Source organism: Jaculus jaculus, chromosome 6 (assembly GCF_020740685.1).
Source record: "Jaculus jaculus isolate mJacJac1 chromosome 6, mJacJac1.mat.Y.cur, whole genome shotgun sequence".
Taxonomy (NCBI): Eukaryota; Metazoa; Chordata; class Mammalia; order Rodentia; family Dipodidae; genus Jaculus; species Jaculus jaculus.
The window spans coordinates 74214282-74286370 of NC_059107.1; positions in this window are offsets into that span (position 1 = coordinate 74214282).

The window sequence follows — 72089 nt, forward strand, 5'->3', positions numbered from 1 at the left end:
ACTGTAATCTTTTTCTATTCCTAATATATAAACTAAGTCTTATTCTATGTCATATGCAAAGAAAAATCTGTGTAGACATTTGATACTACTTATGGTTTCAGACATACTGGAGTTATTGGAAAATACTCCTTGTAGTTAAGGAAGGACTTCTATATTTAACCAAATTTGAAGTCAAGAACCTTAAAATAAGGGTTTATTAAAGGATAAATCTAATATGTGATTTGATGTGATGAGGTGAGCAGTTCCTAATATAATTTTATTGAATATATATGGGGACTGGGTAAATGGGTCAGTGGTAAATGGCACTTGCTTACAAAGCCTAAGCTGAGGTTTGATTCCTCAGTGGCCCCATGTAAATCCAGATGTACAAAATGATGCAAGTATCTGCAGTTCCTTTCAGCAGTAAGAGGCCTTTACATAACTGTTCCCCCTCTCCATTTCTTACTCAAATAAATAAAATAAAAATATTTTTAAAAATAAAAATTAAAAGAAAAAAGAAATACAGATGGGGAAAACTTGGACTTTCTTTCATTCTCCCAGGCATACAAGGAATATCCCACAATATCTAGTTTATAATTTCTATCATATTTTTGTAAATTACCCATTTTTGTACCACACATGCATGGATAATATATGAAGAAGAAATAAGTTGAATGAATTCAATAAGTCAGCAGGTTTCTAGAAAGAGAAATTGCTAATTAGAAGAAATATGAGGAAGAAAAAATTCTTTTGGTGAATTTCAAGTAGTTTTCTTCTCCAACCCTTGGAGAATACTGCTGCATCTTTTTCTCCAGATCTACTGAGGTTCATGCTGTCCTCTTCTCTGGCTGGGCAGCAGAAAGAGGTGATGGTGTGGCATGTCAGCAATGAAGGCAGGTAGGATGACAAGGGAGGAGACAATGGGAGAAACTGAGAAATGGAGCAGCTGCTGGAGAAAAAAAGAAGCACAAGTGGTTTTGGTGACAGGTAACTCCAAGCTTAGAAGCAATTTGCAGCCCACCCTTCTTCATCTTTTAAAATCCTGTAGATTTTATTGACAGTAAATAAAGGTTTTCACTGACAGTGATCAATATATCCTGGACCAACTATCCAGCTCAATCTTTCATCTTCTTTATCTATTTAAATCATCTCTAAATCATGTATTCTAAATACGTATTTTAGTAAATATTTTTGTTTATTTATTGGAGAGAGAGAGAGAAAGGCAGATAGACAGTCAGAGTATGGGTGTGACAGGGTCTCCAGCCACTAAATGGGGTCTAGGGAATTGAACTATCAGGCTTTTCAAGCAAGTTCCTTTAACCCCGAGCTATTTCTTCAAGCCTCAAAAGCTTATTTTGATGTTAGTCACTGAATATAAGAGTAGACAGTTGTGGGAAATGAAATGCAGGTGGCTGGAAGGGAATTATTCAGGGCAGATGCTAATTAATGCCACTTTACTGAATCCATGATATACTCTATTTGACATAGGAGACAATCCTTCTTCAATATTTTCAATCCTATTCAAACACTCCAAGTGTATTTTTTATGATGCACATAATCCCAGAGGTAGGATGATTACTATGAGTTTGACTCCATCCTGAGACTATATAGTTAATTCCAGGTCAGCCAGGACCAGAGTGGGACCCTACCTTGAAAAACCAAAAAAAAAAAAAAAAAAAAAAAAACAGTTGGTTTCAGTAACTGTCTTATGAAAGCATAGGCTCTAAAAAGTCATTGAGTGGGACTTCCAGCCACGATGGCGACTGCCTAGCTGCACTCCAGATACCAGGGGGAAAAAAAAAGGAAAGTATTCAAGGGCAATTAGGATCTTTTTAGAAGAGGGAGGGCACAGATTGGGGGAAAACAGGGAAGCACACACCCCCCACGCCCTGCGACCACTGCGCCCCGCCCCGACCCGCCGCATCCCAGCTGCCCTGTGTGCCACATGCCCCCCCAACCCCGCACAACCCCCCCCCCCGGCATGCACCGCATGCCCTGTGTGCCCCGGGCTGCCCTGCGCCCCAGGAACCCCACACGCCACACTCACCCCACGCACCCCGGCTTGCCCCGTGCCCCCCGAGTGCCACACACACCCCTGGGCACCCTGATCCCACCCCCACGCCCTCCCCACGAGCCACGAGCCATCCTGTGGGCCCTGCGGCACCCCACAAGCCCCGCGGCTCCCCTCGCCCCCCGCGCAAACCATGCACCCCGCGCCCCCCTGCCCAGACCACGCCCCCCATGCACCCAATGCCCCCCACACACCCCATGCCCCATATTTCCCCACCGCACGCCACACCGTGCCCCCTGTGCCCTGCCGCACCCCACATGCCCCGCCCTGTGGACCCTGTGCCCTGGCATGACCTACGCCCCCTGCATGCCCCGCGCCACTCCGCACACCCCATCGCGCGCCCCACGCCTCCCATGAGCCCCCCCGCATGCCCTGCGCCACATGAGGCTGTGCTCTGATCGGGCACCCACCAGCCATGCCTGCCAGCCTGCTGCAGTAAAACTGCGACCTCCTACCTCCGCCCTTGTTCACTGATCCTGCGAGTTAACCAGCCACTTGGTGCTTGGTTAGCAGGGCCGAGGGGGCCACCTCTGCCATGAGTAGGTGGCTGCCAGATACCCTGCTGCTGTACTCACATCACTTGCCTCAGGCCAGCCTCTGCTGTGTCCTGATCCCGTACCCGCATCAGCTGCCTCTACACTACAATTGCACGTGCAGCGGGCCCAGTCCTACAGCAAGGGCCACACAAGTCCACACTGAGTCACTAGCGCCAGCCCAGGTGCCATCCCCTACCTGTACATTGCCACCCATCCCCCACTCCCCTGTGGTGGGAGAGCGCAGACTGTTTGCAGGTCCCAGTGTTCCCAGCCAGAGTTTGGGCAGCTTCAGGGCTTGCTACCTCAGTCCTCTTTCAAGGTTGAAGGCAGGCAGTTTAGGTGTATTACTGGGTGAGAATTCAGGCAACTTTGGCACCCCTGTCAGGCTATAGATAGATGGATTTGGCAAGAGAGAGCAAAAACCCAAGCTACTTGCAACTGCCCTAGGTTGCCTTGGATTCTCATTAAGCTAGATCCCAGGCTGCTCCACCCACCTACCTGCCCATACACTGACATGGGTAGACCACAGCACAAAAGAAATAACGTGAAAAATAAAATGCAAAAAAATCCAGAGAGATCACCCAGTCCAACAAGGATTACATCTAACCAAAACATAGAAGAGAGTTTAGGATAAGAACATCAAGTGGAAGCAATGAACAATGCAATCCTGACCAACCTACTGCTAGAACTGGCAGGAAAGCTACAAAGGACAGATAATCGTGTGGATGCTACCATCACTAAGCTAGAGCAATATGATAAGACACTGGAAGGAATTCAAAGAGAGCTAAGAGAGTTGAGGGAGAGTGAAAAAAAAAAAGAGGACCTTAAAAATCAGCTGGCCACACTAAATGAAAACATAAAGAAATGCAAGGAGGATTTCCAGGAATCATCAAGAAAATCGGAAAATGAGACAAAAAGGGAGCTGGACAAAGTGATGGAAGTGATACATAGGAAAGTAGTAGAAAATGCAAACTTAATTGAACAAGTCTAAAACTCGCTAGAGGTTCTCAAAAATAGAGTCACTGAAGTGGAAGATAGAAATTCTGATTTGGAAGACAGGATGGAAAAAACAGTTTGAGTGTCCAAAAATTGCATTAAGTTCAAAAGTTCCTGTGAACAGAACATGAGAGAATTGTGGGATACACTTAAACGTCCTAATATCAGAATCATTGCAATACCAGAAGGAGAAGAATTTCAGTCCAAAGGCATTGAGAATTTATTTAACACAATAATTGAAGAAAACATCCCCCGTCTCTTAAAAGAAAGGCCCATCAAAATACAAGAAGCAAACAGAACTCCTAACCGACTAGACCAAAGGAGAAATTCATCAAGACATATTAGCACTAAGGCTCTAAACATTAACACCAAAGAAAAAATCCTAAAAGCAGCTAGGAAAAAACAGCACACCACTTTCAAAGGAAACCCCATCAGAACTACTTCAGACTTCTCAATGGAAACCCTGAAAGCTAGAAGGGCCTGGAATGAAACTCTCCAAACTCTAAGAAACTATGGCTACCAATCCAAACTACTCTACCCAGCAAAAGTCTCCCTTATATTAGATGGTGAAAGGAAAAACTTTCCATGGTAAAACTCAGCTTTACAATTATATGAACACAAAACCAAACCTACAGAAAGTATCCCAGGAAATTCTCCATAGAGAAGAAACAAATAACCAAACACAAATGCCTACAAGAAGCAGATCACAGCAACCAAACCCAGAGAAGACAGAAAAAAATTTCAAATTCCATGGAAATGCCAACACACCTCTACCACCACAACATGGCAGGGATCAAATCAAATCTCACAGTCATCACCCTAAATATTAATGGCCTTAATTCACCCATCAAGAGACACAAATTAACAGGGTGGATCAAAAAATTAGACCCCTCAATCTGCTGCCTTCAAGAAACCCACCTTACCACAAAAGACAGAAACCTCCTCAGGGTGAAAGGGTGGAAAACAACATTCCAAGAAAATGGGAATAAGAAACAGGCAGGTGTAGCTATATTAATATCAGATAAAGTTGACTTCAAACCAAAAACAATCAAAAAAGACAAAGAAGGCTACTCCCTACTTATAAAGGGAAGAATCCATCAAGAGGATATTACAATCATAAATCTGTATGCACCTAACACAGGGGCACCACAGTTCATAAAACAAAACCTACTTGACAATAAAACAGAAATAACCACCAACACCATCATAGCTGGGGACTTTAACACACCACTATCAGTAATAGACAGATCATCCAAACAGAAGTTCAACAGGGAAGTAAGAGAGCTCAACAAAACCATAGAGCACTTAGACCTAACAGACATCAACAGAACATTCCATCCCAAATCCACAGATTACACATTCTTCTCAGCAGCCCATGGAATGTTCTCTAAAATAGACCATATACTGGGTCACAAAGATAGCCTCCACATATTTAGGAAAATTGTCATAATTCCCTGCATGATATCAGATCATAATGCTATTTTCTTAGAAATCAACAACAACAAAAAAAACCCCAAGAACCCCAATGGCAACTGGAAACTGAATGGCGCACTCTTAAACAATAAATGGATAGTGGACGAAATAAAAAATAAAATTGCAAAATTCCTGCAATTGAATGACAATGAGAATACATCATATCAAAACTTATGGGACACAATGAAGGCAGTCCTCAGGGGAAAATGCATAGCACTCAATGACTTCATCAAAAAGACACAAAGATCCCAAATCAATAGCACAACCATGTACCTAAAGGCATTGGAAAAACAAGAAAAATCCAACACAAAGAACTCCAGAAGGAAAGAAATAATTAAAATCAGAGCAGAAATTAATGAATTGGAAACCAAGGAAACAATTAAGGCAATTGACAAAACAAAGAGCTGGTTCTTTGAAAAAATAAACAAGATTGACAAACCTCTGGCCAATTTGATCAAGCAAAAAAAGGAGAGATTCCAAATTAACAAAATTCAAAATGAAAAAGGAGAGATCACCACAGACATGAATGAAATAGGCAGAATCATCAGGACTTATTTCAAAAACCTCTACTCCACAAAACTGGAAAATGTGGAGGAGAAGGATAAATTCCTGGATGCATATCATCTACCAAAGCTAAACTCAGAGCAGATTAATTACCTCAATGAACCCATCACACTTACGGAGATTGAAAAAGTAATAAGAAACCTCCCAAAAAAGAAGAGTCCAGGACGAGATGGATTCCCAGACGAATTTTTATCAAACCTTCATGGAGGAACTCAAACCAATCTTTCTAAAACTGTGCCACACAATTGAAGAACAGGGAAAGCTACCCAACTCCTTCTATGAAGCTAGTATCACCCTAAACCCAAACCTGCCGGGGTCCAGCCCTGGCTTGAAGGAGGCTCCCCGAAGAGAGGTGTGAAAGGGAGCGGCGAAATAACGACTCGAAGTCAAGTTCTGGTGCAAGCTGACAGGCTAATGCTGAAGGCAGCTGAGTTTTTCTATCTTTTTCTTTCTCTCTTTTTCTCTTCCTGCCACAGCTCTTAGCCTCAGTCTTTTATTTTCTGATCACGTCATGCAAGAACAAACTTCAAGAAAGGTACAATTTCACAGAATTCATAGAAACTTTTTGTTATTCCTTATCATCAAACAATCCCATAATTATTTACCTCAAGTAAAGTCGTCAGGCCCCTGTAATGATTAACTGTTTTTACATTTTCCCCATGTATGTGCGGTCAAGCACTTGTGATTTCCTGGACTTCTACTTTCAATTACTTTATTAAAGGTGAGAGGCAAAACAACCACAAATGGGGCTTCCCATCATTAATCACTGATCCAGCAGATCCATTTATCCTTTAATTATTTATTTTGAAGTTTCCTTTTTACGTCCCTCCAATACTTAGACTTTGGTCCCCCCTTGAACTATTTCTGACTTCGGTTGTTTTTCTGTAAGGATTTCTGGTAAAGAGTCAATTGCAATTGCCACCATTTAGAAAAATTAGTCATATAACAATGTTTACGTTGTTCCAGGAGGTTCATTGTTTCCTCCTAAGTTTACTGTACTCCATGCCTGACTTTCTTTAAGGCCTTTAAAGAAAACAATTATCTTTGACCCATTTTCTTGTTTTTCCAATTCTATGCCAGAGCCTCTTTCAGGTACATTGACCAACACTTTACCGACAACAATTTTTACTGGAAAAGTAAACTTAGAGATTGGGACACCAAGTGAAAGACAAAGAAAGACAAACATTATACAGAAAACCACATATTGCTGTGGCGTAGAGAGCCAAAGATTTTTCTATAGAGGGGCCACATCGGACTTCAAGGAAGAGACAGCTGGGCTGGAACTGTGTCAAGCAGCTCTTCAGCGCTCGATTCCTCATGATCCTGAAATGGCATGCTTGCCGTCTCCGGCACAAACCCAGGCAGTGATGCCAGAAGAAAAGAAAACTACCAGCCTATTTCTCTAATGAACATAGAGGCAAAGATCCTCAACACAATCCTCGCAAACCAAATCCAACAACACATCAAAAGCGTTATCCACCTTGACCAAGTCGGATTTATCCCAGGAACACAAGGGTGGTTCAACATATGAAAATCTTTCAATGTAATACACCACATAAACAAGCTTAAACATAAAAACCACATGATCATTTGACAGATGCAGAAAAGGCCTTTGAGAAGATACAACATCACTTCATGACCAAAACATTGGAGAGAATCAGCATGGCCAGTTCACATCTTAACATAATAAGGCAATATAAAATGCTCCAAAGGCCCAAATAATACTTAATGGAGAGAGACTGGAGGAATTCCCATTGAGATCAGGAACAAGACAGGGATGACCTCTCTCACCTCTGCTTTTCAATATCATTCTGGAAGTCCTAGCCCAAGCAATAAGGCAGGAGAAGGAAAAAAAAAGGGATACAATTTGGAAAGGAAGAAGTTAAGTTACCTGTATTCACTGATGACATGATTGTATATGTAAGAGACCCGAGAGACTCCATCCCAAAACTCCTGAAGGTGATTAACTCCTATAGCAAAGTAGCAAGATACAAAATCAATACACAAAAATTGGTAGCATTTCTTTATGCAAATGACAAAGACACAGAAAAAGAAATAAAGGACATAGTCCCATTTCCAATAGCAACAACAACAACAAAAAATACCTTGGAATAACGTTAACCAAGGAAGTAAAAGATCTATACAACGAAAATATAAAAACTCTCAAAAAAGAAATTGAGGAGGACTTGAAACGATGGAAAGACCTCCCATGCTCCTGGATAGGCAGAATTAACATTGTGAAGATGACAATCCTACCAAAGGCAATATATAGATTTAACGCAATTCCAATTAAAATCCCTACAATGTTCATCACAGACATAGAAAAAATGATCTCAAATTTCATATGGAAAGGCAGAAGGCCTCGCATATCCAAACATATCCTCAGCAAAAGAAATACCTCTGGTGGCATCACCATACCCGATATAAAGTTATACTACAAAGCCATAGTAATAAAAACAGCATGGTACTGGCATAAAAACAGGAGTATAGACCAATGGAATAGACTTGAGGACCCGGATTTTGGGCCAAGCAACTATAGCTACTTGATATTCGACAAAGGCCCAAACAATATAGACTGGAAAAAAGATAGCATCTTCAACAAATGGTGCTGGACAAACTGGATAACCACATGCAGGAAACTAAAACTTGATCCACACATTTCACCATGCACAACACTCAAATCCAAATGGATCAAAGACCTCAACATAAGACCAGAAACTCGAAAACTACTGGAAGAAAATTTAGGAAGTACTTTCCATGATATAGGAATGGAAAAAGACTTCCTGAATAAAACCCCAGTGGCTCAAGTTCTTAAACAGTCACTCAACCATTGGGATCATATGAAGCTGAAGAGTTTCTTTACAGACAAGTACATAATAAGCAAAGCAAATAGAATACCCACATAATGGGAGAAAATATTTGCAGGTTATCCAACTGATACAGGCCTTATCTCTAGAATTTACAAAGAACTCAAAAGTCAAAACAATAAGAAGACAAATATCCCACTCACAAAATGGGGCACAGAGTTGAACAGGCAATTCACAGAGGAAGATATACAAATGGCAAACACACACCTAAGAAAATGTTCATCATCCCTAATCATCAGAGAAATGCAAATTCAAACAACTATGTGATTCCACCTTACCCCAATAAGGATAGCCAACATCAAAAAGTCAAATAAAAATAAATGCTGGCGAGGATGTGGAGAAGCAGGGACACTCATTCACTGTTGGTGGGAATGCAAAATGGTACAACCACTTTGGAAAGCAATATGGAGACTCCTGAAAAATCTGACTATAGAAATACCAACAGACCCAGTTATACCCTTACTGGTCATCTACCCTAAAACTTTCAAACCAAAGGCCAGAGAGAATTTCTCAACCATGTTTGTAGTGGCTCAATTCGTAATAGCTGAAAGCTGGAATCATCCCAGATGTCCATCATTAGAAGAATGGATAACAAAGGTGTATATCTACACAATGGAATTTTATACAGCAGTAAGAATAAACGACATAAAGAAATTTGAGGAAAATTGGTTGAACCTGGAACAGATCATTCTCAGCAAACTTACCCAATCACAGAAAAAAAATTGCCAGATAGTCTCACTCATCTACAACACCTAACCGAATCTACCCAACATACCTTACATACCCAGCAACACCTCATGGACTAGACAATAGGATGGATGGGAGGGCGGGAGGGTATCAAAGGGTGAAAAAGAGTAATCTGGACCCAAACGGCAATGGTACCATAAAATTCTACTTCCTAAAAGACAGACCAAATGGCTGAACCTTCACTAGACCCTTACAGGAAACACCTGAGCCACAAGACACTGGAGCGGATAGGATCAAGACTAACCTAAATCTCCTATATCTTCCTTCCCTCCCTCTCCCCCTCTCCCCTCTATCTCTCTCCTCTCTAACTCTTGTATATTAGTTATGTTCTTCCTCAATTTCTTAGTGGACACTGACCTGTAACCCCCACTTCCAGCTTGGGTCTACCATCTACAATGAGCTTTTGATCAGAGAAACCTACAAAGTTTCCCATAACAATGACAGACTTCTGTCAGAGTACTTCATGGCCCACCAAAGGCCAGTGGTAACACCCTATTGCTGAAGACTCCATACGAGCTGTCACATAAAATGGAATGACATGGCTGGACGCCAGGAGAGAGTCAGTCCTCAGACAGTCAGCGTGTCTAGTGCCAGAAGGTGCTACATACGCGACTGGGGGAAATAACCAAGATCTGTCCAAGGAACTCATTGTTTAACCTAATGTGCAACAAATAACCTGAGATGATGCCCACACAAGTACAATAGTGGTACACAGCCATGGTGAGGAACCAATTGCTCTTGATTTGGCTAACTGATCCACTCAGTGGTATTAGACCCATAGCTGGAGCTGGGAAACAAGTCAGAACCATACCCAAACACAAGCCCACTCTACAATAGCAAGCTACCATCAATCACGGGGTATAAGAGGGCCTACACCTATCAAACTGTCTATCAAAAAAGTGTTATCTCAATTTTTCAGGTGCTAACTTTTTCTCTGTTGGAGAGTCTGCTTCTCTTTTTCAGATAGATGCAGATCCTAAGGAGAGAGCTGCTCCAACATACCTCAAAAGGGGCCCAACTGAAACTAAGGACAATTGCCGAAACAAGCATGGGTGATGTTTTCCTCTGAACCAGATACCAGCACAAAGGGGAAGGAGACCAATGCAGAGAAAAATCAACTCCTACCAAATCAGAGAGCCAGAGCCTCAGAGGCTCCCAACACCTCAGCACTGAAGCAGACTAAAAATGAACCCAACATGGCTCAGGGAAATTTTGCGGAAGAGGGGGCGGAAAGAATGTCAGAGTCACTTGTTGGGTCATGATTTGCAGAGACATTTAGCATACCAATAACAGTGGGCTAACTCCACAATGCACGACCCATTTACATCAACAAGGAGGGTCTAATGGGAGGGGGTAGATCACAGATGAGCCTAAACAATGGTACCAAACTGCCTGTATTTACTGAAAAGAAAACTAATAAATTAAATTTAAAAAATCATAAAAAAATAAAAATAAATAAATAAATAAATAAAAATAAAATAAAGTCATTGTGATCAGGGGAATTCAAATTGACACAGAACCATATGCTTGATTAGAATGACTTTTTAGAATCTTCTAGTGATGTTAAACGTGATAAAGGTATGACTAGTTACACAGTCAATATTTAAAAGGCATTTCAGAAACACTCCTTCTGAACTATTTTCACTTATTCTTCAAGACCACTATTTAGCACAATAAGTATGTTTTCTCAAAATACAGGGGATATGAGTTAAGAAAAACTGTACCCTATGGTCTTGTTATAACTTACTTCACACCAACTGAAGCAGGATAGGAGAAAGCTCGCTGTTTTAAGTCAGTTTCAGTAAGGGATTGAAGCTCAAAGCAACCATGAGATATCACCTCATATTCCACTACAAAAATTGATTGCCAGAAGGTGCTACATGAACAACTGGGGGGAAATTACCAACATATGTTCCAACAACACATGGTCTAAGCTACTTAGCAGCAAACAACTTGACGTGCTGCTCACCCAAAGGTAATAATGGCACACAGCCATGGTGGGTAACTAACTGCTCTTGATTTGGCTAATGGATCTACTCAGTGGGAAAGAATCCATAGCTAGATCTAAGAAACAAGTCAGAACCAAACCCCCCAAAAATGAGCCCACTCTCCATTATTAAGCTCCCACCTATCATGGGCTACAAGAGGGCCTATCCCTATTAAATTCTCTCTAAAATAATAATGGTTATCCCATTTATATGGTGCTCACTTCACTCTACATTGGAGAATTTGCTTCTCTTTTTCAGATGGTTGCAGAACCTGGGGAAAGAATCAGCCCATCACACCTCACCGGGGCCCCAGCTGAAACCATAGAATAATTAGGGAAATGAGCAAAAGTGCTGCTTTCTTGGTGAGCCTGGTACCAGCACAAGGGTGAAGGAGATACACAGGAGATAGACGTAGAGAACACTCAACGCCTACCAATCCAGATATTCAGAGACACAGAGGCTCCCAAGCCCTCATTTCTAAAGTAGACCTAAAATGAGCCCAGCATGTCTCAGGGAAAGAAGAGGGGGCAGAAAGATTGTTAGAGCCACATGTAAGGACATTATACACACAGATATTGCCTCCTCTCCATAACTAATGACTAACCCCAAAATTCATGACCCAATTTCCCAATGAGGAGAGTCCCTTCAGAAGGGGAAAGACAGGGAGGAGGCTAATGATGGTACCAATATGGCTGTATACCCACTGTGTACGTAACTAATTAATAGCATTATTAAACTTTGATTGAGGCTATCTACAGTGTCCCCTGCAGCCTAGCAAGCCATCTATACAGACAGCCCTGGATGGACTGGCCCAGGGATTAGTCCTTAATATACTAATGGGGTCTTCCTCTTGCCTATAAAAGCTGCTGTTATCTTCCTGTCTTGAACTCTGCCATGTCTTGCTTTTCAGTTCAGCTCTGTTTCTCCCCTTAGCCTGCCTACCTATTTTTGCTGGGGCCACAAGGATACACATGAGTCCAGCTTGCTACTCATGCAGCCAGAATGAATGGGAAAGAAGAGGATAAAACTGTTTCTTGGTTTGGGTGGCTTTTCTGCTTTTCTCTGCTTTATATTTTGGAGCAACTTCTTTCTTTGATTACATGCAAGATTTTCCTGTTTTTTTGATTGTACAGTGTGGGGGTTCTGGCCAAGTTTCCCCACACAAGCTCCTAGACAGGAGCCAGCAGCTTTATTCTAATCTCTCTTTAAAATACTCAGTCTTAGCCAGGCGTGGTGGTGCATGCCTTTAGTCCCAGCACTTGGGAGGCAAAGGTGGGAGGATTGCTGTGAGTTCGAGGCCACTCTGAGACTTCATAATGAATTGCAGGTCAGCCCCTGGGCTAGACTGAGACCCTACCTCGAAAAAAAAAAATCTTAGTCTTTCTCAAGCCTACATGTTTGTAGCTTTATCCTAATTTCTCTTTAAAGGCTTCAGTTTCTCTTAAGTCCATATGCTTGTGGCTCTACTCCATTTCCCCCCAAAACTTCAATTTCTGTTAAATGATCCTTATAAATTATGCAGTCTTTCTATATGAGCATTTCATAAACCCCACAATTTGTGATTTTTGCCTCAATAAGCTTAATAATTCATAATTTATCCTTCTTGAGCCATCTTTATTAATTCTTTATTAAAAGTAGGACCGAATGTAAAACTTGGGGTTCGCATATTGTACAGGACCCCTCCGAACCCCAAAATCCCACATCACAACTTTCTCCAAAAATTAGTGACTTGAAGCAAAGCTAAGAATGATTATGGCTAATTTCTTTTCTAAATGTGATGGCTAATACTGTCAACTTGACATATTCTAGAATCACCTAGAAGACTAATCCCTGGCATGTCTGTACAGAAGTTTCCATATTAGGTTAATTGAGGTAGTAAGCCCCCCACCCCAATGGTAGGTGGCATCATTCTAGGTGCTAGAGTCCTGGACTGAATAAGAAGAGAGTTAACCAAACTACAGCTCTAATGGATCTCAGCTTTCTGATTCTGACACATTGTGAACAGCAGCTTCATGTTCCTGCCACCTAGCCAACTCTGCTATGATGGACTGTACCCCTTTGAACTGAAAGCTAACATTCCTTCTTTATGTTGCTTCCTATCAAGCATTTTATCCCAGCCACAAGGAAAATAAGGATTACACTACTGAAGCAGAAATTGCAGAATAGTAAACCTGACAGCTGGGGGATGACATACCATTTCATTTTTAATTTATTAGTTTTCTTTTCAGCAAATACAGGCAGATTGGTACCTTTCTTATCTTAGTGGTAATGGTTGGCTTTCATCTGAGAACTCTCTGATGTCGCCTCCCCACACACCTCTAGCATACCACTCCATATGGCTCTTCCTGTTTCTTACAGCATGTTTTCTAGGATCCAAGAATAAAGAGGACACAACATATTGCTTTCTTTCAGTCTGGGTTCAGGTCACAGAGTGATACCTCACCATTTTGGACTCTCCATGTCAGTTATTAACCTGTTATCAACATTTACAGATCAGTAATTTACTGTTTCATTGCAGTGTCCCAAATCATTTTAAGAAATAATTTCCAGAAAGCATTTTCAGCTGTTAGGCTAATTTTGTAATTATTAATATATCAAAATATCTTTTCTCCAGTTATAATATTTCTAAACATTTAAAAACACAGTGTAGTTTTACAACAAATTATATTCCCCCATCATCTCTGGTAATGTCTTTTGTACAAAAAGGTAGAATATAGAATAAGGCTAGAAAGGATCTAGAGAATCCACGTGGCTCGTGCCTGTAATCCCAGCACTTGGGAGGCAGAAGAATTATCCTAAGTCTGCTGCCAGCCTGGACACTATAGTTATACCCTGTCTCAAAAACCCAATAATATATATAATAAAATAAAATATGATATTAAAAACTATTTTACAAAACTGATATTTGTAAAGAGGCCAGAGTAATAAATTATAAATATACTGGTACATGTGAATGCAAATCTACATTTACCCATCTTGCACAAATAGGAAATTTAAATATGTTTGACCTCTCCATCTGTATTGCTTCTTTGTTGCATTTTAAAAATTGAATTGAAATTACAGCTTATTTTAAATCTCTTCCTTCAGTTTATTAGTTATAGCTAACTTTTGCAAGTGTGTCTGTATAGAACATATGTGAATATTATATGTGTCAATATGCATGTGAAAATATGTGTGTGCAAGTACGTCTTCATGTCAGTATAAATGCACAGAGGGCATAGGTCAATGTCAGATGTCTCAATAATTTTCCATGTTTTATTTATTTTGCTTTATTTTTTGACATTTTCATCACTTTATTTTTTATTTTGATTAATTATGTACTTAGTTTTGAATAGCACTTTCCCTCATCCTCCTCTTCGCCTGCTTTCTCTCTCAGCCCTTATACCTCCCCTCTTGACCTTCATATCACTTAATATTTCTACATGTATTTAAGCTATTTTTTCCATTTCTGTAAAAATGGGGTTAGGATGTTGATATAGATTGCATTGAATCTTTAAATTGCTTTCCAAAGGATAGCCATTTTCACAATATTGATTCTTCTAATCCACGAGCATGGGAACTCTTTGCATATCCTGGTGTCTTTAATATCTCCCTTGAGTTTTCTAAATCTGTCATTAGAGTGGTCTGCTTTTGTTATACAGTTCTCTGAGAAAGCAACTATTAGCACCATTGTGAGAAATAGATGGGACTGCATATGAGATCTCATTTCTCCCTGTGCAAGGGGTATACAGTGGGGCACAGTCTGGCGTCTTCAGGGGAGGATAGAGTATACACAGGGTTGAGGATCCAGGGAGGGGAGCTCCACCCATCCAGCCATGGGGAGATTGTTATCCATGTCTGGATGAGGCCTTTGATTGCAGCTGCTTTGTGTTCTAATGTTCCTTTAAGAGAGCTTTTTCCCATGCTCTATGTTAATCTTTCCAATGAAATCAGCGATTTGCCAAGGTGAACTTTGGCTGAATCAACCTTTAGTTTGTTGGGGATGTTTTTCCTAGGGGAGCAAAGTATTGACACACATCAAGGTTATTCACTTCCTAGTTAGGTTTATTCCTAGGTATTTTTCTTTATGAGTCAATTCCTTATTTTTTTTCCTCGGCTTTTTGGCTTGTTCTTGGTGTATAGGAAGGTTATAGATTTCTGTATGCTGGTTTTGTAAGCTGCCTATGTGTATGCTTGTCAGGGAATAATTGTGCATGTGCACTTGTGGTGACCAGTTCTATGTAGGATGTCTACATGTATCACTCTCCAGCTGTTTAGGTATAATGCTGAGCCTGGAGGTTGCTGATTTGACAGGACAAGTGAGACAGCAAGCCCTAGGGACGACCTGTCTCTGTTTCCTTAGCTCTGTGATTACAGGTGCACACTATCACACCCTGCTGTTATGTGAGTACAGGGAATCCAAACTCATATACTCATGCTCGTGCAACAGGCACTGAACCATTTCACCAACACCTTAGTTGGAAGGGGTTTTTGTAACTTTAGTCTGATTCATTCCATTGTGCAATAGCAAAATACTCTGTCTGGATCCATCCTCCCATATTTTTATCTAGAATGTAATTCTAGAAAAGTAGAGTTTACTATTACCCATATATTTAATTGTATTTTAGAATTATAGGCCTGTTCTGAATGTGGCCTCAATGTCTGTCAATTTCTTTCTTAGCAGTAACATGACCATAACAGAAATAATAATTCACTTATTTCTATTCATATCTTAATGGTAATGGTTGTCTACTATTTGGTTCTCCACAATCATTAAAACTTGCAATTATTTTTGTAACTCAAGTGAAAACTAGGTTGACGTTAAACTTTTCCAGTTTTGTAATATGCATACTTATAAGTATAAATTTCTACTCATGGCCTAATCTTGGACTATATTTCATTATATGAAATGAAAAAATTTTCCAACAACTCCCTAACTTTTATTCATACAATTTAATATTGTTGTATAATTTCTATGTATTTGGAGATGCCTTACTTAACTTTTAATGAACAATTTCTACTTTCATTGAAATGAAGTCAGAAGAAACACACGAATGATTTCAAGCTTTTACAATTGCAGAATTTGCTTTGGAAGCAAGAATATGATCTATTTTTAATGACCCACATGCACTTGAAAAGGATATATTTTCTGCAGTTATTGGGTATGCATTCTAAAATATTAGTTATGTCAAATACATTAACCAAAACTTCCCACATTCACTATGCTTTCACAATTTTGCTATCTTAGTAAGTAAAACAGGTATTTTTAAAGCTTCAAAAATAATTGCAGGTTTTCTTATATGTCATTTCATGTTCACTGATTGTTTTGAGGATTTAATGGTATATTATTGAATATATACAGTTTAGAATTCCTGTTTTATTCTTTGAAATAAACTGAGCCTCTTTGTCTCTAGATATTATACTGGGTGGGTTAAACCACAGCAAACTGTTATATATTAAAAAGACAGATTAGTGACAGGCACAAAATGGGTGAGGAGGGGTGAAGTGTTTTGTGACTATAAAAGTACAATGTCAAGGACCTGGATGTGTTATTTGTATTATGGTCTTGCAAAACATTAATATTAGAAGAACTTGATAAGTGATGTTTGAAATCTTTCTAAATTATTTCTTAAAGCTGCACCTGGCCTTACCATTATATTGACAAGAAATTTTTAATATTTTTAAAGTATATTTTTATTTATTGAGTAGATACAGAGAGTGGGAGGGAGGGAGAGAATGGGCACGCCAGGGCGTCTAGCCACTGCAAAGGAACTCCAGATGCATGCACTCCCATGTGCATCTTTCTTACGTGGGACCTGGAGAATCAAACATGTACTCTTAAGCTTTGCAGGCATGCACCTTAACTGCTAAGCCATCTCTCCAGCCTGAAAACTTTAATTAAACATGCCTCCTATGCATTTGGAAGGCAGAAGTAGAGGGTTGAAGAGTATATGGCCATGCGCTGCATCATAGTGAATTTAAGGGAAGCTTGAATTACATCATGTAGAGCAAAAAATTCCTACTATAATGATAAATTAGTAATCATTTTCAAGAAATTCTATGCAAACATAATTTATAACTAAATGTTTTGAAAGAAATATGAAACTTAATGTTTATATTAATTTTGAGATTTTCTGTCATACACTCCTTTCTGTGACTATTTTAGGTTTAAGAATATGAGTTGTTTCTTGAAAATGGAGTCATGCGTTTTCTCTTTTAATAACTGCCCTTTAACTCTATTGATGTCTTAGAATTTATCCTACTGCAGCTTGATGCAATACATTTGAATACTAGGGAATGATGGGTTTTCAGAGGGGGCACAGTGTTTTATTTATGTTTAACTACAAGTTGCATAGCTAATTATTTAATATCCAAAGATGAAAATAAGCCTGTGACATATAAAATTTTTCTTTTTCATTTATTTTCTATAATCTCTATAATAAAACATATTAACTATTAACTATTAGAAACAAAATTCAGTTTTCATGTCAAGTAGGTATATCATCTTGTTTCCTTACAAAAATTTATAGTTTCCATACCCTTGTCAGCACTTATAAATAGCAGCCTTTTCCAATTTAATCAATTATAATTGTTGTATAGTAATTTCTATGTATTCAAACTTCTCTGAATTGAAACATTCTCTTTTGCAGGAAGTTCAGGAGACTCAGAAGGTACACAATTCTGAGAAAACTGGAACCTAAAAGACTGCAGGGCCCCTCCTCAAGGTTTTTAGAAACCGGGAACTGCTAGGAGAGACTTTCTGATCAGTAGAGCTGCCTGTAGATTGTGTATTGAGTTCCAGAGAGCAGCTTCCATGGGTCTTCACCTATGCTGGATGGGATTTGTGTGATGCAGCTGCCTTTGTAACCCGATACTCCTGTGTGTAACCTCTCACCCAACTCTGTAAGTAACCCCAACAAACCATTGGTTCACCCAAATTGGAATTTTGTGCAATAATGTTTTAGTCTGTTGTTTGTGTCCTATCTGGGGTGAATAGATGTGTGCTTTTCATGTACTTCTAGCTATCTATATGCCTTCTTTTTTGAAGCATCTGTTCAGACTTATTTTTTCCTATTTGTTTTAATTACCATTAAGCTGCAGCAACTCTTTTAATATGTTTTTATCCAATTTAATTCGTGAATATGCATTTTGGAAGTATTTAAAGTCTGGTTGTGACCTAATTTTTTAGTATTTTATTACTATTATATATGGGCATATTTTGTATGTAAATATTACATGTTGGTACCATCCTTTTCCTCCTTCCTGCAGCTTTTTTTGAAGAGGGCTTCCTTGTTGAGGATGCAGGTCAACCCCATGGGGAATGTGAGTCGTGTGTTAAGGGTGATGTAGTCAGTGATAGGGAAGAAGCAATGTCTTTGTGCAAAATGTCCCAACTTGCCTCTAACAATCTTTCTGCCCCTGCTTCTGCAAAATTCACTGAGCCATGCTGGGAGATTTTTAAGTCTACTTCATAATGAGCACTTAGGAGCACCTGGATCTCTGGTTTGGTAGGTGTTGAGTGACTTCAGTATTATTCTCCATCACACTTGTGCTGATATCAGCTTCACTAAAAGAGCAGCATTCTTGCTCATTTCCCAGTTTCTCTGTGGTTTCAGCTGGGGCCAAGGTGGAGTGTGCTGGGTCATTTATCTCCTCAGATCCAGTTCCCATCTGAAACAGTGAAGCAGATTCTCCAGTGAAGAGTGAAGTCAGTTCCAGTTAAATGGAATAAGCTTTATTAATTTATGTAGAATTAAAAGGGTATAGACCCTCCTGTAGTCTAAGATTAGTGGGAGCTTGACCATGAAAAGCTGAATCATTATCTGGATATGATTCTGACTTATTTCCCAGTTCCAGAAAGGGTTTACTTTCCACTGATCAAATCTGTTAGCCAATCCAAGAGCAGTTGGTTAGCCACTATGGCTGTGTGCCACTATTGCACTTGTGTGAGCATCACAACAAGTTGTTTGCTTCTGAGTCACATAAGAGTTTGAGTTGCTTGGACAGATGTTGGCCACTTTCTTCTGTAGCCTGGAGTAAATGGGCTAATTATCTGGAGACTAGCTTTCCTCCAGATTCCAACCAAGGCTCTCCATGATGCATGCCAATAGTAGGGTCTTACCATTAACCTCTGCTGGGTAATCAAGTGCTCTGACAGAAATCTGTCTTGTTTGTTTTGGGGGAGCTAGTAGGTCTTTTTGATCTTATTTCAGGATATAGAATTCTATGGTACCAGTTCAATTTGTGTTCAGATTTTGTGCCCCCCCCACCACCTTTCCCCTTTCCCAAGACCTACCCTCCCTATTGCCCAAGCATCAAGATGCTATTCATTTATGTCAGTGACTTGGTATGATCCAGGTTAGGAACTGCAGATGAGCGAGATCATGTGATGGTTGTCTTTTTGTGTGAGTTCACTTAGAATGATCTATTCCAAGTTCAACCATTTTTCTACAAATTTTAATGTGCCAGTTTTTCTTACTGCTGAGTAGAATTCCATTGTGTAGATATACCACATCTTGGTTATCCATTCATCTAATGATGACACGTGGGTTTATTCCAATTTTTAGCTTTTATGAATTGAGCAGCTATAAACATAGTTTAGCAAATATTTCTAAACTGAAATGTGGATATTTTATGGTAAATGCCCAGTAAGGGAATAACAGGGTGTGCTGGTAACTCTATATTCATCCTTTTCAGGAGTCACCAAATTATTTCCACAGTGGTCATACCAGCTTTCAGTCCTACCAATAGTGAATGTATTTTTATTAGAGAAAAATGTTCTAATTGTTAAGAAGTTCTCATTAAAATAATTATTATTATTTCAGTGAGCATACCCTAGCAAAAGATGATGTAATTAACCTAAATTCATTGCTTTCCCATATTATATTTATGGTTTGTATTCAGGTACATATCCTATTCACAGAGATGATAATTCATTCTGCACATAAATGTAGTTTTGTTATCTTACTGTGTGTTTTTTAAAATTTATTTTTCTGTCTTATATATATAGTATTTGTGACTGGATATATCCTAGATTTTCTCAGTATAAAAAACTGTATTTTATTCCAGTTTCCAATTTAGACTGTTAAGAAGTAAACTTTATATAATTCTCTTTGAAAATTTGATGATATCACTTTTTAATTTTTGCTCTCTTAAGAGGATTTTATAACAATACTTTTGGATTTCATGTGCCTATTTTTTTTTCTATGTGTTAATATGTTGAGTAGTGTTAACTACTTCTTTGGGTGGAGTACACACTTAGTCATGATGTATTTATCCGTTTACATAATTGGACTGTCTGATTTTATTTCACTTAATTTCCTTTTACTATACATGTTTAAACATTCTAAATTTTTGTGTTTATTTTTATTTATTTATTTGACAGTGACAGACAGACAGAGAGAGAAAGAGACAGACACTGAATGGGCATGCCAGGGCTTCCAGCCACTGCAAACAAATTCCAGACATGTGCACCCCCTTGTGCATCTGGCTTATGTGGGTCCTGGAGAATCGAGCCTCTAACCAGGGTCCTTAGGCTTCACAGGCAAATGTTTAACCACTAAGCCATCTCTCCAGCCCATGTTTAAACATTTTAAAAAGCCTAGTTATTATAACTTAAGCATGCCTAAGATACTTCAGTCACATGCAGGATATGCAAATTGAGCAAATATGGCCCAATAAAGAACAGACTAAAAATACAGAAATTGATTCTGTATGTAAATTAGGATTCAAATGCTCACATTTAACAACAGTAATTATGTTTCACCACAGCACTGAGTTCTCCCTGTAAAGGATACCACACAAATGAGATGTACTTCTACATCCTCTGTTATAAGAACTTTTATTATTGCATTGTTAATTAGTTGAAAAATAATTGCAAAAATATTGCAGTGTCAAGCTTAACAGTTTAATCATCAGACCAATGTGAGCAAAAATATCCTGTCCATGTAAGTTCAGAATATGACTGAATTATCTGTATAACCTAAATACATGGAGGTTTTGATAGTTTTCATTGTCAACTTTATTGGATATAGAAACATTTCTGGAATTGTTGAAGCAGCATACACCCAGGTGTGTTTCTCAGAGTATTTCCTAAAGGAATTCACTAAGGGCAAATGTCTGGGGACCCATATGAAATAAAAGTGGGGGCAAGAGAAAGCTAGCTAGCATAGACATTCATTTTCTGCTTCCTGGCAACATGTTCTAAGATGCTTTGCTTCACCATTTCCTCCTTTACTTCCATGGTAGATTGAAGCATTTCAAACTCTGACCTAAAACAAATCTTTTCTCCCTTAGGTTGTTTTCATCATTCATTTTGTCAAAGTAATAAATTAAAAGAGAAATAAATAGCATCTTTTGTGTCCCTCAAAAACGTTTTTCCACATGTAATATCCAATATTAGCTTTTATATTTTTTAACTACAATTAAACATATTTGTCTTATTTTCACATATAGAAATGTAATCATGTAATTTCATAATATAAAACAGGGTCTTCTGATGTATCCTGGTGATTACATTCAACGCATTTTCTCTGGTTATCAAAATTTGTGTACTATCTTGAAGCAATTGAACACTTTCTGAGAACAAGGAGCAAGTGCCATTTACCTTTATATTTATAACACCTACCACAGGTAGCTGATGATGTGTAATGGTTAGCTGCTAAACTTAGGGTGAACTCTAGAGAAATGAACTATACTGTTCAAACTGGCTTGGTAAAACCAAGAATTTTAGTTGGACAAGATTATTTCTAATTATTTTAGGTTTATGCTCAATAAAAATATGTTTAAATGGAAAAGTAATACTTTTGTTACATTCTGCAGATCTATTATGCATGTGCCTATGTTTTAACATTACTTAGTAATTGAAGCTTTATTTAATTACATGATTTGGATAATTTAATTGAAGCTTTTTGCTTAAATATGCTGTAATCTACTGATATTAATTAAAAAAATATTTGTGTTAAAGTAAAACCACAACTATATATAAATCAGAATTTTGAAGCTGTCTGGTTAAAACTTTAGGTATTTAGTAAGTAGTAAGCTACAAACAAATAGTATCTAGAATTATCTGTATATGATCAGTGTTTCTAATTATTTTTGTGCTGTTGAAGTACAATGCTTAAGCCAGTTTTCCTTACCAAGTTTTCATAGGTAAAGACTTTTTGCTACTCAAATATATATCATTTGGGGAGTAGAAAGTAAATATTAATAAACTTTCATCTCAAGTCTTTCATTTTTCTCTTTGATCTTAGAGATAATGGAAATATTTCAGAATATTTTAGAGTGTAGGGATTTTTACCAAAAAAGTTCTATCATGTGGAAAAATGGAAATTTGCTTTAACAAAAGGCATACAGAGATATAAGTCCTTCAGGGTGAATATTTTCACTTTTGGAATTAAAACTTTCCTAATTTAGAAGACCACAACTAGAGGTGGAATAAATTAAGAGGTTAAAGACATATGGCTTCAATCATTCAATAGCTATCTGCATCCTAGAGGGAGGGAAATGGAAATTTCCTGATACCAGTTTGTGGCTATCGTGAATTTCCCTGCTGAATGGCTATGAAATGGGACAGGAGAGATGACCAGCAACCTATATATGAGAAAGGGTGTTAGGAAGATGGACACTGAGAACCCATAGGGACACAAGTTGAGTTCTAGGTAATTGTGATAATTATCCAAATGTTTTCAAATGACATTGCTTCAAATTGAAATACTAAACCTCCCCAATGGCATTAGTAAATGAATTAGAGTTGAATATAGAGAAGTTAACACAAAACTCAGGCTAGCTTTGAGAATGCTATAGGCTGTATTCTATAGTGGACTTAATGTACAATGTCTCCTATTGACTCGAGTGTTTGTGATTGAGCTTCCTATTTAGTTCCCAGGTAATGGAACCTTCACTTGGTGGTACAATTCTGGAGGAGGCGAGTATCTTGGGGTAAGCTAAGCCCATGACATTTTCAGAGGCAGCTCACTCTCGATGCATTTTTCCTGCTGTATATGTGTGATTTTGTGAATCATATGCCATTCTTATCCCCACCATAATGAAAGTTACATTCAAAACGCTATGCTAAAATAAATCTTTTCCTCTGATAGACTTTGCATCAAGTGTTTAGTCCAAGCAATGTAAAAGTAACTGCTACAGAAAACTAACTCAGAGAATTGGGCCTTTTGCTGAAAAAAAAAAAAAAAAAAAAAAAGCAACAAAAAAAACTGTCCATGTTGGTTTTGATCTTTTGGAACTGGTTTGCAAGAGAAAGATGGCTTGGCATAGAGAAGCCTTGTAGTTCTGGAAGCAGAGTTTGATGGGCCTTTCTGGTTAGAATTTGAAAGACTGAAATTCAGAGAAAATTATGAACTGTAAAGACACGGCTTATGAAATTTGTTAAAATAAAGGTCTTGTTGGGACTAGACTAGAGCTTGGTCATGCTCTTACTGTTTTTTAATAATTTTTTTTTTTTTAGTTTTTAGTTTTATTTTTTAATTTGATTTATTAGTTTTCTTTTCATCAAATACAGGCAGTTTGGTACCATTGTTTAGGCTCATCTATGATCTACCCCCTCCCATTAGACCCTCCTTGTTGATGTAAATGGGTCATGCATTGTGGAGTTAGTCCCCAGTTATTGGTATGCTAAATGTCTCTGCAAATCATGACCCAACATGTGACTCTGACATTCTTTCCGCCCCCTCTTCCGCAAAATTTCCCTGAGCCATGTTGGGTTCATTTTTGGTCTGCTTCAGTGCTGAGGTGTTGGGAGCCTCTGATTTGAACAGATTTGAATTTAAAGTAATGGATGGGTATATTTGGTTGAAGTTTAGAACAAAAATATATGAACAATATAAAATTGAAGCAGAAAGAATGTAAACATGTTTAAAGTTGTAACAACAGAGAATGGAGTTAGGCCGGGGAAAGTGCAATTGTTAAACGATTATCACCATTAGAGATGCACCAGATGTTCAGCATTGCAACAGTGGGAAATGCCCTGAGGTTGGAACCTAATACAGTGAAGGCTCAAGCTAAGAGCCTAGTAAGAATGAAATTTCTTTTAAAAGGAGGAAGGGGAGATGGAGCTTAAGGAAAGAATGTTGCAGGAATATCCTGTTCCTCAAACTCAACAGTTTTTACTCACTGATTTATAAACTTGATAGTAAAGTTCACCTGCTACTTTGGTTTTGGAGCATGAAACATGTAGGAAATTGGTCTATGAATTACAGTAGGTTTCAAAGATGTAAGGCAAATGTAAACTTATGTGGTAAAATATGAGGAAAATAGAAAATTAATCAAACATACTAAGTAAATAAATAAATGGAGCCAATTGTTGAAATCTCTCACTAAGATAGTTTTATCTACTTGTCTTTAAATATTAATGGGTTAATAAACTTTCAAGGAAAAAAAACATAGTACAGGAAAGATGGTCAATAAGAAAAATATGTGGTGAAGTTATTACCTTGATAGAAAATCAGGGAAAATACATATTTTTTTTAAAAAAAAAACATATTTAGGTCAAGATGGCATCCAACTAATCATGCTTCACCTCCCAGAGAATAAAAAGCAAGATCTGTTGGTTTTTAGGGTCAGTAGGTCCTAGCCAATCTCCAGTGGGAGGGCTTGGAAGGGTACAGTAGGCAATCTGCTGATTCTCAAACTCTCTGATAGCCCACCAGTGCCCCAAACCCTTTAAGCAGCTGTCACACCAGTCACCATTCTAATGCCATGCAGCAGATGAGGTGCACTCCTGTGCTACCTGTAGGCTCCTTTGATCTGGACCAGGCACCTCTCACCTTTCCCCATGCTAACTGTCTCTAATTCCTCCCTCACTCCAGTGGGGCTTTCATCACCAGGTCCACACCAGGACCACACTGTGCCATCCCCCATACTGCCCCATCCTCCCACTCTGCCACCCACCTACAGGTCAGCACCATCCTATCCCCCTGCCTGGCCACCTTTCTCTAAGACCACACAGTCTCCAGGCTCCTCTCTCTGCTCTGCCACAAGGTCTCCAGGCCCCCACAAGGGCCTTGGGGATCCTTCCCACCTGAGCAGACAGGCCCCCTTGCCATCCAAAGCTTCATCTAGTCAAACATAAAAGTGAAAAAATCACTAAAGACACTTCAAAGGTAAACTACAGCTGCCTCCTGAATTAAATAAGATTTCCACACTATGATGGGCAGACGACAGCAAAATGAACAACATGAAACATTAAATGGAAGGAACCCCAACAAGATTACCTAGTCCCACAATAGCAGTGTCTAATCAAAACATAGTAGAGACAACAGGATCAGAACCCCAAAATGAAGACAAAAGGTATGTGACCTTGTACCTTTATAGGTTGGTCCTAACAAAAAAAAAATTTAAAAAAAGGCATCCAATATGAGTAAAGCAATCTGAAGGAGAGCCCCCCCCCAAAAAAAAAGGAACCTCAACAATAAGCTGGCTAACGTCAATGAAGACATAAATAAATGAAATGCAAGGATGAATTCCAAGAAGCATTAAAAAAATCAGAAAAATGAGCTGAAAAGAAAACTTGACAGAGGGATGGATGCTGTACAGGAAAAGGCAATAGAAAATACTGACAAAATTGAACAAGTCCAAACTTCTCTAGAAACCCTCAAGAACAGAGTAAGTCATGTGGAGGACATAACCTCAGAACTGGAATGCAAGACGGAAGAAACAGTTTGTGAGTCCAAAAGGTCAAATGAGTTCAAAACCTTTGGTGAAAATAATATGACAGAACTGTGGGATACCCTTAAATGTCCCAACATTCAGATCATGGTTATACCAAAAGGGGAATAAATTCAGACTGAAAGCATGGGGAAGTTATTCAACAAAATTATCTAAGAAAAATTTCCCACCCTCTCAAAAGATAGTCCCATCAAGATACATAAAGCTAACAGAACCCCAAACAGACTTGACCAGAGAAGAAACTCTCTAAATCATATTATCATTAAGACTCTAAACAAAGAACACAATGAGAAAGTCCTAAAAGTAGCAAGAGAGAAACAACACATTACATATAAAGGTAACCCCATCAGAATTACCTCATACATAATGGAAACCCTGAAAGCCAGAAGAGCCTGGAACTGAATATTTCAAAGTCTAAGAACCTATGTCTTCCAACCCAAACTACTCTACCCTGCAAAAGTATACCTTATAACAGATGGCAAAAGAAAAACTTTTCCATGATAAAAGTCAACTCTACAACTGTATGAACACAAAGCCAAACCTACAAAGAGTACTTCAGGGAATTCTCCACACCACCAACCACAAGAGCCTACAAGAAGCAGACCACAATAACCAAACATAGAGAAGGCTCAAAACCCTACAAAGTCAAAGAAAACACCAAATCCCACAAAGTTCCACAATATGGCACAATTAAATCAAACCTCAGTTACTAATCTAAACATTGATGGCCTTAATTCATCCATCAAGAGACACAAGTTAACAGGGTAGATCATAAAATGGATCCCTCAATCTACTGTCTTCAAGAAACCCACTTCACCACTAAAAAGAGATACCTTCTCAGGGTGAAAGGGAGAAAAATGATATTGCAAGCAAATGAAAATAAGAAACATGCAAGCATTGCTATACCAATATCAGATAAAATAGACTTCAAACTAAAAGTAATCAAAAAAACAAAGAAGGCTACTTTTTACTCATCAAGGGAATAATCCAAGAGTATATTACAATAATTGATCTTTATGTGCCAAACACATATGCACTACAATTAATAAAACAAAACCTACTTGACAAACAAAACACAAATAAATACCAAGATCATCATAGTTAAGGACTTCAGTACTCGACATCAGCAGTAGATAAATCATCTAAATAGAAAACCAACAGGAAAATGAAAGAGCTCAACAAAACCACAGATCAAGTAGATCTAATGGACATCTACAGAATGTTCTACCAAAAATCTGAAGACTACACATTCTTTTCACCAGCCCATGGAACCTTCTTCAAAATAAATCACATACAGTGCCATAAAGCATGTCACTATATATTTAAGAAAATCAAAATAATTTCCTTCATGATATCAGACCACAATGCTATAAATCTAGAAATTAACAACAAGATATGCACCAGGAACTTCATCAGCTCCTGGAGACTGAACAACACAATCTTAACCAACAAATGGGTTGTGGATGAAGTAGCAAAATGAAATTTCAAATTTTCTACAATTGAATGACAATGACAATGCACCATAACAAAACTTATGGGACACAATGAAGGCAGCCCTTAAGGGAAAATTCCTAGAACTAAATGACTTCATAGCAAAGACAAAGACAAAGAGATCCCAAATCAATAACCTAGCCATCCATCTAAAGTATTGGGAAAGCAAGAAGAATACAACCCCAAAAGCTACAGATGCAAAGAAATAATCAAGATCAGAGCAGAAATATATGAATTGGAAACTAAGAAAACAATTAATAAAATTGACCAAAAAAGCTGGTTCTTTGTAAAAACCAAACAAGTTTGATAAACTCCTGGCCAATTTGATCAAGAGAAAACAAGAGAATCTTCAAATTAACAAAATTACAAATGAAAAAGGAGAGATCACAACAAATATAAGTGAAATTGGAAGAATAATAAGAACTTACTTCCAAAACCTCTACTCCACAAAACTGGATAATCGGGAGAAATGGATAAATTCCTGGACACATAACCCCTATCTAAACTAAACTCAGAGCAGATTAATCTCCTAAAGAAACCTATCACACACATCTAAATGGAAAAGGTAATCACAAACCTCTCTAAAAAGAAGAGTCCACATGGCTTTTCAGCTGAATTCTATTAAACTTTCACAGCAAAACTGATACAAATTTTTCTCAAATTATTCCTCATAATTAGAGAACTGGGAATGGTCCCCAAATCCTTCCATGAAGCTAGTATCATCCATTTATCAAAACTGGATAGAGATACAACAAGAAAAGAAAAACATAGGCCTATATCTCTGATGCAAAGATCCTGAACAAAATCCTCACAAACTGATTCAACACATCAAAAGCATTATCCACCTTGATAAAGTACACTTTGTGGGGAAAATGCTGGGACAGTTCAACATACAATAATCTCTTAATATAATACACCACATAAATAATCTTAATCACAAAAACCACCTTGTCATTTCAATAGATACAGAAATGGCCTCCGACAAAACATAACATCACTTCATGATCAAAACATTGGAGAGATTAGGCATGGATGGTTTATACCTTAACATAATAAAGGCTATAGATAAAGCCCCTAAAACCCAAATAATATTTAATGAGGACAGACTTAAGGAATTGAGATCAGGAACAAGACAGGAGTAGGCACTCTCACATCTACTCTTCAACACAATTCTAGAAGTCCTAGCCTAAGCAATAAGACAGAAGAAAGAAATTAAAGGGATACAAATTGGAAAGGAAAAATTTAATTTACCCGACTTGCAGACATGATTCTACACATAAGTGACCTGAGAGCCTCCATTTCAAAACTCTTAAAGGTGATTAATTCCTTCAGCAAAGTAGCAAGATACAGAATGAATGCACAAAAAAACAGTAGCCTTTCTATATGTAAAGGACAAAGATGCAGAAAATGAAATTAGAGACATTGTCCTATTTTCAATAGCAAAAAATAAAATAAAATAAAATAAAATGCCTTGGATTAACAATATCCTAGGATTTTAGGACTTATGTAATGAAAACATAAAAAGACTCAAGAAAGAAATTGAGGAGGACTTGAGAAAATGGAAATATGTTTCATGCTCCTGGATAGACAGAATTAACATTGTGAAAATGTCAATATTACCAAAATTATAAAGCTTTAATTGAATACCAGTAAAAAACACCAGCATTATTCTTCACAGAGATAGAAAAAAACGACCTCAAAATTCATATGGAGTGCCAGCAGGCTTCGGATATCCAAGTATATCTCAACAAAAACATCCTCTGGATGATCTAAAGCTATATTACAAAGCCATAGTAACAATAACATCATGATCCTGGCATAAAGACAGGAATATAGACAGAATTGAGGATCCAAACTTTAGGTCAAATAATTATAGCTACTTGATCTTTGACAAAGGCCCTAGTAATGCAAAGTGGAGGAAAGATAGCATCTTCCATTTTCAGGAAATGGTGCTGAAAAAACTGGATACCCATATGAAGAAAAACGAAACTACACCCACACATCTCACCATGCACAAAAATCAAGTCCAAATGGATCAAAGTCCTCAATATAAGATGAGAAACTCTGCTACTACTGAAAGAAAAAAATAGAAGGAAGTTTCCCCATATAGGAGTGGAAAAGACTTCCTTAAAAAAAAAAAACAGTAGCCCAGGGAACTTAAACAATAAGTCAACCATTGGGCTCTCATAATGCTGGAAAGTATTTTCCCAGACAAACATACCATAAGCAGAGCCAATAGATTACCCACAGAGTGGGAGAAAAATTTTGTTGATTATACACCTGACAGAGGCCTAATTTCTAGACTCTACAAAAAACTCAAAAACCTAAACAATAAAAAAATCAAACAACCTGCTCCAAAGTGGGTCAGAAAACTGAATAGAGAGTTCTCAGAGGAAGAAATACAAATGGCAAACACAAACTTAAGAAAATGTTCAACATCCCTAACCATTAGGAAAGTGCAAATTAAAACAATTATGAGATTCCCCCTTATCCCAGTAAGGATAGAAAACAATAAAAATAAAATAAAAGATAAATTTTAAAAAAAACAAATATTAGAAAGGATATGGAGAAATAGGAATCCTCATTCACTCTTGGTGGGAATGTAAGCTGGTAGAGTCACTATGGAAAGCAATATGGGGACTCCTAAAAATGTTGACTATAGAATTACCAACAGACCCATTTATTCCCTTGCTGGGCATTTACCCTAAAAGCTTCATGCTTCATTTAAGAGATATTTGCTCAATCATATGTATAGCTGCTCAACTCATAATAGCTAAGAACTGGAATCAACCTAGATACCCATCACTGGACAAATGGATAACCAAGATTGGGTATATCGACACTATGGAATTCTACTGAGCAGTTACAAAAAGATGACAGACACAATGAGATTTGTAGAAAAATGGTCAAAATGGGAACAGATCATACTCTGTGAACTCACCCAATCACAAAAGGACAATCATTGCATGGTGTCACTCATCTGTGGCTCCTAACCTGGATCAGCTTGAGATGCTGATGTACCTAATAGTCATCTTGAGGAACAAACAATAGGAAGGATAGGTATTGAGGGGTTTGTAAGGGTTTGAAGAGAGAGGGGACACAAAACTGAATCCAAATGGAAACTAGTACCATAAAATCCTATATCCTGGAAGACAGACTAAGAGGTTGGACCCCCATCAGGTCCTTAGAGGGAACACCTGAATTGAAGTGCCCTGGAGTGGGTAAGATGAAGCCTAACCTTAATTTTCTCCTGTTTCTTATTCTTTGTTTCTTTTTCTTTTTCTTTTACTTTCTTTTTCCTCTTTCTTTTCCCTTGGCAGTGGTCTGTAACTCTTAGTACCAGAATGTGGTTAACACCCACAATAAGCTGTTGATCAGAGAGTCCTACAAGGTTTCCCAAAAGAAGAGAGACTTCTGTCAGAGCACTTGATTACCCACCAGAGGTTATCCTAAGACCCTACTGCTGAAGACACCATATTCTGTCAGTATGAAACATGGAGAGAACTTACTGGAATCTGGGTGTGAAAGCTGGGTGTGGTGGCATTTTAACCCCAGCACTTGGGAGGCTGAGATAGGAGGATGTCTATGAGTTAAAGGCCAGCCTGAGAGTACATAGCTTATTCCAGGTCAGCCTAGGCTACAGTGAGACTCTACCTTGTTTCTCAAAATTTAATTGTGCATATTCTAAGCAGAACTTATCCAACCAAATGCAACAGTGATTATACAAGTATATATATTTGCCAAGTATAGTTTGTTCTTAGCAATAAGAGGACTTCAAAATCATATAATGCTTAAAACTGAACTTTTGGAATATTTAACATACATATAATTTTGACCTTAAGAGAATAGTGTGTCAGATGCTACCTTAACCTACTAGGGAAATATTAGAAATTTACAGTTGCATGTACCCAAATCAGGATAAAATAAATTATAATAAAGAATTTATTCATCATATTTTATTCTATCTAAAATTCTATTTTGTGTGCCCATATTTAACCAGTCTATGGGAAAGTTGTCATATCTTCTTTGGCATAGTATAGTATTCTAAAAGTTCTATAAGAGTTAATATACAAATCTATAAATTAAACCAAAATTCATTATGCATGTCATGCAGAAAGTCCAACTTACAGTTATATCTGTTTCTATAAGAATCTACTTATTGAGAAAGCCAAGATAATCCTCTGAATATAAATTTTCCCAGTAAATAATATATTCAAGAAGATGGAGAATATTGTTAGGCTCCTTCAATTGATGACAGTGAGGTGGATAAGATAAACCAATCTGAATGGATGCCTAAATAGGTATAGTAGCAGCAAAAAATATCTAGAGCCTATAGAAAATACAAAACTCTGAGAAAAGAACAAATATATATGAAAACAAAATCTTAGGGGTAGAAGCAAGACTTTATAGGGATAACCTAATTGTTAAAAGGTAATGGCTGCCATTTTCAAAGTTAGGAATGGATATTAAGGCAAAAATCCAAAGACCTTTTAAACCCTTAATATGGATATATTGTATTTTGATTTATACAGGTGTAGTCATTATACAAATTCTATCCTAATAGAAGAAATAGATGTACCAAAGGGAAAAATAACAGAGTTCAGAAAGAGACTCAGACATTTGGTGTGTGTGTGTGTGTGTGTGTGTGTGTGTGTGTGTGTGTGTTGTGTGTGTTGACACTAAAATGAAATGAAGAATAGCTGAATGAGTAACAACCCACTGGCAAGAAAGTAAATGACCAATACCCCATGTTTCCCAAAAATATCTTTTAACTAAGTGGGAACAGTAAATAAAAACATCAAACAAATATCACTTATTGGAATAAACATGTATGATACTTTCTTTTATTCAGCATACTTGTTACTCTTCTTATATAACTCTTCAACATTTCTGATTCTACAGACTGAGAGGATTGCTCAGTGGTTAAAGCCACTTTCATGCAAACATTGACAATCTTTTTTACCCAAGTAAAGCCAGAGGCACATGCAGCTGGAGTTGGTAGCGACAAGAGACCTTGATGTGCAGATTCTGTCTTCCTTATTCTCTCTCTCTTCATCCCTCCCTACACTAATAAATAAAAATATATAACAGTTCTGTTTTTATTTTCCTACTTAGAGCTCAACTGATATTTTTATTCTAAAATCAACAAAAGTCCTCAAAAATGTCTCCATCATTTGCAGATACTTATTTTTTCTTGCCTTCCTCCCTTCCACCTTCCATTCCTTTGTTTACTGATGGGTTGGTATTAGAAGGAATTTTTGAAAACAGAAATTTTCAATATTTTCAAATATAAATATCAACTGCCACTTTTGGGATGGTGTAGGAGTGGCTAATTCTGCCTCATCTTATCAAGCAGGTTTACTTAATTCAAAGTAGTGAGTCAGAGTTACTAACTACAGAATCCTATCATTTGCTCTTCTAGGCAATCCCCTTGTGACTCACCCTGTTTGCAGTTTTGGTTATAGTTTCTGACAGATTAATGGCATCCGTGCTTTGCCACCAGGACCTTATTTGAAGCACTATTTCCATTGACTCATTCAAAACATCTTTTTTTCCTTTCATCTCTCTAGTTTGAAAAATTGCTAAGAAAACATCTGAAAATGTAGATCTTTTAAAACTGTTTAAAACTTCAGAATATATGCAAATGATAATTTAAGGAATAGACGAAATTACTTCCTTTTTCTAAATGTTAAATTAAATTCTTTTAAGTTGAATTTAAATTCTCCTAGTGGAGAAAAGAAGAGAATTGAATACTAGAATCATTTTATTCACACTAGATGTTGTGGCAAAATTAAAATGGTATATTGAGCTATTATCATAACTACAATTATACTATATATTTGCTTGTGATAAAATAAATATAATAGAATTAATAATGTCCTTTATTTAATTTTGAAATTGTTTTGTAAAATGTTATGAGTCCTTTTTGCTAACTAGTTTCTTATATATGCCTCTAGAAATTTGAACAACATTTATAAAACATATATTTAATACTATTGTACTTATACTCTAGTATTTGAATATAGCTTATCTTATGTGTGTGGAATATATCTTTAAATAGTTTCACAACTGTGTTATTTTATCATAGTTTGGAAAAATGTGATTCAGTAGATACTGCATATGAGTAACTAAGAGGAAAAATACTGTATATTGAAAATAACCATAATTTCTAATACTTTACTATTGAAGGTATAGTCAAAATTGGCCTACTGAAACAAAGGAAATAAATAAGTTTCATGATAAAATTAGTATTTGAACGTTGGGGTTCATCTATTTATTATATTATATATTTTATTATTGTAAAATGCTTAATGATCAATTTAACTTAAAATGCAAAAATAAAATCTACAAAATATATTCTGAAGAAAAAAACATCACAAACACTACTATCTACCCATTTAATTATTATAAAAAGTACAACATTCACAGTAATTTTGTTCTTATTCCAGAACTGATAATTAATAATCAAAGTTTTATACTCAGGCCACAGTCACATGCGTACAATATTTAGACTTTGCATTTCATGGTGAAAAATTTTCTTCTTGTAAGGGTTTTTATCTTGTTGCTATTGTTTTTGTTTTATGATAATATTAAAAAAAAAAACACTTTCTCCTTTGGGAAACAAGTCAGAACCATATCCAAACATAAATCACTCTCCATTATCAAGTTACCACCAATTGTGGGCTACAAGAGGGCCCATACCTATTAAATTCTCTATAAAAAAATAAGGGTTATCCCATTTGTCTGGTATTAACTTTACTCTCCATTGGAGAATCTGCTTCTCTTTCTCAGATAGACGCAGATCCTAATGGGAGAGCCACCCCATCATAGATCAAAAGGGCCCCAGCTGAAACTAAGAAAGATTGGTGAAACAAGCAAGGGTGCTGTTTTGTTGGTGAACCTGGTACCACCACAAGGGTGAAGGAGATCAACACAGAGAAAATTCACCTCCTACCAAATCAGATATCTAGAGACCCAGAGGTCCCCAACACTTCATCACTGAAGCAGACCAAAAATGAACCGCACATGGCACAGAGAAATTTTGAGGAAGAGGGGGCAGAAAGAATGTCAGAGCCACATGTTGGGTCATGATATGCAGAGACATTTATCCTATCCATAACTGTGGGCTAACTCCAGAATGCATGACCCATATACCTCAACAAGGAGGGGCCAGGGGGAGGGGGTAGGACATAGATGAGCCTAACAATGGTACCAAATTGACTGTATTCATTGATTACAAAACTAATTAATAATAATAAAAATTTTCTCCTTGATTAAAGCTATTACTATTGGAGCTGGGGAGATGGCTTGCTTGAAAAGCCTGCTGGCCTGGGATTTATTCTCCAGTACCCATATAAATCCAGATGCATAACAGTGCTATTTTCCTATTTGAATTTCATTCTTACAATGAATCCTACATCTTAACATTATCTCACTATATTACATATGACCATACCCTATTTAAAAATGTTGTAGGTAGCAAAAACTATACAATATAAATCCACCAGGTAAGATGTGTTCCGGTGCAATAGTGACACAGCTAGGAAAATGATCACTATCCATTCTTTGATTAAATTTGAGGCCTGCATAATAGGAAAGGAGTCATTCCTCGTACTAGTAACCAGATCAAAAGCCCATTGTTGAGTAAGTAGTATGTATACACCCTAGGGAAGATTCTACTCTTTTATTTTAAAATATTTTTACTTATTTGTTTGGAGAGGGGGGCATTCAGCACGGCCTCTTGTCACTGAAAACTAACTCAAACTGCATGTGTCACTTTGTGCATCTGACTTAAGTAGGTATTGGGGAATTTAACCTGAGTGGTCAGGCTTTGCAAGCAAGTGCCTTTAGTGCTTGAGTCATCTCTCCAGCCCTACTACTTTTTTTCTTTCTAAACAAATGAGTTGTAAAACTGCCTCCTCAATATTTTTCTTTATACAAACAGCTCATCTATATTCTCAACTCCAGTCAGAAGATCTTTTCTCTTTTTTTAGCAATGAAAGGCAGTTAAAGCAGTGAATCATAACTAAGTGCTAAAAATAAATAACTGATAAGTTCTCTGCCCTACACAGGACACATAAATCATCCACTCCAGCACTCCAAGAACATCCTGGGAGATGAGAGAGAAAGAATGTAAGATACAGTCACTCTGTTAGGCAAAGACTAGTGGGAATTTGTCATTGGGGAGCATAATCTTTGTCTCCATAGGATTCTGACCTGGTTTCCAGTTCCAGATATGGGTTCCTTTCTGCTGAGCAAATCTCTTAGCCAAAAAGAAAACCATTGTTTACCAACCAAGGCTGTGTACCACAACTGCACTGGCATGTACATCTTGTCAGGGTGCTTGCTTCTGAGCAGTTTAGATCCCTGGTTGCTTAGACGGTTGTTGGACACTACCCCCTGAGTAGTTCATGCTACACTTTCCAGCACTAGACTGGCTACCTGCCTGGGGACTAGCTCTCTTCATGATTCCAGCTAGGTCTTACCATGTTCTGTGCCAGTAGCATATGATGTCTTTCATCAATAAGGTCTTGCCCTTTACCTCAGGTGGGTAATCAAGTGATTTCACAGAGTGTCTCTTGTTTGGGTGTTTTTGAGCCCTTATTTAAACTATCTCCTTTGGAGAATCTGTTTTTCTTTTTCATAAGTTAGCAAGACATGATGAAATAAGCCACACGCTGCACTTCAGCCAACTCCGATCTGAAACCATAAAGGAATTTGGGAGAGAAGCAAGAGTGCTGCTTCCATGGTGAGCCTGACAATCAGCACCAGCGTGAAGGAGACAGACTCTGAGGATAACCAACACATACCAAAGCAAAGATCCAGTAACTCCTAAGAGCTTATCACTGAAGTAGACTTAAAACACACCCACCAAAGCTCAGAAAATGTTGTAGAATAGGGGCCATAAAGATTGTAAGAGCCACAGGTTAAGATGTCATGCACAGAGTCATTCCCTCCCCCAATAACTAACTGCTATACTCACAATGCATAGCCCATAACCCAATGGGGAATACCAGCAACCTCACTGAGGAAAGCCCCCAGCAAAATGAGGCAGGGATGAGGGAAAAGATGCTAACAACACATAATGTATCCATACTAAGTATGTCTGTAATAATAATTTTTTAAAAATGTAAGTGAGAGAGAATGGAAAGGAGCAGTATGTGGCTCATCTGGAAATGAGAAGTCTATTGAATTCATAAGTGCACAGTACCTGTGACAACTACCACAAGACCTGCATATGATGGACTTGAAAGGCCACATGTCTCCCTCATAAGCTAAGGATAATTAACGGATGTGCGAGGAGTCATTGTCTTCCATGTCAGAGCCACTGATAGATGAGAAAAAGTGCAATGGAGTGAAGGTCATAAAAGAGTAATGTGGGGTACATATGAGCAAAAGATATATATATATATATATATATATATATATATATATATATATATATATATGGCAAAATAGGGGAAGAGAGAGACCGGGTGGAGGGGGAGAACGATGGAGGGACAGAATTGAGAAAGAGAGAGTAACTATATATATGTGACTTGAATGTATCAGGTATAGATTTTAAAATAATTATCAATATCCTGCAAAATGTATGAGATAATGAAGGCATATAGAGACAAAATATTTATTGTAAATAAAAATTTAAACAAATTATAGATGTGAAATAATCTATATACCAAATTCAAAATACCTGTTTAATGTTGCATTAAGAAAAACTGTGGAGATATGTATGAATTTTACTACAAAAAATTCAGACTAAATAATTGAAAGAATAAGAATGAACATTTAATAAAAGAGATGCAGCATATTGGAAGAAAATTGCATACAAATAACTGGGTCTAAGAAGGAAAGGAAACGTACCTCAGGGCACCAGGAAAATGGTGTCTAAATTAGTGAATGACATAAAATCTTACACTAAAGATGCTGGACAAAGAAGATTTTAGATCAACAGTGATATTTTCATATCTAATTATCTCAGTTTTATAAGAAACAGGGAAATGAACCTATTGAGTACAAGGTAGATACAGTATGACTAACATCTGAGTTCAAAAAACAATAATAATGTCAATAGAAAATCCCTAACAGACATGCCAAAATAGATGTGTCCATGGTGTTTCTAAATCTTTCCAAGTTTTCAACTCAAAGATACCCAGCACAAGCCCACCCCTTTTCAAGTTAACACTCAATCATAACCAATTTAACCTACAACCTACCCTACCTTGATCCCACAGGTGTAATGCCATCTTATAATGCGGAAGTCCACTAAGTGAAAGCTCAACAGTCCTCATATTCTTCAATAGTTTCAACATTTTTCAAAAGTATATATGCAGGGTATATTCTGAGACCAAAGCATACTCTTAACTGTGGGCTTCTATAACATCAAAAAACAAGTTATATACTTCTAGCGTGCATTATAACAAAGCAAAATACCTAATCCATAAGGGAAGGACTGGGTCATAGCAAGAAATGATTAAACCAGAGCAGTAGTGAAACTCAGCAAGACAAATTGCCAATTTTTAAGCTTTGTGTCTGCATCTGTGAATTATGATGGGATCATCTGAGCTCCAAAGGGTGTGGTAGCTCAATTCCTCCAGCTATACAGTCTATATCCTCTCTCATAAGCTAGATCTGTTATGATCCTTTTGCTTTTCTGGGCAAATGTCACATGCTCCTGACATCTTTAACTTCCCAAGGTCTCCATTACAACTTATGGTTCACCTTCACAGCTTCATGAACTGGCCAAACAGGGCTTCCTTGCAAGGACTTTGAACCTGAATTTATTACATTTAACTTAAGCATTATTCAAGCTTTTAGGAAGGTCAGAATGTGGCCAGTTTCTTTGATTGCATATAACATGAACTGTCTCTAGTTTTTGATAAAGGTCTTTCTTCCCTTCTGAAACCTTGCAAGCTGGTCTTCTACTGTCTGTATTTCTCTTAGCATTCTTGGCTTCCATACTCCCACCATATTTGTTCATTCAGCTCTGTTTGTAGTATTCAAGGGCTTTTTAGCTCAAAGTTACAAATCCTTCCACATTCTTCCTACAAGCCAGTCCAAAAGACTAAGAACCACATGACCAGATTTATCAGAGAAAGGGCCTCAATGCTAGGTACCAATTTTCAGTATCAGTCACTTTCTCACTATTCTGAATAAATATATGACCAGAAAATCTTAGGGAAGGGAATGATTTATGTCAGCTCATGAGCAATCTATCATGGTGGGGGAAAGCATAATGGGAGCAGACAGCTTGTCATATTTGCATGGAGGAAGTAGGGAGAGATTAATGGCATGCCAAATGCTCAGTTGGCTTTCTTCTTTTTGTATTATCCAGGAGTTTAGTATTTGAGATGATGTCACTCACAGATTATGTAGCTGCACACCACTTAATCTCAGTATAATATAGAAAGCTTCTAGCACTTCTAGCAATACTGCCAAGATATTTCTTCCCATAGTGATTCTAAATCTTATCAAGTTGACAAAAAAGAGATTAACCATAACACTTAGTGTCTACTTCCAACTTTAAAATGGATCAGGGGTTGTAGAGAGGGCTTAGCGGTTAAGGCACATGTCTGCAAAGCCTAAGGACAAAGATTTGATTCTCTAGGTCCCACATAAGCCAAGTGCACATTGTGGCACATATGTCTGGAGTTTGTTTCCAGTGGTCAGATGCCCTGGTGCACCCATTCTCTCTCTCTCTCTTTCTAGATAAATAGGTAGATAGATAGATAGATAGATAGATAGATAGATAGATAGATAGATATAGATATAGACATAGATATAGATATACATATACATACATATACATGTATATATAATATATAACACATATTATATAATTATATAATATTTTATATATATATATATATATATATATATACATATATATATATATATATATAATAAAAATATATCTTAAAAAAATCTGATCTAGGATGGTGTAGCTCAGTTGGCAGAGTTCTTACCTAGCATGCCTCAGCACTACAAAAACTGGATGTTGAGGTAATTCCAGAACTCATGATGTAGAATTAGGAGGGTCAGGAACTCAATGTTAATTTCAGCTACGTAGTTTGAGACTAGCTTAGGTTACCTGAAGCCTTCTTTCATTCAATAAAGATATAAATTTAAGACATTTTAAAATGAACAAGGCTAAAATCATTTGTAACACATAGAGTCAGACAAACAAGTCCAAAAGGAAAATTTAGAGACGGTACATATGGAACCATAACTGTGGAATAGCAAGGGAAACACTAAACTGAGTAAATATTTATCACATGAAACAAACATTAACAGCTTAAGAAATAGTTATGCTTGCTCAATGCAATATACTTATGGAATTAAAATATATGGGTATAGTATCATAAAAATATGTTAACACATGGAAGGATTTCTAAAAGTTCTTTTTCTTTCCAGGGATTCACACACAATTTTATAGGGGCTTCAATAATTTGAGAATTTGTGTCTACAAAATTGACTTGAACATTTATATAAGAATTTAAAACCAATGATACAAATAACAAAGAAGTGGAATAACATTTTAAATTAATCTTGGTTTCATAAAGAAGAAAAAAGAGTTTTATTTATTTGAGAGAGACTGAGAGAGAAAAAGAAGCAGAAAGAGAAATAGAGAGAGAGAGGGAGAGAGAGAATCCATGCACAAAGGTCTCCAGTCACTGCAAACAAACTCCAAAAAGCATGTACTACCTTGTGTATATGGCTTACATGGGTCCTAGGGAATCAACCCTAGGTCCTTAGGTTTCATAAACAAGTGGTTTAACCACTAAGTCATTTCTCCAGCCTGAAAAGTGTTTTAAAAATAACAAATAATATGGATATAAAGCAAAAGTTTGGAAGATATAAAATTGAAAGGCATTAATCATAACCTCAATATGAATTGCTTAAAGAGTGTGCATGTAAAAATAAATAACAGCATTAAAATTATTAATTATTACATTAATTCTGCTTTTCCAATGTGCATGTTCTACTTTGTTATCCTTCACAGTGTTTCTCTTATCCTTTGATCTATTTTTATTAACTTACTGAATTTCCCAGTGCTCTTAAACCTTCACAGCTGTTTAAGATTTACTACCATAATTAACATGATGTTTATTCTTCTTGCAGAAACTTTTGTAGATGCAAGTCTTCAGAGAATTTTCTCAATTCTCAGAACAAAGATTCAAACTTCATTGTACAAAGACAAATAGATACAGAATTATTTCCAAAGCAAATCATTTGTATATTTCTAATGGGAGTGGATTTTAATTTATACATTTCAGTGTTACAAAACATGAAAAATATTTAAGATGTTGTCTTAACTGATCTTATTTGTCTTTCTCAGTTCATTGCCTGACCAACTCACTGAACTATACAAATGGATAGGAAACTGACCTTATGCAGCTATGTGAAATTGGCATCCAGGGCTGGAGAGATGGCTTAGAGGTTAAGCACTTGCCTGTGAAGCTTAAGGACCCTGGTTTGAGGCTCGATTCCCCAGGACCCATGTGAGCCAGATGCACAAGGGGGCGCACGCGTCTGGAGTTCGTTTGCAGTTGCTGGAGGCCCTGGCGCACCCATTCTTTCTTTGTCATTCTCAAATAAGTAAATAAAAATGAACAAAAAATTAAAAAAAAAAAGAAATTGGCATCCATCATTCATTCCAGCCTTTTGTGCCATATATGTCTGTGCTACAGAAAACAATCATGGATCCCTGCAAATACACATCTGCATATCTGTTATGTCTAATATTTAGATCTTTGTACGTAAGTACCCTTTGGAAAGTTTGACAGAGGAGAAGTCGTTGCTTTTCTTGCTGATTTTGGAAGTAGAGTGAGTTGTGGTGTGTCATGGTGACATTTTCCTATCACAGGCATGCCTGTGCTTTCCTGAATGCTTTGCTTTGCCTTGTAATTTCTTAGTCCTTGCCTGCTATTTCAAACTAGATGCTGTTTCTTCATCTTTCCAAGATTTCTATAAGGCATTTAATACCTTTTAATGAATACATTCTTCTAAAATAAGCCATTGATTTTTAACTTTTTAGTTCTTACCATCTCAAGAGTGTACAATATTAAGTTAAAATATATGCTAAAATTTGTATTTATGGTGAACCATCAATACCAGCAAACTTGTGAATCAAAACATTTGCTTGGGACTGGGCCAGTTGCATAGTGGTTAAGGTGCTTGCCTACAAAGCCAAAAGACCCAGGTCCAATTCTCCAGGACTCACATAAAGCCTGATGCACAATGTGCTGCATATGTCTGGAATTTGTTGCTGTTGTTGGAGGCCCTGGTTTATCCATTATCTGTCTTTCTGTCTCTCAAAAGTAAATAAATAAAAATATTAAAAAACACATTTGCTCTGAGCTGGCATACTCCAAAAGAGATACTAATTGCTATAGTCCCAACAAAACAACTAAGTCAAGATAGGCAAACCCCAATACAAACTAAGAATACAAGACATCAAGCTAAAAGATCCCCATGAAGGACACCTAGCCACTTAATGGAAGTCTCTACTATAATCTTAGAGGACATTCCAGCCATAGAACCCCAAAATGAAGCTATGACAAGTAAATTCAACAAACATAATGAAGTCATAAGCAAAAGGATGCCATAATTGAAATAAACCACTCAAAAAAGAATTTAAAGTGTGGCTAAATGAAGAAAAATCACATAAAGAATTCAAGAATTAACACAAATCATGGCTGAAAGAAGTGGAAGAAAATCAATAAAAATCACTCAATATTTGTCTGGACAAAAATCATGTCTGGAATTTGGCTGCAGTGGCTAGAGTCCCTGATGCACCAATTTTCTCCCTCTTATAAAATAAATGACAAAAAAGTTCTTGATATATAGGTAAAGGAAATGGAGGGAAACAAAAATATTATCTCAATGGACAGTAGAACAAATTCAATGTATGTATAATCAAATGCAGGAATGACCTTCAAAAAAACAATAACCAAGTTTAATCAAGAAATAAAATTGGAATTCCACAAAGAGATGGTGACATTGAAGAAACACTGTATAAAATAATAATGAAATAACCTGTCTTTCAAAAGGCTCCCAAGAAAGCCTCACCAATACATGGAGTATCAGAACTTGAGGAAAAGACAAATGAAATGGCCCTGTAATCCAAAAACAATGATACATTTTTTAAAAAATGAACAGAATATAAGAGAACTATGGGACATCTTAAAGAGAACAAATATTTAGATCATTGGCAAACATCAAATGAGACTGGAGTTGTAATTAAACACCCCCCCCCCAGGCCCATATGGTTTTATTACTAAATTCTACCAAACTTTCATCATAAAACTAAAGCCAATCTTCCTTAAGTTATTCCACAAAATTGAAAAGGAAGGAATGCTCCATAACTCCTTTTATGAAGCTAGAATTATATTAATATTAAAACCAGACAGAGACACAACAAGAAAAGTAAGTTATATATTCATATCACTGACGAAAATTTCTCAATAACATTCATGCAAAACCAATTCAACAGCACATCAAAAGCATCATCTACCTCAGTTGAGTAGGTTTCATCCCAAGGATGCAGGTTTGGTTTAACATACAGAAATCTATAAATGTAATGCATCATATAAACCGGCTAAAATATAGCAACCACATTATAATCCCAAAAGATGCAACAAGGATTTCAACAAAATCCAACATCCCATCATGACTAAAACTTTGGAGAAGCTAGTGATGAAGGGACTATACCTCAACATAATAAACTCAATATATAACAGACTAAAGCCTAAATTATATTAAATGGATTAAAAACTCAAAGCATAACCATTAAGGTCTGGAACTAGGCATGGGTGCCCACTTTCAGCACTGCTTTCAACATAGTATTTGAAGTCTTAGCTCAATCAATATGAAAAGTGTGGTGTTTTGGCTGAGGTGGCCCCCATAAATTTAGGCCCTCTGACTGCTCAGTCCCCAGCTGATGGAAATTTGGGAATTAACACCTCCTGGCAGTAGTGTATTGTTGGGGCTGGGCTTATGGGTATTATAGCCAGTTTTCTATGGCCAGTGTTTGGCACACTCTCCTATTTTGCTGTCCACCTGATGTTGGTCAGGAAGTGATGTCCACCCTCTGCTCATGTCATCACTTTCCCCTGCCATTATAGACCTTCCCCTCACATCTGTAAGCCAAAATAATCATTTTTCCCCCACATATTGTTCTTTGTTGGATAATTTCTGCCAGCAATGTGAATCTGACTGCAACAGTAAAGTTAGTACCAAGAGTAAGGTTACTGCTAGACACCTAATTATGTGCCTTTGTTCTTTGGAGCTGATTTTCAAGAGGAATGTAGGAGGATTTGAAACCTTGGCCTAAGAGATGCCCTGTAGTGCTATAAATACAGCTTGTTGGAATATTCTTGTCAGAGCTGAAAGACCTGAATGTAGTAAGAACTACAGACTGTGAGGTTTGACTTTTGAGGATGAGAAAGAGCTTTGCTTTAACTGGGATAGAAGCAGTTTGGGTGAGAGGCTTGCTGTCTTGCTGTTATGCCCCTGTCCTGAGAATTTGTACAGGGTTGCATTGCATGGAAATTGACTGGTCTGAGCAGAGGGATATGACACAGAAATGAAATCTTTGGACTGAAACTTCTGCCCCTTTAGTTGGAATGGAGAGATTACAAACTTTGAGATTGATCCAGCTGATCTGCACTGGGGCAAGAGGAAGAATCTTGACTCTTTTGAAGGGGACTGAATGCTGACAGACTGTTCTGTTCTTCAAAGTATGCTTTATTACCTCCTGGATTAACAAATTGGCAATCTTTCTGGAACTGTGGAATATAAGAAATGCAGAAAAGAGAGGATCATTGAGTTTGCAACATGGTATTATGTTTTAGAAATAGCCATGGGTAGTGTGAAGCAGGTTTGCTGAATGCCTGTATTGAGACCCAATAGAGCCAAGAGGATGAACAGTGGATTGCAATGTAGACCAAGTGTAGATTCTAGGAACTCATGATGGCTGCTAAGGAAAGATGCCACCCATGGAAGAAATTTTCCAGGACTGTTAGTAGCCTAGCTGGAGGGGTAGAATTGGAACTCCAGAGACTTTTTGCTGGTAAGAATTATCAGACTTGGAGATTTGTCACTGGCTAGAGTTTTGGACTTGGAGCCAATGAGTTTGACATTTGCCCTGGCTGTCCTAAATCTTGTATTGGTTGAATATTTCCAATGCCATCTTTTGCAGTGTGTTTTTTTTCTGTGCCATTATGGGTTTGGGGGGGGGGTGTTAGTGGGTATTATTGTTCAGTTAAAAGGCCATGGATTTCTTTTCCACTGAACAGATCTGTTAGCTAATCCAAGAGCAGTTGGTTACTCATCATGGCCATTTGCCATTATTGCACTTGTGTGAGCATTATTGCAGCTTGTAGGCTTCTGAGTTGCTTAACCTTTGAGTTGCTTGGACAGATATTAGCCTCTTTCCCTGGTAGCTCATGTAGCACCTTGCAGCACTATGTGGGCTAATTGTCTGGGGACTGGCTCTCCCCCAGATTCCAAACAGGTCTCTCCATGGTCTGTGTCTATATCATACGGTGTCTTCAGCAGTAGGGTCTTACCATTAACTTCTGGTGGGTAATCAAGTGTTCTGACAGAAGTCTGTCTTATTTGTTTTGGGAGATCTAGTAGGTCTCTCTAATCAATAGCTCATTGTGGATGTAGACCACATTCTGGTACAGGGAATTACAGGCCAGTGCAAAGGCAAAAGAAAAAATAAAAAGACATAGAAGAAAGATTAACAGGAGAAATTTGAGTTTAGGTTTTGTATCAACCACTTTGAGCTCTTCAATTCAGATGCTCCCCTGAAGATCCTCTTGAGGGTTCAACCATTTTGCTGGACTTCCAGGATGTAGGATTCTATGGTGCCCGTTAAATTTGGGTTCAGTTTTGTGTCCCTTTCCCACCCTTTCCCTTCTGCCATGCCCTACCATCTCTGTTGTACAAGACTTGAGACGCTATTCAGTTATGACTGCAACTTGGGCTGATCCAGGTTAGCAACGACAGATGAAAGAACATGTGATGGTTGTCTTTCTGTGATTGTGTAATTTCACTTAGAATGATATACTCCAAGTTTTGTGGAAGAGTGTGAAAAGATTGTTAGAGCCACAAGTTGGGATATTTTTCACAGAGACATTGCCTCTCCCTTCCCTTAATTCATGACCCTCAATCCCCTTGGGGTGGATCTGCATCCCCAACTAGAAAGGCCTCTTCAGAAAAGGGGCATGGAGTAGAGAAAGGATGGTACCAACATGGGTTGCTTACATACAAAATATGCCCATATCTAATAAAAAATGTTGCTTAAATTAAAAAAAGGACCTTGGATTATGAGGATGTTTGAACATCATTAGGAGTGATAAAAACTATGGGGACTGTTAAAGTTGAACTGAGTGAATTCTTTTTATATCATATATGGATATCAGCTCATGGGGGCCAGGGACAGAACGTGGTGGTTTGATTCAGGTGTCCCCGACAAAATTAGGTGTTCTGATAGCTCAGTTCCCAGCTGGTGGCGATTTGGGAATTAACACCTCGTGGGGGAAGTGTATTGTTGGGACTGTGCTTATGGGTATTATAGCCAGTTTCCCCTTGCCAGTGTTTGGCACACTCTCCTGTTCTTGTTGTTCACCTGATGTTGGCCAGGAGGTGATGTCCAACCTCTGCTCATGCCATCGTTTTCCCCTGCTTTCATAGACCTTCACCTCGAGTCTGTAAACAAAAACAAACTTTTTTTCCCCATAAGCTTCTCTTGGTCAGGTGATTTCTGTCAGCAATGTGATCCTGACTGTAACAACAAGAGAAAGAAATAAAAGGAATAAAAATTGGGAAGGAAGAAGGCAAACTAGCCCTGTTCACATATTACATGATTCTATAGATAAGAGAAACAAAAAATCTCCAAAATCATTCCTAGAAGTGATAAATGCTTTGAGCAAAGTTGAAGGATATAAAAGTAACATACAAAAGTCACAAGACTTTGTATATATCCATGAGAGCAATATGGAACAAGAAAAAAAATCAGGCTAGATTTCCTATTTATAACAGACACACATACAAAAGAGTGCCTTGGAATTTCTCTAACCAGGGAAGAAAAGACCTATACTTATGAAAAAAAAAAAATGAAGAAAGAACTAGAGGACAATGTGACAAGAAGGGGTGACTTTTGATGCTCATTGATTGGAAGAATTAATATTGTTAAAATGGCCATCCTACCCAAAGCCATATACATATTCAATGCAATTCCAATAACAATTCCACCAACATTCTTCACAGAGTTAGGAAAAAAAAACCCTCAAAATTCATATGGAAGCACAAAAGTTCATGGATAGCCAAAAATGTACTGAGCAAGAGGAACACTTCTGGTGGCATCATGACACCTGATTCAGAGTTATATTAGAAGGTAATAGTAATAAAAATCTTATGGTAATCACAAAAACAGGCTTATAGATAAATTGAATGAAGATAATTGAAAATGCAGGTATCAGTATGAATAACTACAGCTACCTGATAATTGAAAATGATGCCAAAAATGTTTACTGGAGCAAAGACAGCATCTTCAGCAAATGCTGCTGGAGAAATTGGATAGCCATTTGTAGAAGACTGAAGTTGGACCCTCTCCTCTCACCAGGCAAAATTATCAGCCTCAAAGGGATAATGGATCTCAATATAAGACCTGAAACTCTAAATTGGCTAGAAGAAAAAGTAGGGAAAGCACTCAATACATAGTTGTAGGGAAAGACTTTCTGAATAAGACTTCAGTACCCTGGGACTTAGGCAGATCCTCAGCAACTGGGACTTCATGAAAAAAAAAAAAAAAAAGCTATTGAACATGTAAGTAAACCATCATCAAGATCAACAGACAACTAACTGAATGGGAGATATCTTCACCATCTACACCATTAAAAAGTTTAATATCTAGACTCTAGAAAGAACTCAAAAACCTAAACAATAAAAAAAAAATCAAGAATCCAACCCCCCAAAATTGGTCCAGGAATTTAAAAGAAAGTTCCCAAAGGAAAAAAATTACAAATGGCCATTAAACACATAAAAAGATGCTTAACATCTGTACTGACCAGGGAAATGGAAATTAAAATAACTATAAGAATTTTTTTCTTATTCCAGTCAGAAAGACAACCATCAAAAATAAACAACAACAACAACAAAAACTAAATGGCAGAACATGCTGGCAGGTATGTGGGAAAGAGGTAAAATTATCTACTACTGTTTGGAGTGAAAACTTGTATAGGCCCTATGGAGATTAGTATGGGAATTCCTCAAAAGCTGAAAATAGAACTATCATCAGATCTAGCTATAACTCTTTTGAATATACCCTAAAGACTCTATTATATACCTCAGAGACACATGTTCAACTGTTTTTATCACTGCTCTCTCTTAGATAGCCAAGAACTTAAATCAGCCCAGATGCCCATGAACAAATGAATGGGTAATGAAGATGTGGTACATATATACAATAGAATTCTATTCTGCAGTAAGGAAAAATAAAATAGTCAAATTTGCACGAGAATGTAGGGACATGGACAAATCATGCATAGTGAGGTTACATAGGCTCAGAAAGACAAACATCTTATGTACTCTTTCATCTGTGGGACCTCACTGGTCTCAGTTGGAGATGACTGAAAATAGAAATATGAACATATAGCTAGAATGAGATCAGTACAAAGAAGAAATAAGGTGAGATATGGAGTTACCTTATAGGTTAGTGCATGGACAAAATATCAGGTGTGGAAGGGGCTTGGGGGGATAGGTGGCAGGGAGAATGGGCAGGAAATTACACAAAAATTAAGAGAACATGAATCAGTTCCATAGAAGCCCTCATTCTGACTATCATTCTACAAGATATAACCACCAACAAACAGGGAGCATGGATAATTAAGACAGAATGTAGAAAAAGCTCAAACTTAAAGCCCTGGACTCTGGCTGGTAAATCCAAGGCCCAGAACTTTGTTACCCCTCACAATGAGCTGTTGGCCAAAAAGATACATGAGGTCCCCAAAACAATGTGGACCATGGCCAAAACGATTGATTACCTGGGAGATCCAAAAGGTAAGGCCCTATTGCTGAAGACACCACAGGCTGCAGTCACAGGGCAATCAAACATCATGTGGAAACAGAAAGGGAAGCCAGCTCCTCCATGGCTATCCCTCATAGCAAACACTATGGGAACAAATTTAAAACAATGGTCACTTACAAGGTCATTGTTTTAATATAAAGCAGTTGGACCATCATTCTTAAGATTACTAATGTTTTTGACAATAACAGGTTCAGTAACCTTAAACCAGTCTCAGTGGCTGTAATTTTAACTTGCTTGAGGTTTTTTTTTGTTTTTGTTTTTTAACTTAAAATCTCAAATCTCTCCATCAAATATCTTTAGCCAAGCATATTAGTGCATAACAAATTCAACCTTGATCAAACTCTCTGGGCCTGGGCAGCAGAACGCAGCCAGCCCTTATACCAGTAGCCTAGTTCAAACAAAGTCCTCTGTAGTCTTTCCTTCTCCTTAGAAAGTTCATAAGCCAAGCCTCAAAGTTCAGAACTGTCTGCACTTAGCATTCTCAAACTCACATCAGAATAGTCCATAAAACTTTGATTACCACTCCAGAAGGTGTCTTCAGTTTCAAGCACCAAGTCCATGCCCATTTCTCCAAACAATGGTTCCAAAAGGTCAACATCAACATGGCCAGGCACATTTCAGCCTACTCCTCAGTTCCAATTTCTGTAGCAGACAGCCTCAGGTTCGCTAAGATGAACTTCCAGACCTGGTACAGTTACAGAGGAAGGGATATTTATTGGAGCTTACATATCCAGAGGAAGCTCCATAATGGCAGAAGTTGGCCTGCCTTCACAGCACCAAACACAGAGAAGGCACCACAAGCCAAAAGCCACACAGCAAAGCACACTCCAGGAACTCTATCTAGCACACATTGTATATATTTACACTGAAATCTCAAACCCACCACCAAACCTTAAGACCCACCCAATGACATCACCTCCAGCCAGGTGGCTGCAGATGCAAACTATAAACTAATAATACACTGAATATATTGGGGGCCATCAATTCAAACTACCACAGAGAGCAACTTCATGTGTTATTAATCAGGTAGTCAACCACCATCTTTTTTTAACAGTTTTCTGGAGAATTTTAATACGTGAACATATGGCAAATTCATCATAACTCCTGTTGCATTAATTTGTTTCTGCTCCCTGATCCCCATTATACTGAACCTCTTTTTCTCATTTTAAGTCTTTTTTATTCCTTCCCTCCTCCATCATCCATGCTGAAATATTGAAGGGCTCTTTATCATGCAAGTCCTCTGAAAGTAATGAGAGCCAACCACCACTTATGGTCCCTGTGGCAGTTATCTTCTCATTGACAGGACAAAATACTGATAGGAGGAAAGAGTTTATTTTGTGTACATTCCTTCAGTGAAGCTTAATGATTGCAGAAAAAAAGCATGGCATGTGCAGTAACTGCACATCATCTACTGCCACAACAGGTGAAGAACAGCAGCAAGAGAATAAGCTGAGGTCTGATAAGGTTGAGCTGACTCTAACACTCTTGGGCCTGCTTCCAGAAACATACTTCTTCCAGATAAGGCTATACCTCCCAAATCTCCACCAGCTGTGGGCCGAGCATTCAGAACATATTAGTTTATAAGAGACATCTGATCTAAACCACCACAGTTATGAATGAAATGACCACTTGATGTCCAGAAGATAGTATATCAAAGTGCTCCCTCTGCTCTCAGTTCTTACATTCTTCCTGCCTCCTCTTCCACAATGTTCCCTGAACATTAAATAGCATGGTAAGATATCCAATTTAGTGCTAAGCTCCTAACAGCTACTTATTTGAAGCACTTTGGCGAATTTTACTTCTCCCTATTATAATATCCTCTGCCTTCTGCAGAAGGAAGCATCTCTGGCCAACACTGAGAACAGCACTAATCTATGAGCAAAAAGAAAATATAAATTTTGGGGGAGCAATTTCATAATCACAGCATCTTCATTTAGACAAATAATAGCAGCTTCCCTTCTAGGACCTATGAACTTAATCATAGGCTGTTGCAGTACCAAGCATAGATCCCTCCCCCATGAGTGTGCCTCAGATCTAATTAAAAGAATATTTGGTTACTCCTATAACAATCATAAGTACATTGCACAAGTAGGTACATCTTACCTGACTGGCAAATTATGTAGCAAAAGCGGTGGACCCATTCTTATGCAATCATGTTTTTCTTTCCTACCAGCCTGCATAGTACTTCACAGCACTTGCCAGATTACCAGAATGGAGGAAGTTTACAGGCAATTCCAGTCTGATCATTCAGTGTCCTACACCTGAGGCATGTGATGTCTTTAGCAATAGGATCTCACCATCTGTTACTGGTTAACAACCAAGAGTCTGTGTTGTTTGCAGAACTTTGGTATGTCCCTGACAAACAACTCACTAGGAGATATCTTACCTCTGGTGTTGGGGTTTTCTTGCAACAACCTATGGATTCAGGGAACACTATTGTCCACTCCCACAGGGATTTATTTTTTGCCCAAACCTACCTATCTGTATATCTATCAAATCTATCTATCTATCTATCTATCTATCTATCTATCTATCTATCTATCTATCTATCTATCTATCCATCTATCTATCCATCTATCTATCTATCTATCTTCATCATAATCATCATCTATCTAATATATTTTAATCTTTACTGTGTTTTTTTATTTTTTATAATTGACAACTTCCATGACTGTAACCAATATCTCATGGTAATTGCCTCCCTCCCCCCACTTTCCCCTTTGAACCTCTACTCTCCATCATATCCCCTCCCTCTTTCATCAGTCTCTCTTTCATTTTAATGCATCATCTTTTCCTCCTTTATGATGATCTTGTGTAGGTAGTGTCAGGCATTGTGAGGTCATGGATATCCAAGCCATTTTGTGTCTGGAAGAGTACGTTGTAAGGAGTCCTCCCCTTCCTTTGGCTCTCACAGTCTTTCCTCCACCTCTTCCACAATGGACTCCGAGCCTTGCAAGATGTGATAAAGATATTGCAGGATGAGCACTCCTTTTTCACTTCCTCTCAGCACTGTGATGCCTATCCCAAGGTTACTGCAATCTGAAAAGAGAAAGCTATGTAATGAAAAAGTGAGAGTATCATTAATATATGGGTATAAACATTAAGAGAAGTGCTTATTAAGCAGTGTGATGATCATTGTATATAAAATTTAGCCAGAAAGAAGCAGAAATTATACCGCTAGGGCTCATGACTAGCCCTGTTGCAGGTTTTCAGTATCAGGGATGCATTCCTTCCCATGGAATGGTCCTCCAGTCCAATTAGAGGGCAGTAGGTTTCCACAATGACAGATGTGCCACTATTTCACCCTTTGGCTCATTTGGCCTGGCTGGCCAATTATAAGGCTTGCAATGTCTACTGTTGAGTATCTTCATTGGTGATTTCTCTCTCTCCCATTGAACTGCATGCAGGATGGCTTCTTCCAGCTTTCTGTCATCTGCTCAACATGGACGAGGTTATCATCTCAGTTCCAGTAGAATTTCTCAATGGCCTTGCAGCCCAAGTATGTGGAGTATTCAGCAATGGTGTCTTACCATCTATTCCTGGTGGGAAGCCAAGGGCCTTGCCAATGGCTTATAATGTTTTCAGGGAATCAGGTACCTCCTTGGACAACAACTCACTGGAAGGTATACTATCCCAGGCACTGAAAATTTTCTAGTAACAATCTATGGCTCCTGAGTGTTCCATTGCCCATAGGTTTTCATATGATTTATTTATATCCTGTTAGATTTTGATTAGCTCTTCCTCCATCTTTCCTTTACTCAATCTCTTCCCCTGACCTCACTTAGGCTTTTTCACCCCCATTAGTCTATTCTTCCATTTACATATATACAATACCATTCTCTTAAATTCATCTCTCCTTTCCTTTCTATTCCCTTTATATCTCCTTTCTAGCTTACTGGCCTCTGCTACTGAGTTTACTTCCTACTCACACAGAAGTCCAATCATTTTTTGCTAGGATCCACATATGAGAGAAAACATGTGACATTTGGCTTTCTGTGTCTGGGATAATTAGCTTAGAAATACGTGGTTTACCCTATGTATGTTCAGGTTTTCAGTTATAGTTTACCTTCCCTTCACCTATTACTTTCCTCCATTCCATTCTCCTGATCCCACTTAAACTTTTCTACCCTCAGTATTAAAAACTTTTACTTGTGTATCTACTAATCTCTCTCATTAAGCTCTAATGCCTCATCACTTCATGGCTCCTTACTTGCTTTACTAACTCTATTTTTAAAAATTATTTTATTTATTTATTTGAGAGCGACAGACACAGAGAGAAAGACAGATAGAGGGAGAGAGAGAGAATGGGCCGCCAGGGCTTCCAGCCTCTGCAAATGAACTCCAGACGTGTGCACCCCCTTGTGCATCTGGCTAACATGGGACCTGGGGATCCGAGCCTTGAACTGGGGTCCTTAGGCTTCACAGGCAAGTGCTTAACCGCTAAGCCATCTCTTCAGCCCAACTTTACTAACTCTTACTTAGACTTATATACAAATCTAACAATCCAAAGTTATCATCTACATATGAGAGAGAACATGTGGTACTTATATTTCTTTTTCTTTTTTTCTTCCTTTTTTTTAACGTAGGGTCTCGCTTTAGTCCAAGCTGACCTGGAATTCACTATGTAGTCTCAGGGCAGCCTCAAACTCATGGTGATCCACCTACCTCTGCCTCCCAAGTGCTGGGATTAAAGGCATGTGCCACCACACCTGGCTTTATCTTTCTGAGACTAGGTTACCTCACTTAATATATGTATTGGTATACCAATCTAATTTTTAATTCATAATTTCACGTTTCTTCATAGCTGAATAAAACTTTATTGTATATGTGTATCATGTTTTCACAATCAACAATCAATAGATAGGTACCTAGGCTGGTTCCCCTTCCTAGCTATTGAGAATAGAGCAGAAACAAACACAGCTGAATAAGTGTCTCTGAAATAGAGTTTATGTTCCTTATGGTATATTCCTGTGAGTGGTATAGCTAGATAATATTGTCTATGTGCATTTAGCTTTCTGAGAAATCTCCACACTGATTTCCACACTGTCATCAACAGTTTATACTCCCACCAATGGAGAAGAAGTCTCCTTCTTTCCCCCACCCTAGCTAGCAATTGTTATTTGCTGGTTTTTCATGATTACCATTCTGAAGACAGAGAGATATAATCATGAAGTAGTTTTAATTTTTTATTTCCCAGATGGATAAATATATTGAATATTTTGTTTTTATTTTCAAGTTTCTTGGTTTTTTACTGTAGGATCTTATTCCAGCCCAGGCTGACCTGGAATTGACTATAGAGTCTCAGGGTGACTTTAGACTCACAGTGATCCTCCTGCTTCTACCTCCTGAGTGCTGATATTAAAGGTAAGTACCACCATGTCCAGCTCAATTTTAAGTTGAATACGTTAAAAAAAAATCTATTTATTGGGACTGGAGAAAAGGCTTAGCAGTTATGCACTTGCCTACAAAACCTAAGGGCCCAGGATCTATTCCCCAGTACCCAGGTAAAACAGATGTACAAGGTGGCATATGTATTTAGAGTTTGTTTTCAGTGGCTGGGGTCCCTGGCATGCCCATATGCATTCTCCCTCTCTCTCTCTCTCTTTTTCTCAAATAAATAAATAAAAATTAAATTAAAAAAATATTTATTGGTTATTTGTATTTCTTCTTTAGAGATGTATCTCTTCCATGGCCTATTTTCATTTGGTTGATATTTTGTTGCTTAGGGTTTATCTTTTAATTCTTCATATATTCTAGATATCAATCCTCTGTCAGATATGTATATGGCATTTTTTTTCTTCCATTCAGTTTGTTATCTCTTGATTTGGTTAATGGTTTCCTTAACTGTCCCATAGCTTTTAGTTGCACAAAGTCCCATACATTGATTGTTTGCCTTATTTTCTTGGTTACAGGGGTCATATTCAGAAGTCCTTCCATATGCCAATATCTTAAAATGTTCTTCCTAATATTTTCTCTAGTTGATACATTGTTTCAAGTCCACTGAAGTCCATGATCCATTCGGAGTTTATTTTTGTGTATGGTGGGAGATAAGAGCCTAGAGTCATTCTTCTACATGTAGATATCTAGTTTTTTTAGTACCATTTGTTGATAACATGATCTTCTTCAGTGTGTACATTTGGTATCTTTGTGTGAAATCAGGTGGCTATAGTTTCAAGTATTTATATATGGATCTTCTGGTCTATTATTTTGAACTACATGCTTATTTCATGATTCCATTTCTTTAAAGAAATAGAAAAATTAATAGTGGGATTTTGATTGGGATTGCATTGAATCCATGGGACATCCACTTTCATAATATCAATACTTCAGATTCATAAGCAATGAGGATCTTTCCTTCTTCTGGTGTCTTTCTCAATTTCTTCTTCAACGTTTTCATTGTAGATGTCTTTCATTTCCTTTAGTTAAGGATATTATTAGTTATTTACATTTGTGGTGGCTATGGTGATTCAGACTGTTATCCTAATTCCTTTCTCAGTATGTTTGTTATTGGTATATATGAAGGCTATTGCTTTTTGTGTGTTAATTTAGTATCCTGTCACTTTGCTGAAGGAGTTTCTCAAGTCCAGGAGTTTTCTGGTGGAGTCTCTAAGCTCTCTTATCTATAGAATCATATCAACTTCAAATAATAATAGTGTAACTTACTGTATCCCTTTTGTTCCTCTGGTTTTTCATATCTCTCTACAGACTTCAAGCATTATATTATATAGCAGTGAAGAGAGTAGACATATTTGTGTTTTTTTCAGATCAAAAGAAAAATGCTTTCAGCATTACTCAATTTAATATGGTGTTAGCTCTAGGTTTGTTATACATAAACTTAATTATGTTGAAGTATGTTCTGTCCATCTCTAATTACTCCATTGTTTTTATCCTAAAGGTTTCTTGGATTTTTAGCAAAGGTCTTTTCTTTTTCTATTAAGGTTATCATGATTTTTTTTAAAAAAAAATCTTTTTGTTTATTTTTATTTATTTATTTGAGAGCAACAGAGAGAGAGAGAGAGAGAGAGAGAGAGAGAGACAGAGACAGAGAGAGAGAGAGAGAGAGAGAGAATGGGTGTGCCAGGACTTCCAGCCACTGCGAGTGAACTCCAGAGCATGAGCCCCCTTGTGCATCTGGCTAACATGGGTCCTGGGGAATCAAGCCTCATATTTTTGTCTGGGTTATAAAATGTCTTCCCAATGTTTTCTACTTCTGATCTGCTGCCCTTGAAATAACCCACCCACAGTTTTGCTACACAGAACTTTCTGAAGTAAAGACATATTCAATCATTCTATATTTAAACTTGCTTATACAGTGCAGTGCTGATCTTTGTAATGTCCTGAAAAAACCTGCTCAGATGTCTCAGAAGATTTTTTTGCTCTTCTTGCACTCTGGACTCAGGTGTTTCATATTTCAGCCAGGCTATGTGTCCCCATTCCTTAAACAAGTCTTGCATTTTTCACATCTCTTTATTTCTTTTCCTTTTCATCTATGTTTATCTTTACTGTGTAAATCTCTCTGCATAGCTATTGGAAATATGAATCTCCAGCTGGTATCTTGCATGAATCTTTTCATAAAACAATGTTGTATTTTCTAGAAAGAAGTGAAGTCCTTTGTATTAATGTAATATCTTATGCTTTCATCATAACACCTACAACACTTTGAAGCCTTTATTCTCATCTTGGTCTTATCTTTGAAACCTGTCAGGGGCTGGAAGATTGTACTGACCTACATGTAATTCATAGTCTTGAGGGCCTTTCTATATAATTCTGAGTCAGTAAGTAAAAGAATATAATGTTACTTTTACATGTGTTTCATCACTTTAAACTACTTTTCTGGGCATTACTAAATTAATGTTTTTATGTTACCTGGCTCTGAATTTGATAAATATGTATTTTAAGCACAATTGTTGAGAGAAAGATCTAATTTTGAACAGTAGGAGAAAGGAAAACAAGACTTTCATAAGTGAAAATTTTTAAAAAATGAATAGTTACAGGAAAGTGAAAAAAAGCAAAACAACATATGTTTCTGTTTTAGTGTTTTGCTGTGCTAATGATTGGGTTTGCTGATCATTCTGAAAATTACATTCAATACTTGGATCATTCCATCAATCTGGTGACTGAGTTCAATTTGATATGATATTTTTATATACCCAGATCCAGATAAACTAAGGGAGAAAGATACATTATTTTATTTTTGAAACAACATGATTATAAATTTTTCACTGATGTTATTATACCTTAGCTAATTTAAAAAATGTCTGGACAGGCAACATAGGAAGAAATAGAAATAGCAAACACACTTAAAATGTTCATCATGCTTAATCATCAGGGAAATGCAAATTCAAACAGCTATGAGATTCCACCTTACCCCAGTAAGGATAGCAAACATTAAGAAAATCAAATGAAAATAAATGTGGAGAAATAGGAACCCTCATCCACTGTTGGTGGGAATGTAAGATGGTACAGCCACTTTGGAAAGCAATATGGAAACTCCTAAAATAGTTGATTTTAGTGTTATTCACTTACTGGGCATTTATCCTAAAACCTTCATGGCTCAGTTCAAAGATATTTGTTCAATCTTGTTTATAGCTGCTCAATTCATAATAGCTAAGAGCTGAAATCAACCTAAATGTCCTTCATTAGATGAATGACTAACCAAGATGTGGTATATCTACACAATAGAATTCTACACAGCAGCAAGGAAAATGACACAATGAAATTTGAAGAAAATTAGTCAAGCCTAGAACAGATCATTCTCAGTGAACTCAACCAATCACAGAAAGATAATCACTGGGTAGTCTCACTCATCTATAGCTCCTAACCTGAATCTACATGAGATGCTAACATACCTAATAAGAATCTTGAGGACCAGACAATAGGGTAGGTGGGGTGGTAAGTAAGGGTAAGGGTGAGGGAGGGAGACATAAAACTGGAACCAAAGAGCAGTGGTACCATAAAATTCTACATCCTAACAGGCAGATTAAATGTTTGAACCTTCATCAGACCCTTAGACCTAACACCTGAATCCCAAGGCCCTGGATAGGGAATGATGAAGACTGACTTTAATCTTCTCCTCTCTCTCTCTCTCTCTCTCTCTCTCTCTCTCTCTCTCTCTCTCTCCCTCTATCTCTCTATCTCTATCTCCCTCTTCTCTCTATCTCTTCCATATACCTATCCTTTTCTTCCTTCTTTCATTTGGTGCTGACCTGCAACTCCCAGAACCACCAAGTGGCTAACATCCACAATGAGCTGTTGATCAGAGAGACCTACAACGTTTCCCAAAAGAAGGCAGATTTCTATCAGAGTACTTGATGACCCACCAAAGGTTAGTGGTCATCAAGACCCTACTATTGAAAACACCCATATGCTGATAGGTCATAACATGGAGTAACCTGGCTTGAACTTAAAAGAGAGTCAGTCCACAGTCAGTTAGCTGATCTAGTGCCAGAAGATGCTACATGAGTGTTAGGGGAAAATGACTAACATCTGTCCAAGCAACTCTTGGTCTAAGCTACTCAGCAGCAAACAACCTGACTTGATGTTCACACAAGTGCAATTGTAGCACACAACCATGGTGGGTTACCAACTGCTCTTGATTTGGATAACTGATCCCCTCAGTGATACAGGACCCATAGCTGGAGCTAGGAAGCCATTCAGAACCATATCCAAAAATGATCCCATTTTCCATTATCAAGCTCCTACCAACTGTGGGCTACAAGAGGGCCTACACCTATTAAATTCTCTCTCAAAAACAAAAACAAAAAATGGTTATCCCACTTATCTGGCACTAACTTTACTTTATATTGGAGAATTTTCTTTATCTTTTTCTGATAGATGCAGATCCTAAGGAGAGAACCAACCCATCCCACCTTGAAAGGGCCCCAGATGAATCTAAGAGTAATTGGGGAAATAAGCAAGAGCACTGATTTCTTGTTGAATGTGGTGCCAGCACAAGAGTGAAGGAGATAGACACAATGAACACTCAACTCCTATAAAATAAGATATCCAAAGACACAGAGGTTCTCAAGACCTCATCACTGAAGCAGAACTAAAATCAACCCCACATGGCTCAGGGAAATTTGCAGAAAACGGGGCAGAAAGAATGTTAGAACCATACATTGGGTTATTATGCACAAAGACATTACCTCTTACCCATAACTGATGGCTAGTCCTACAATGCATGACCCATAGTCTCCAGTGAGGAGGGTTCTTGCAAAAGGGGGGGTGCTGGGAAGGAAGGTAACAATGGCACCAATATGACTGTATATGCTGTGCACATAAATATATTTGAGATTTTTTAAATAAAAAAGCAGTAAGAAGAAAAGGGAAGGAGGGAGAGAATGCACATACCATGGCCTCTTGCAGTTGCAATGAACTCCAGACACATGCACCACTTTATGTTTCTGAGTTTACTTAGGGGCTGGTAAATTGAGTTCTGGCTGTCAGGCATTGCAAGCAAACACCTTTAACCCTGAGCCATCTCTTCAGCCCAACTTTAGCTAATTTTTAATCTTCTCTTTTTATTAACCTGATATATGTTAACGGAATTGAGTATAATGTTTCCAAACATGTTATCATAGTGTGCATTGATTAAAAACTATGTTCACCTTAGAAATTCTAGTAATCTTCATTGTACTTTCAGTTCAAATTTTAGCTTTCATATATGAAAGATATATGGAACACCACTGGAAGGTTGTGAAAATTTTGGGAGGTGAGGCCTACCTGGAGGAAGTTGGTCAGGGGGGAAGTGTCTTTAGGGGTGTAGTAGAAAACAATCATGGAAGACGCTGAACATCAACCTCTAGTCTCTACATGCATTCACATGTGCATATACTCATACACTCATACAAATGCAAACATGCAGTCATGCATGCACAGCATACACATATACAAATAATAATATAATAATTTTGTATTATCATGGAAAGAAAAGGATTGGGAAAGAGGAAGGGTGTACTGCAACCTGAGGTAAATTGGATTTTTTTTTTTGACCAATAATTAACTTAGTTAGCTTTGCAAAAGTGATGAAGTCTTACAAGCTTTTCTGAGTGGCCCAGAATATAAAGGAAAAACATAAAAAGGAAGAATATAAATCAATTTATTTTCTCAGTATAAGAAATGAAATCATTTACAAAGATGAGGTCATTCTGGAAATGTAAATTATAGGTGTATTGAAAACTAACCTACTAATATTTTAAAATGGAGAGTGACAGGAAATATTGACAGCCATGTTATGTTTCAAGTGATTTATGGTATGAAACATAAAAGATATATCTGTTTTTCTCACTAAAATGTATCTGTAGTTATAGTCCATGTTAATAATAATAACAATAATAATATAAATGCCTACATTTCTGTCTGTTGAGCTACACAGGAAACAATCTCCTGCAAAGTTCTGTGACTTATAACTCCATTGTGTTTATTGCCATTAGCAACAGACAAGCTACTAATTGTACGTAACAATTCCCACATTGTTATTCTGGCCTAGGCCATGTGATAATTGACTTTCAGACATTATATCCCTCAATCCTCAGACAGGCATGCTACACATTTTACATTCTGTAGTGTTCTAAAATTAGTTATCCGAACATAAAGGATATATAAAATAAAAGACAAGATTTAATTCCCAAGCTTTTCCTTACATTTTTGTGACATCATTAATTATTTATATTGTGATAAATTTATATTATTTCAAGATATGTCTAGCCTTGCAGATATAAAGTCCATCAAAATATGTGCAGTTGGCTTAGTATTCATCTAATTATTTTGTGTCTCACTTAATATTGAATATTAATAAGTTTTTCTATGATTATTCCTAGGGTTTCTTATAGTTATTTATTTTACTTATTTATATATTTATATAGAAAGACAAAGGGACAGTGTGTGAATTGGCACACCAGAGCCTCAGCCACTGCAATGAAACTGCAGATGCTTGTGCCACCTAGTCTCTGTGTGTCTGGCTTACATGGGATCTAGAGAGTTGATCATAGGTCCTTAGACTTTGTAGGCAAGTGCCTTAATCGCTAAGACATCTCTCTAGCCCTCCCAAGCTTTTTGATTGTGGTTGAGTTTGAATTTTTACTAGTTATAATTCAGTCATTTTTTATATTTTTGTTACCATTTAAGTATCAGTAGTTCTCTTATAGCCTCTGAGGATAACAACATTAACATCCTTATTTTATTCATCTATTACCAAACTTATGTCCCATAGAAGGCAAATATTCTATATGTATTTTAAATCAATGAATAAAGAGTGGGCTATTAAAGTAGTAAGTTCCTGGATTGCCAACTATACATGGTGTATTCCACCTAAGAATGTTATTCCACCTAAGACGATATTGGTCAAAGGTTACCCAGTTTAATTCTTACTAGATAAATAAAGCATTACAAAGTGACTATGCTGTACAACACATAAAATTAACAACATATTATTACATACTTTCTTTTTGTTTTTTTTTTCATACTTATTTTTTAATTGGATATATGTAGTATTAAGTGTCATTAACACAAAAATAAAAGGAGAGAGGAGGGAAACTTTAGAAATGATAGTTTGTTTTATGCTGTTTTGTTTTTGTTGTCATTGTTGTTGGCTGATCCAAGACTAATTTTCAAATTAATCTAAATATACTACATTAATGTAATGTATATTACATTAATGATTTATGCTACCTTTGTATGTCACTCATACCTGAATCAAATGAATAAATGAAAAGATACGGCACAATGAGTTACAATAATATGAAAAATTATTACCTTATATTTAAAAGCTAAACTTGGATTAATCATTATTGGAATATTCCTCTGTAAATTTTACTTGAATTTTCAGTGCTTGTAAAATACATAAGGAGGGACTTGAGAGATTGCTTGGCAGTTAATGTGCTTGCTTGCAAAGCTTGATGTTGTAGGTTCTGTTCCCCAGTAATCACATAAATCGAGATGAATGAAGTGGCATGTGCATCTGGAGTTCCTTTGCAATAGCAGGTGGACCTGATGCACCCATTTTCCTCTCTCTTCTTGCTTTTCCACTTGTCCCCCATTCTTCTTTTTCTCTGTTTTTCTCTCAAAATTAATAAATATATAAGAACTTTATATATATATATATATATATGTGTGTGTGTGTGTGTGTGTGTGTGTGTGTGTGTGTGTGTGTATGTTATATACATATAAGCAATTTGAGGATTTCTTGCATTTATATTTGCAGTCTTTTTTGTTGTTGTTGTTTGGTTTTTCAAGGTAGGGTCTCACTCTGGTCCAGGCTGACCTGGAATTAACTCTGTAGTCTCAGGTTGGTCTTGAACTTACAGCGATCCTCCTACCTCTGCCTCCCAAGTGCTGGGATTAAAGGCGTGCACCACCACGCCTGGCTCTTGCATTTATATTTGATGATAAGGTAAAATAAACAAAAATATGATTTACCTAAAATTAGATGATGAGTTAAATACTAATGTTACAATTTAATTATAATCATCATGCTTACTATTGAAGATCATTTGTTATGTTGAAGCAAAATAAATTTGACCTAAAACAGTAACTGTACTTGAACGTTTTGCCTAAAAGCATCCCCAATGTATTTTAAAGTGAAACTTAGCTTGAACTATAAAGAATGTGCTCTCCCAATATCTGTCCAAGCAACTCACGGTCTAACCTACTTAGCAGCACATAACCTGTTGTGATGCCCACACAAGTGCAATAGTGGCACACAGCCATGGTGGGGAACCAACTGCTCTTGATTTGGCTAACTGATCCAGTCAGTGGCACGGGACCCATAGCTGGAGCTAGGAAACAAGTCAGAACTATATCCAAACATAAGCCCACTGTCAATTATCAAGCTACCATCAATCATGGGCTACAAGAAGGCCTACACCTATTAAATTCTCTATTAAAAAAGCAAGGTTATCTCATTTGTCCTGGTGCTAACTTACTCTCCATTGGAGATTCTACTTCTTTTTTTCAGATAGATGTAAATCCTAAGGTGAGAGCCACCCCATCATACCTCAGAAGGGCCCTAACTGAAACTAAGAAAAAGCATGTTGGCGAAACAAGCAAGGGTGCTATTTGCCTGAACGGGATACCAGCACAAGGGTGAAGGAGATCAACACAGAGAAAAATCAACTCCTACCAAATCAGAGACCCAGAGGCCCCCAACACCTCATCACTGAAGCAGACCAAAAAGGAACCCAACATGGCTCAGGGAAGTTTTGCAGAAGAGGAGACAGAAAGAATGTCAGAGCCACATGTTGAGTCATGATATGCAGAGACATTTATCCTACCCATAACTGTGGGCTAACTCCAGAATGCATGACCCATATACCTCAACAAGGAGGGACCAAGGGGAGGGGTAGGTCACGAATCAGCCTAACAATGGTACCCAACTAACTGTATTTGCTGGATATAAAACTAATTAATAAAAAAAACCAAAAAATAAAAAAAAAAAGAATGTGCGCTCTAAATTAAGAGTATGTTTTTGGAAGCAAGTAACAGAATACAAATCAATCATATTAACTGACCTTTTAGCCACTTAGAGGCCAAAGCACCCATGACCATCAAAGGCAAATGCAAGTACAGTTAGTCATGTTGCTTCTTCATGGTACATCAGGCCCTATGGCTGTGTTCACAGCCTGGAAATGTGGCATACTAGGGCATTGGCACCATGTTTTTGCATTAACTGCTCCTTGGTTTTAGTATCTTTTCTTGCTTCAGCAAACATTTTAAATACTAACTGGCTTTAGATTGATTTTAAGGAATATATTTTTCCACTTATATATATGTTCTGGTTTAGTAAGACTGTACATATAAACAAGCTAAGAAGTTACCTTTTAATAATATAGTTTGGTGTACTTGAAAATAATTGATAAGATTAAGACTTTAGTTTTAAAGTAAATATTAGAAAAAAATTTATAGTCTAAGCCAAAATAATAAATTTTAGAACATACTTACAGAACCTATTAAGAGATTGACTTTTTTTCATTGGTAATTGATACATGATAATTTTAACATTTAAAAATAGTAAATATACATTTATTTCTCAATTTAATATTAATTTATTCTAAAACTTCACTGAAACATTGTGCTTTTATTTTTAATACTGCATTAGTTATGAAAATTTCACATTCTCTTCAGCCCATAAAATAGTTTTCCAGACCCTTTATGAAAAAACACAGAAGATGCATCATTGATTTAAAAATCTAGTTAAATACCCTAAAGTCTAAATTTACCCATATGAATATGTTCCATTTTTCCTATTTCACATTCCCATTATAACCTTTGCTAATTACAGTTCTTTTCTCAATTCTGTAATCTACTGTTTGAGTATTTTATTAAAATACTATACTGCATTTGGATCTCCTAAAATAGCTTATAACAATGAAAATTTAATTTTAAATATCTAATCCTTTTATATAGGAGTTAATGTTCTAAACATTATACCTTAATTATAGTTTATCCTTTCTAAAATGGCAGGTTGAGATACTGTTATAATTTTGTATACGTATCTGTCTCGCAACATATATGTTCTACCCTACATTACATAATTTGTTTTTGAATTTCATAAAATACCTCAGAGATGCAGACCTAGTACTATTAGTGTATACACATTGTAGTTGTTACTTGTATTCTTGCTGTAAGAAATACTTGACAAAAATGACCAAAGGAGGAAGGGTTCATATTGGCTCCTAGTTTTGGGGTACAGTCTAACATAATAGGGGAAGGTGTGAGGGCAGTAGCATCACATTGGCTCTATGGTCAGGAAGCCGGGATATAAATGCTATTGTTTAACTTACTCTCTCTTTATTATTCAGTCCAGGTCCTTAGCCCATGGAATGGTGTTGCCCACTTCAGATTGGGCTTTCTCATTGCTGTTTAACTCTCTGGAAACATCTCCAGAGATTTACCCCAAGGTTTTTCTATTAAGTGATAGTAAATCCTTCAAAAACCATCACTTGACACTGTTTTTATGAGCATAATATAACCAAAATGACAATATGTCTTTCTATGTTACCTACAATATGATCGAGTCTTTTAGTACTTACAACCTTTTATGCTCCCTCTGGAAAAATGGATCTGGTTAAAAAGCTTGAACATTCATAAAAATGAAAATGTGGACTCAAAATTCACTGATAAGATGGTTATTAGTATGAAAATACACTTATTTCTCTCATTATTGTGAAATAAATTGGTGATGAATGAAATCTTTCTTAAAGCATTTCCCTGTGGAGACATTTCAAAGCCACATTCTGTAAACCAAGAATGAAGTTAGAACTAACTCCAGTAAACTGCAGTACACATTTCAATGAGGGTGATAGATATCTGTAGCAATAGATGCAAGGAACCATTATTAACCATTAGTGTAAGTAACTGCATATATTTTCCATATGGGTTGTGAGGTTGTGCAGAGGTCATATAACATGACTTTTTGGAGATGGTCAGTTGTTGCTGAGTAATAATTGTATATCCAAGAGTTCATGAGCTCAAGTTTTACTTTTCTGAACAAATGGGAAAACATTTCTAGCTAATGAACACTGCATTTTAGCATCATTTACTTTAATTCCATTTCCAAATTGGAATTTTGTGAAAAACTAAGTCTATAAGTGAAAGAAAGTAGATTTCATCCACAAAATACAGAGACCTGCAGCAATCAACCAGTATACTTTCAATATCCTGGTAGCCTTCTCTGAAAGATCTGTGAAATTGTTTCAGTATAGTTCAGAATTCTGGGGATTTACTGGGTGCTGCTGCCCAGGCATGGCAAATCCTTCAGGATTGGAAATGTCACTGTAGTCCAAAGAAGTTTGGTTTGAGCACATTTGTACAGGTGAACTAGGAGATCCAAGATTGCAAGTTTTCATTATATTCAGTTTCATAATTTATGGTTTGAAAGCTTGAATAGAAAGACAAGGAAAACATCAATAGAAATATAGTGTAAAAATGTCCACAGTTGTGTTTGACCCATTACTACAGTAAATAAAAACAAACAAAAAAACAAGTTGCAAGTGCCATTCTATACCATCCCTCCTAGGCCAACATACAGTAGGTCCTATCAGCCTTCATTTAAGTAATTTGCTCATTTATTTAGTCTATACCAAAGAAATATAGGTTTAATTGAACAATATCAGGTTAACACTGGTTTATTCAAGTAGTAACTCCAGTACAGCTTCTCTTTCACAGTAATGCATTTATGAAGCAAATAAACATAGTCCTCAATATTCTTGGGTACAGGTATTCATTTGACATTTTCTCCTTAGTAGTATTTAACCAAAATGATCACACATCCGTAAATTTTTGTTATATTCTGCTCTGTAGGAACTATTTTGCTGGGCTCTCTGACGTCCACTACTTTGAGGACATTCTGCCTATACAGTTAATGAAAGGGAATTTTCATATATACAAAATTCCTTGAAGGAAAACTGGGCATATTCATTCATGTCTATATTCCTCATACTAGGGAGACTGAGGCAGGAGGATTGTGAGTTTGAGCCAGGCTGGATTTCATAGTGAAGCTTTCTTGTTTTGTTTTGTTCTTTGTTTTTTATTTTTTATTTTAAGTTTTTTATTTATTTGAGAGAGAGAGAGAGACAGACAGACAGAAAGAATGTGTGCGGCCAGGGCCCCCAGCCACTGCAAACAAACTCCAGATGCATGCACCAACTTGTGCATCTGGCTTACATGGGTCCTGGTCCTTTTGGCTTTGCAGGCAAGTGCCTTGACCACTAAGCAATCCCTCCACCACCTCCTTTTTATTGAAAGGTAGGGTCCTATTCTAGCCATGTTTGAGCTGGAATTCACTCTGTAATTTCATGCTGGCCTGGAACTCACAGTGATCCTTCTACTTTCCCAATTGCTGGGATTAAAGGTATGCCCGACCACAAATTCCTGTCTTAAATTGATAAATTTATTGAAGCATGTTCACATACTAGGTGGTGGGAGATTAACTTCATAAAGACAGAAGGATCTTCTCTATTAGATAATTTAGGGAATTGGAGCATACCACTTGGAGTATACCACCCATGACTTTGACATGTTATATATAGTATTTTACTCTACTTACTGGATAGACTACACAAAATATATTATTTTTTCATGGCTTTTAGGCTAGAAGTCAAAGATTAAGGTACTAGAAGGATTGGCATCCCCTGAGATCACTCTTCTTGGTTAGTTGCCAATTTTTCTGACTGATTCTATAGTTGTAACACTGTTGTGATGTTCCTCATGGTCATCTGTCTGTTCACATGTGCCCCTGTGTATGTCCTAGTCCTCATGTCTTATAAGAGAACAAACTATTCCAATTGGATCTGGACCCATGTAAATGTCCTGTTTAAAAGTCATTCCACAAAAGGAATCACAGTCTTAGAAAATGTGGATTAGGTCTCCAGTTTACAAATGTTGAGGATGTTCAGTTTCACCCATAGCAGAAAGTGAGCAATTGTAAAAGCAAAGAAAGAAAGATAGTGGCATACATTAAGTGGCATGCATTAAGAGTATAAGAGGAAGAAAGTTCAAGAGGCTGAGCCTAGAAAAGTTGTTGGAAAGCTGTGTAAAACTAAAACTGATGTAAGCACTCATTTGCTGAAGATATGACCTTCCAGTGTCTTTATATAACAAAGAGATGATTCTAATAAGAGTTTATTTATTATAGACATGACATTTATGCTTGGGTTATTTACTAGATGGATTCAATGAGCACTGGAATTACTTAGGATGCTTGAAGACCTAAGACAAAGTGACAACTGAGGATGAAGAGACAACCGTTTGATCACAGTATTTGAAACAACATTCTGTCTTGTTTGCAATTATCAAAAGAGAACTTTACCCAAAAGTGAGATGGGATGTAGGCATCAATTAATTTATTTTTCATAAAATGAACTCTTGGATAATATTTTTAAATGTAAACTAGAGTTTCCAAGTCTAGACTATATTAATATCTCAAAATTTCTTATTCCCACTCTCTTAAAAAGGTATAAAGTATTTACTGCTATTTATCTGAATGTGACTAATAACAAACTGTGGTTGAACATTATAATTACTTAGAATAAAGAAAATGTGCTTGAAGCAAGGCTTATATATCTACAAATACTAAGAAATAGATTTCACAAGGAAATTGAATAAGATGAAGGATGGCATGTGTGTGAGGTTAGAAAGGTGCCTGGCTGTAGAAAACCTTTTAAATCTTATTCTTCAGTTGGGTTTCTTCTTTCTGTTCTCAGGTAATCCCTGCTAATAAGAAGATGCAAACAAATGCAGAACAGAACTCTCACAGATAATCTTTTTCCTCCTCTCTCCAGGGGTACTTATCTTGGCCCAGAGAATAGCCAGTTTTCCTCTAGGTCTCTGGCCCACCAGCCTTTGGCAGCTGTCCTCGGTTTTATGATGGGATTGGCATTTGTCCCTTGGTGATTTGGTATCAGGGAAGGTCCAAAATGTTGGAGCAATAAACCAGTTCTGAACCTGGTTCATCAAGTTTTGTTGTTGGTTTAGCCCACCTCAGAAAGAGTTGGTACTGGTATTTTTATTCATCAATTTATTGTACTAAGCTTAAAATATATGAGTTAAGGTAAAGTAAGGATTTTTCTACCAATATAAACCAATGAGGCTGAAGGACTGAATATACATATCATGTTCATGTATCCATGGTAATGATGGAAAAACCGAAATCATATTTTCTTTAAATATTTAATGCTGTTTGGTACTAAATATTTAAACCACTTTTTCTTTCTATATTAACATATATCCTCTCTGTTGAGGTAAGCGTCTCATTAGGTTTTACTTCAAAAAAAGTAAGCCTCAAAACACCTATGAAGTAAGAATTGATACCACATAATTAAAAGGTTTAGTGTCTTTTTACCCCTATTCCAAAAAATATTATTTAAAGTGGAATGGCTGAGACACATGCTAACACTTTCATTTGAACCAGCTTATTTAGTCTGGAAACGCTTGCTTTCTTTCAGGAAGCATCAAGTGTTCATTATGGGCTCAAAAGCCCTGGGGACTAGGGAAATTACTCAGCAGGTGCTTGCTGTGCAAGCATGAAGTCCAGAATTTGATTCCTAGTATCCATGTAAAAAGCTAGGAGGGGCTACATACAAAGAAGAGTGGGAACAGGAAGATTCCTGAGGCTCCCTGGTCAGGTAGTATAACCAAAAAATAAGGCTTGCACCCAGCACCTTCCTCTGGCCTCAGCCCACATGTATACAGGGCTTGAACATCTGATACACATGTGCATATAACATACACACACCACGATGTTCAGCATTCACATACAAATCCATTTGATCATTGTGACATGAGTAAGCTTTGAAAAATGTGGTTTCCTAAAACCCACTCAGGTCTAACCAGAGTAACCAGTCAGTGCTAAAATGTCCATCTAAGTCCATAGCAATAGACCCATGATGTTACATAATTTTATAATATTTCATTTTGTGCTTCCCAGAACATACACAATTTCTGAAAAAGAACATTTTAATATAGAAACAGACTAGTGAGTAAACATTCCTGTCTAAAAATGGAAGACATTAGCGATATTTGACAAAACAACATACTTGGAATTTTTGTGTATGTTAGTATTTGTGCTCATAGTAAAATATTGACCAATAAGGTGCTCATTTTGTGTTTATACACAGATAAACATCTGTATACATGTGTATTTAAATGTAAAGAATGCATTTGAAATTATACGTGTGTATATCAAAATATATACGTCTTGCTTTAATTTTACTAATTAACATTTCCACAAGTGATTATAAATGTTATGAGTTATATAAAAAATTCTGGAACTTAAAAAAGAAATTTCTGGGGCTGAAGATATGGCTTAGTGGTTAAGACACTTGCTTGCAAAGCCTAAGGACCCAGGTTCAATTCTCCAGTTCCCATATAAGCCAGAAGCACAAGGTGGCACATGCATCTGGAGTTCCTTTGTAGTGGCTGGAGGCCCTGGCATACCCATTCTCCCTCTCTCTCTCTCACAATCTCTCTCTCTCTCTCTCTCTCTCCTCCCTCTCTCTGTCTTCAATAAATAATAAAAAATTTTCTGAATTAATAAAAGTAGATTGTGTTTCAATTAACTTTTAAAACTTAAATTAATGTAAACATTCTATAGCAACATTATTAAATATGTTCCACATTTTATATGTTTGAATATTCAATAACTTTAAGAATTATTTGTTCCTTGAAAATAAAAGAATATTTCTCATTTAGAATAATAATTATAAAATGCATGGTTCTAACATATTTTAATTAAATAACTAAGACATTATCATCTTTCCTCACCTATAATACTACAAAATACTAAGTACACTTAATTTTAAGTAAGACAGACAATTTGTCCAACCTAATTCCTCTCAAAATTTAATTAGATTTAAAAAGGATTTTGTGCCAAAATTCTATCAATAAAAACTTTTTAAAAAATAAAATAGTTACTACAATAGCTGAAAGTTTCTAAAATTTGAAAATCAGATGTACTTCCTTAATGTTTTGAAGTACATTATGGATCAATGTGATTTTTTTAATAAAATCTCAAAATATCAACTTTTTCTGCCCCAAAATTTTAATTAAATTAATTATCAATATTTTATTTCTGACAAAATTTTACTATGTTGCTTAGGCTAACCATGAACTCCTAGGGTCACACAATCCTCTTGTCTCAACCTGTAGTGTGGCTGGGACTATTGGCGGCTGTCACCTCTCCTGATGTCTACATGGTCACTTTGGAAGCAAAGCCCTTGACAAGATGAAGAGGAAAAAGTGGCAATTATGGGAAGAAAGATTTCCAACTTCAGAAACCTGCATAATAATTCCTGAAACTTGGTTTCTGTTGATTTTATATATTGCCTAGGAAATTTAAATCCCATTTTTTATGCACTGAGGTGATCCTTATGTGTACTTAAGATGCTTAAAGACATACTGTCATTACAGATTAGTTTGATAAGTAAGTTCTGAGGTCCAACAGAGGAAGTTTGATATATCTATGTGCATATATATATTCAATGAGAATTTAACTGTAACTTTTCATTTACTTCACCTATGTAAATAAGTTTCAATCTAACAACAGAGAAGTAGGTGACCACTCAAATTGAATCACATACATTAAGATATTTAAGAATATTGAGGCGTTTCAAGGTAGGGTCTTGCTCTAGCCCAAGATGACTTGGAATTCACTATGTAGTCTCAGGGTGGTCTCCAACTCATTTGGATCCTCCTACCTCTGCCTCCCAAGGGCTGCTCACCAGTCCTAGCTTTAATTACAGTCTTCTGAGTGTATATTTAATTTGTGTCTTTTATATGTTATAGATTCTTGTGTAAAAGTAGAACATTATTTAGAAAAATGGAAGAGAAAAATAATTTATGTAGCCTGATTCTGAAGATGATTTTAAATAACTGAATAAGCAATAATTTTCTTTCACCTAGTGAGGTTATACTATTCATCTTTTAGAAGCTGTTATCTGTGGTGATCCTATGAACATGAGAGCTGCCCCAACATACCTCAAAAGGGGTCCAACTGAAACTAAGGACAATTGGTGAAACAAGCAAGGGTGATGTTTTCCTGTGAACTGGATACCAGCACAAAGGGGAAGGAGACCAACACAGAGAAAAATCAACTCCTACCAAATCAGAGAGCCAGAGCCTCAGAGGCCCCCAACACCTCAGCACTGAAGCAGACCAAAAATGAACCCAACATGGCTCAGGGAAGTTTTGCAGAAGAGGGGGCAGAAAGAATGTCAGAGTCACATATTGGGTCATGATTTGCAAAGACATTTAGCATACCAATAACTGGGGACTAACCCCACAGTGCACGACCCATTTACATCAACAAGGAGGGTCTAATGGGAGGGGGTAGATCATAGATAGCCTAAACAATGGTACCAAACTGCCTGTATTTGATGAAAAGAAAACTAATAAATCAAATTAAAAAGAAAAAAAATTTGCATTGCTTTCAGAAACATTCACTCTGATAAATGGGCATAGCATTTTCAATTATGCTACAAGCTGATGCTTGAGCCTTAAGCAATTGAGACATTTCTGGATTCATGTCTGTATCTATGTTCTCAAGATGCAGGGCCATATGCTCACTTCTCTCTCATAGATCTGATAGCAATTTAAAAGTGCTTATAATCAGTATTAAAAATAATTCATATTGTATCTGTCATTAAATTGTATTTAAAAGAAAGCAATTTGTATGTCAATATTTTATGAAGGATGTAACACCATTTTTCACAAAAGAGATAGAGGTCTACTTTATGGATAGCTAAGAGTCTTATCTCAGTAATAACCCAAGGACCATGAAAACATTACAGATAATTGAGGGTAACTAGCAATAGGCAAAACTGGAAGAAACACCCTAGAAGGCAAACATGGTATATAAGACCAGTTAACATTGGCAACTTTCTCAACATTCCCAAATTTGGTTCTATAGGGAATGAACTGTCATTATATAAGAGATTGGTTACTAAGAGGAAAAATCCTGAATAGGAGAAATTATTTATGTGGAAGATAAAAATAAGTTTAAGAATTAAACCATGTCCTTTGATAATTTCAATGTGCACAGGACCATGCTAGCATCCAAAATAACCCCAAAAATATCAGCTGGATGGAAAATCTAGACTAGAATATCTTTTATCTCCCCACTGT